Consider the following 72,089-nt stretch of genomic DNA (forward strand, 5'->3'; position numbering starts at 1 on the left):
TTTTAGCATGTTATAGTCATGAAAAAAATGAAAACATAATAAAAGAGGATTTTTACACCCGCATACTTACATGTTTGGTTATGGCGAGTGACCGACGTAAGTGTAATAACTCGTTTGATCGGAAAAAAACTCGGTTTAAAACCGTTTTGGTAAGTAAAAAGAGTGTTTTAAGCTTTAGTGATGGTGTAGTGGTCGAAATGGCCGGTCAAGTGATTTAATGCACGATGACGGTACCAAACAATGTGTAAGGCTCGTGTTTACGATCGGTAGGTCGTAAATACGCGTCGGATTGTGACTTAAGAAGTCGAGTCGAGAATTTTATGGGAGAAAAGAGGGGGCGGACACTCGCGTAACTCTCAAATGGGTGGCATTTGAGGGGTATTTATAGGGAAATGAGTGGTTGTGTGAGTTTTGAGCGACGTGGCCACCAGGGCTGCTCAAAGAGGCGCGAGCCACGTCGCGGTTCTTCGAGTTGTGTTGTCACTTTCACAACAAACACAATCATGATTTGTTCTATCCTAGGTTTTGTAGTCACATGTTTGGTACTTGACCAACATGAATCCGGGAAAACTTAAGGTAGAAGGTTTGAAATGTTTATTTTTTTGTGGTTGACTCGGTTTGACTCGTTGTTGGAGTCGGGATTTGAATTTTTGAGTCGGTTTTTGGTTCGGTGTCGGTTTTGACTCTAGTTAGTGTCATTGCGACCCCGTCGTCGTGCATTAAACACTCCAGGTATTTTTGAAATGTTTTGAAATGTTTTATTTTCGAAATCATTTTAAGTTTTCCGACGTAAAGTTGTACACAAACTGTCGATCAAACGCCGCGATTCCAAAACATGTTGTAGTCTGATAATCATCGGGTGTTTATTGGAGTCTCGGCAGATCTTGGGTATCTCAGAGCCCCAATTTGACCGAGGCTTGGACGGGCGAAAGTCAGTAGAGCCCCTGTGTCAATCGAAGATTACAACCTGGAGACCCAAGCGACGTCGAGGCGGCTAGAAAGAATTCGGGCCAAGGACCTGCCGTCGGGAAGGGCGACGCCAAGGTCACTCGAGGGTACGAGTCATGGACTGTAAATGCCGGGAACAGTTTAGAGTCTGTCGACTGTCCGTGCTGGTCGTTTAAAGTCCGTTAGACTACGTACAAAGGCTCGCCAGCCATAAGAATGAGTCATACCTGAGGCATCTTCGGATATGTCTTCGCACGTTTGCGGACAAAGGCTTGCCAGCTGATGGTAAGGAAATGTACCCGAGGCATCTTCGGGATCTGTCCTTGGACGATTGCGGACAAAGGCTCGCCAGCCATTGTAAGGAAATGTACCCGAGGCATCTTCGGGATCTGTCCTTGAAAGATTGCGGACAAAGGCTCGCCAGCCACGACAAGGAAATGTACCCGAGGCATATTCGGGATCTGTCCTTGGATGCTTGCGGACAAAGGCTCGCCAGCCAAGGTAAGGAAATGTACCCGAGGCATCTTCAGGACGTGTTCTTGCAAGGTTGCGGACAAAGGCTCGCCAGCCATGATAAGGAAATGTACCCGAGGCATCTTCGGGATGTGTCCTTGGATGCTTGTGGACAAAGGCTCGCCAACTAAGGTAAGGAAATGTACCCGAGGAATCTTCGGGATGTGTCATTGGAAGGTTGCGGACAAAGCCTCGCCAGCCAAGGTAAGGAAATGTACCCGAGGCATCTTCGGGATGTGTCTTTGGAAGGTTGCGGACAAAGGCACGCCAGCCATTGTAAGGAAATGTACCCGAACCATCTTCGGGATCTGTCCTTGAAAGGTTGCGGACAAAGGCTCGCCAGCCACGACAAGGAAATGTAGCCGAGGCATCTTCGGGATCTGTCCTTAGATGCTTGCGGACAAAAGCTCGCCAGCCAAGGTAAGGAAATGTACCCGAGGCATCTTCGGGATGTGTCCTTGGAAGGTTGCGGACAAAGGCTCGCCAGCCATGATAAGGAAATGTACCCGAGGCATCTTCGGGATGTGTCCTTCGAAGGTTGCGGACAAAGGCTCGCCAGCCATGATAAGGAAATGTACCCGAGGCATCTTCGGGATGTGTCCTTGGAAGATTGCGGACAAAGGCTCGCCAGCCACGATAAGGAAATGTACCCGAGGCATCTTCGGGATGTGTCCTTGGAAGATTGCGGACAAAGGCTCACCAGCCACGACAATGAAATATACCCGTGGCATCTTCGGGATCTGCCCTTGGAAGTTTGCGGACAAAGGCTCGCCAGCCACGACAAGGAAATGTACCCGAGGCATCTTCTTGATGTGTCCTTGGAAGGTTGCGGACAAAGGCTCGCTAGCCATGGGTACGGTCGGTTAATGGACCATGGGAGTAGCCGCGTCAAATGGGCTTGTTTTGAAAGTAGCGAACTCGTGATGCCGCTGTGGGAATAGTGAGTATGGATTTTCACTATCACTGTTTTTGGAATGAGCGGGTTTCGCGAGGAAGCCCCCTCCTGGTATTTGAAAGAATAGTGAAATTTGGCATCTTCACCGTTCGTCGTTCTTCTTTGAACTTGAAGTGGCGGTTTTGATCGCCGTTTGTTTTAATTTTGAAGGAAAATAGCAAATTTGAGTTTGCTATTGCGTTTTGAAGTGACGGTTTATATGCCGCCGTTGACATTTGGTGGAAATAGTGAATTTGGAATCTTCACTATTAATTGAAGTGACGGTTTATGTGCCGCCGTTGACATTTGATGGAAATAGTGAATTTGGAACCTTCACTATTAATTGAAGTGACGGTTTATGTGCCGCCGTTGACATTTGATGGAAATAGTGAATTTGGAATCTTCACTATTAATTGAAGTGACGGTTTATGTGCCGTCGTTGACATTTGACGGAAATAGTGAATTTGGAATCTTCACTATTAATTGAAGTGACGGTTTATGTGCCGTCATTTAAAGCTTTCGAAAATAGTGAATTTAAGTTTTCACTATTCGATTGGAGGGACGGTTTATGTGCCGTCGTTTAAAGCTTTCGAAAATAGTGAATTTAAGTTTTCACTATTTGTGTTTGAGAAAAATGACGACCTTATATATCGTCGAATGAAAACTTGAAGTTTATCACTGGAAATTGGGCTAAAGCCCAAAATCCGCTGAAAGAGCAAAGGGGAGGCCTGGTTTAGGCGCGAGCCACCTGGCGAACCAAAGGGGCTTCCCTATTTTTCTGTAAAAGACGCGAGGTTGGTCCGCATATCAACCTCACTTCATCTTCTTCCTTTCGACACAAAAACCCGCAAAAATCGCCATTTGAAGGACCTTTGCTAGCTTCTACTCGTGCCATTATCAACAATGTCATCTCAAGGTAAGTATTTCCCCTTGAATCCATTCAAATTTGTTGATCTTTAGCTTGATTGAATTAGGGCGAATTTTACCCTAAAAATCGAATTGGGCGTTTTTGATTGAGCCTATTTCAAGTGAAATTGATGCTTGCATTAGGTTAGAAACCTGTTTAGGAGTATATGGGTGCTTTTAGTTTGCATTTTAGTCCCCGTTCCCGCTCCCTATGCTCGAAAAATGTGAGTGAGGCGAGAAACCGTCTCATTTTGCAATGCGAAGTTTATTTGCTTGGGTAGTGGGTCCCTCTAGGTTGCATTGTAGTTGGGAAAACCCGTATTTGCCATTTATGGACCTTCGTTGGATATTTGTGGGAAAAATTGGATTTTTGCCTTTTGTGACGGTCTTACGTCTGACAAAATAAGCGTCTGTTTGGGCTTGAATTGAGTCGTTTTGAGGCGTGATAAAATCACGTTTGTCTTTTTGCGGTCGTTTTTGAATTTTGATCGGTTTGGGCTCAAATTAGCGTATGAATTGACTTTTTGAGCTGTAGAAAATCCTCCATTGTGTCGGGAATGTATTTTGGTTTGTAGGCGGACCTTGTATGGGTCTTGAAATGTCGTTTTTGTGATTTTGACTCGTCTTTTGCTTGAAAAGAGGGGCGAGTCGTTTTTGTGTTTGTTTTTTGGGAACTTTTGTTTTTTGTGAACTTTGTTTGGTTGGACTTTGGGCGGGATTGCCCTTGTTTTGCATTGCAGGTTGTTTTTTTTGGATTTATCCATTTCATGCCGTCGTAATGCCGAAATTCCGGCTGACGTTTTTTGTTTGTTGTTGTTTTTTGATCGTAGGGTATCGTCTGGGACCTATGGGGTCCGTCATTGAGGCTTTGGAGGAGGAAGTCGATCCAGGAGGGGCAGTAGTGGCCGATGAGGCTGCCGTATTCGAGGCGGTGGTGGAGGATGCTTCCGTAGAGGAGGAGAGGCGGCTGATATGGCCGGTTTGTCCTTTTCGTTGTGGCTCATAGACAGGGTGGCTGATGAGTGGGGTTCAGTATCGGAGTGGTGCATCGCATCATGGTTCTTGGCCTCCTCATCATCCAAAGTCTGCAAGGCACTATCTTCTTTTTTGTCGTGGAAGAACGGGGTATTACCATAATGGTAATCACCTCTGCTTCCGTTGTTGCTCCCTTGTTCCCTATATTGCTCCCTTTCTTTTCTGATCGGAAGGGTATGGAGTGTTTAGTTCGGTAGGTGGCGGATAGCCCCCAGTTCGTTGTCTTAGGCCAGTGTCTGTATGATAGACGTTTGTTTTAGGCCGATGTATCGTATGATAGACGTTTGTTTTAGGCCGTTGTGTCGTATGATAGATGTTTATTTTAGGCCGTTGTGTCGTATGATAGACGTTTGTCGATGTATTTTGCGTAAGGCGGTTTGTATATATGTGTTTTTGGATTGTGGTTTATTTTGTGATTTTTGGCTTTTTTGTGTTGTGTTTCGGAGGAGCGCTGTCGGCTGTTTGATTCTCCTTTTGCTTTGCACCAGTTCCTGCATCGTTAGTGTAGAAAACAGGCAACAGATATCACATACACGAAAATGCAGACACGTAGAAGCATTTTGATTGAAAACACGTAAAGCATTTGTTTGAAGATCAAAATTAACCAATATTACTTGAAGTTAAAATTGAAATTTTGAAATGAATTTTGAAAATTTCGTGACAAGTCGTCACGTTCAGAATTCAAAGGGAATGATTTGAAAATTTGAGCAATTAACTCGTGTCGTGAATTAAATTGCGTCGAAATTATTGAAGTTGACTCGAAAAATTCAAACTCAAACCGTCAGGAAAGAATTTTAGAACAGGATTTTTGCGAGTATATTTGATTTTTGATTTTTGAGGTCAAGACTCGAGTTTGTGAGTGCTTGAATTTTTGTGGAAAATTGATGTTGTGTTATCAATCATCGATTTTGATTTTTGATGGAGAATTGCGAAAAAGCGAAAAATTTTCGGAATTTCGAATGACGTGGAAACGATCCATCGTGGATCGGGGCGACTAGCCCTTCCCCCCTTAAAAAAAGAAAGAAAAATCTGTATGTTTAAAGCTGCGTCATGGAAACCGTGTCGGATTTCGTAAAATGTGAAAACGAGGAAATGTGAGTGTGAGGAAAAACAAAATGTCCCGGATCATCCCGAAGAGGCGCGAGCTTCCTGGCGGGAGGTTTGAGGTGTCAGGTGAAAACACATGTTGAAAGAGACAAGTCAACAGCGGGAATCCTGGAGAAGCCTCAAAGAGGCGCGAGCAGCATGGCAATGGAAGCTGGCTCTCCTCTTTTTCTGAAAAAATGCGCTGATCATTTTGTATAAATAGGGACGTTTGCGCTTCATTGTTTCATCATCCGAAACACAAAATCATCTCTATAAAACCTCTTCTTCTTCCACAAAAATATTTCATGGATGCTTTTGAGAACGCATTGCGACAATGGTGCCGGGATTTGTCGCCTCCCGAAAAGTATCAACTCGCTTGCATGGGAGTTGGTCAATTGTTGGTGCTTCGTCAAGTCAAGGTGCAACCTTCACTTCTTGAAGCATGTTCTCGGTTTTGGGATTCGAAACACCATGTTTTCGTTTTCCCGAAAGGTGAGCTTTGTCCTCTTGCCGAAGAAGTTGGAGCCATTGGTGGGTAGCCGGGTTGTGCTCCGGTGCTTCCTCCAACTCGGTTGTGCTACAAGGAGAAATTCCGTTCCATGTTGGGCTTATCAACAAGCCAAATCAACTTTCTTCTTGCCCCACATGGTGTGGACATGTTGTCTCTTATCAACATCTTTTCAAACTGATTAGATGCTAATGTCTCGGAGGTGGCTAGGAGAAGGGCTCTTGCCTTTTGCCTCGTCCATGTGTGCCTCTTTGTTGATGTCTTGAAGAAGGAGGGGCCAAGATGTCATGGTAGCATGACCCTTATCCATGTGATTGAGCAAATGGAGCACGGTAGAGATCCATCATGGTTGGTGCTTGGGGAGATTATCCAAGCTTTGGACAAGGAAGGCTCTTGTGGAGAAGCTCCCTCTTTCGGATCCCCGAGGATCCTCCAAGTGTGGCTATTGGAGAGGATAAGGTATGTAGAGCCTCCGGTTAATCCTTCTTCTTACTTCTTCCTTCACCTTACTATGAGGAAGAAGTTGTACCCGGATAGTTTTGCTTCCACCGAGGCCTATTGGGCCGCAAGATTGGCGGAGGAGGGTGGTCCTCATATCCGTTGGGTGGTGCCGTGGTGGCACTTGAGGTCCTTTACGGGGTTGCCCGCTTCGGGTGCTAGTCCTCGTTCTTTGATGGTGGTGGGCTTGAAGGTTGTTTCCTTCATATATCCCGAAAGGCTCATGAGGCAAATGGGGCGTCAACAAAAGGTGCCCGCTCAGGATACTCTTGTCCAAGAGAATGTTTTCCGGAACTCCGAGCTTGTGGAGTTCTTCGAAAGGTGGTGGGCCACTCGGCCGCTTTGGGAGGTGCCAAACCCCGCTGCCACGACATGGGTGACTCCCGCTTATGTCAAATGGTCACAAGCTCCATCCTTGGAAGAGAGATCCAAATTTCGTAAGGACGAGGTTGTCGACTTGAAGTACCGAGAGGTTGGTAAGGCCAACCGTGCCTTCTTTGAGGAGTATGTTGATGGTGTTACTCCCGATGTGATGAGACCACCGAAGAGGAGGAGTTCCGGCCCCAAGAATATGGTGGGCCGTGCATTGGCTCGTCTTGGGTCGAATATGGGGTCTTGTGCTAGACCGGAGGTCATCGCCGTCTTAGATCCGTTGAGGATCCGTTCCGATGAGGAAATCCATGCTAGGCGGGCCAACAAGAAGAGCAAGGGGAAGATGTACCCCGAAGGAAAAGGCAAGGGTAGAATGGAAGAGTGAAGACCTCCATTACCCACTTTATTATTATGTTGTATTATTGTTGTGAGTTTTTATTATGTTGTACTAGCTAGTTGTTGTGTGTTTTGTGCTAGTTTTATTATGTGAGGTGTGTTAGTTGACACCTTAGCTTTGACAAGTTGTAGACTCGTCGAGCTTTATTTGTTGTTGAAATTGTAATCCCTCCCATTATTAATTAAATAAGAGGATTGCCCGTGTCGAAAATTGTGAACGCTTGTTTCTTCCATCCATTTGGTGAAGGAAATTCGATTTGAATCGTCCTAAACAATTGCACTTGGGAAAGTTCTACTTTGTGGAAAGGGAGAGAGGCTTATTTTTGTATGTTGGTGGGAAAGGGAATGGTTTTCCCTTTCTTCCTTTTTTGGGATGTTTTTTGTATGTGGGTAATGTTTTCTTTGATTGTGGGAATGGTTGTATCCTTCTTGTGAAAGAAAGGACTGCCTACGTATCCACCTGAAGAGGTGAAATCAAACCATGATCATAGTTCGAAATGTTTTGCGAATTTGAATTGGGTTTTGTGGTTGTATCCCTCAGGCATAAGAGGGACTGCCTACGTATCCACCTGAAGAGGTGAAATCAAACCATGCTCGTAGTTCAGGGGGTTTGTTGTTTTAGTGCAAATGGACGTTGCCTTTGACAGATCAAAGGACATTCGAAACGGGCAAGGTGTCGCGGCTTAGACTCGATAAAACATGCAATTTCAAATCAGAACACGTTGAGGAACTTGACTTGAAAAGGGTTGAGGACATTGCTAGTTGTAAAACTAGGCTAGGTCGTTGGTTGTTATGGTTCAAGGGTATTATTTCATGAGTTGGTCTAGGTTGGTCGGGTTTGTAAAGTCCTCCCTGTTTAGGTCACTCAGTCTCACTGCGCCCCCCGAAAGTATTTTCTTGACCAGGTATGGCCTGGCCTAGTTGGGTTTGAATTTTCCCCTCGGATCGACGGGTAATGGTGCTTGAACTGATTTGAGGACCAAGTCGCCCTCCTGGATGTTTCTAGGTTTAACCTTCTTGTTGAATGCCCGTTGTATACGTCGTTGGTATAACTGGACGTTGTGCAAGGCGTTGAGTCGCCGTTCGTCTAGAAGAGTGAGTTGTTCGTACCTTCGACGGGTCCATTCCGCCTCAGGGACTTGACTCTCCAGTAGGATGCGTAGAGATGGGACCTCTAACTCCACCGGTTGAACTGCCTCCATACCGTATGCTGGGTAGAAGGGTGTGGCGCCTGTCGGTGTTCGAATGGAGGTTCGGTTTCCCCAGAGTGCGAATGGGAGTTTGCTCGGCCAATCGCGGTAGTTGTCTCGCATTTTCTTGATAATGGTGACAAGAGTTTTGTTCGCTGCCTCCACCGCTCCGTTAGTTTGGGGATGGTAGGGGGATGATCGATGTCGTTTGATCTTGTATTTGTCCAGCAAAGCTTGAGTTTCCGCCCGGAAGTGAGAGCCTTGATCGCTGATGATTTCATGGGGTACCCCATATCGGCAGATGATGTTGTTTTGAATGAACTTGGCCACTTGTTTGGCGGTCAAGACTGCATATGACTGTGCTTCTACCCATTTGGTAAAGTAGTCGATGGCGACGAGGACGAAGCAATGCCCCTTGGTGCCTATCGGGTTGACTTTCCCGATGATGTCGATGCCCCAGGTTGAGAAAGGCCAGGGTGACGTCATGGTGTATAAAAGGGATGGTGGTATGTGTTGTATGTTGGCGAAGATTTGGCAATTGTGGCAATGTTTGACGTAGTTACGGCAATCGGCTTCCATGGTGGTCCAGTAGTAACCTAGCCGCATGATTTTCCGTGTAAGCATCATTGCACTCATGTGAGGGCCACATTCTCCGTCGTGAACCTCTCCCATGATTTTTTTGGCTTTTTGATGGTCGATGCAAAGGAGGAGAATTCCTTGGGATGTTCTTTTGTAGAGTTGATTTTGGTTTATCACGAATTGTGATGCAAGTAAACGGATGGCTCTTTGTCCTCTTTCATCAGAGTTGGGAGGAAATTCGTTTTTGGTTTTGTAATTTAGGATGGCTTGGTACCAAGGTTCATCATGGCTTTCCTCGTCGTCGATAATGGCACAAATGTGAGCTGGCTCGCTCCGTCTTTCGACACATAGGGGCATTGACGTCATGTCGTCAGGTATGTTGACGAGCGCGGCAAGTTTTGCCAGGCCATCAGCAAATTGATTTTCCTCTCGTGGGAAGTGGAAGTAGTCGACTTGGTCGAAGAACTCGGCCTCTTGATTGATCCTTGCTCGGTAGGGAGCTAAGCTGTCAGATCGGATTTTCCATGATCCGGACACCTGATTGATGATGAGCGAGGAATCGCCGTGGACCCTCAATCTCTTGATGCCAAGTGTGATGGCTACTTGTAGGCCGATGAGGCATGCTTCATATTCAGCGGCATTGTTGGTGACGGCGAAGTCTAGCTTGACCGAGATTGGAACATGTTCTCCCTCTGGTGATATTAGAAGGATTCCTACCCCGAAGCCTCTCATATTAGATGCACCACTAAAGTATAGGTCCCATGCGTCGGAGTCGGCACAAAGGATGTCTTCGTCAGGAAGTGACCATGTGTCGGTCGTTGGGTCCTCGTTGACGGGATTCTCTGCCAGGAAATCAGCGACTGCTCTTCCCTTGATAACTTTGAGGGGTACGAACTTGAGATCAAACTCGGACAACATCAGTGTCCATCTAGACAGCCTTCCGTTTAATACGGGTTTCTCGAAGATGTATTTAACCGGGTCCATCTTGGAGTAGATGTGGACCGTGTAGCTGAGCATGTAATGCCGCAGCTTCTTTGTTGAACATACTAGGGCAAGGCATGTCTTTTCCAATTGGGTATACCTCGTCTCGTACTCAATGAACTTTTTGCTGATGTAATAGATGGCCCGCTCTTCGCTACCAACTGTTTGTGCTAGCATTGCTCCCATGGCTGTGTTGGTATGATCGGGTATAGGGATAGAGGAATCCCCGGTTGAGGTGGCATGAGGACAAGAGGTTTGGATAAGATTTCCTTTATCCTGTCGAAGGCTTTCTGACAGTCGTCGTCCCAATCGGTTTGATAGGAGGCTCGAAGCTTTTTGAATATTGGTTCACAAATCATAGTGAGCTTGGCAATGAACCGGCTGATGTATTAGACCTGACCGAGAAATCCCCGAATCTCCTTCTCGGTCCTAGGCCGAGGCATTTGTTGAAGGGCTTTGATTTTGGTTGGATCAATCTCAATGCCTCTCTTGCTGACGACATGTCCCAAGAGTTTTCCGGAGGTGACCCCGAATGCACACTGTAATACTCCGTATTTATGAGTCTCTGGGTACTCTATCGAGTAGGCCTTACTCTGTCGAGTAAGGGTAAGTTGCGTTTTAAAATAGTTTCTGACCTGTTGGGTACTCGATCGAGTAACTAGGATACTCGATCAGATACTCGATCGAGTAAGGGGGCACTCGATCGAGTACCTTAGCTACTCGATCGAGTAGCCGGTTTACGGGGAGTTATTTCTCGGGTTTTGTTAATTATGCGATTAAGGTATATAATCTTTTCCGTCATTGTTCTAAACACTTTTCAAAACCTAAATTACTGTCAAGAGAGAAAGCAAAGTACGTTCTACACTTTAATCACATTGTTAGCAAATCCCGGAGTTTGGAAGGTCGGATTTCATCGTTCGTTATACCATTGAGATCCTTGCGTCGAGGGTAAGACCTTTGTACCGTTTTTATGGTATTTCCTTTAAGTTTTTTAAACCCTAATATGGGGATTTGGAGGTTTTGTGTAGATTGTGATTTGGTAGTGTTTATGTGTTTGTATGATAGGAGGAGGTTTTGTAGAAGAGGCTTTTTGATACAATTTTGTTGAGACCGTCGATAGTTGTGCTTTCCGGGTAGGATTTCCTACTCGTATTAGTCCCATAATGTGATGTTGATGTGTTGTGGTTGATTGAATAATATAGTAATTATATTGTGATGGTTTGTTGATTGTGATTTTTGTCTCTGGTTCTCGAGGCGTGTCCTCGGCTGAGTGAGGTCACTTGCGGGAGTGGCTTCACGCCCTAGTTTCGCCCTTCGTGGAACCCGTCACGGAAGGGGATGTGCACATTAATGGACAGGGTTATCGCTCATTATGAGGAGTGGGGATTTGGTGGGTACGGTTGCGGTCCCCCACTGGCAGGGCTGGTCCAGTGGACAGTCAGTGATTGAGATTGATGGGACTGATGTGATTGTGTGTGTGACGGTGTGAGATATCTGTTTATCGCATCGTTGATATATATAGATTGTGTGATTAGTACTGACCCCGTGTTGATGTTTGTAAAACTTGCGGTGATCCATTCGGGGATGGTGAGCAGTAATTGAGCAGGTTTGAGTTGAGTCACATGAGATTGCTGGGATGTGCCACTGTCAGATGATAGAAGTCTCCCGCTGTAGCTTAGTCGTTTAATAAACTTTACATTTAGTTGATTAGACAGTTAGTTTGAGAACTTGTACCCGTATTTTGGGATTTGGCTTGATTTGTACTTTTCACTAAAGTTATACTATTAAATGTTGTTTCGTTATTATCTTATGATTATCATGCCTCGGGTAACCGAGATGGTAGTATCCTTATACCTGAGTGGTCCTGGTAAAGCACTTGGAGTATGGGGGTGTTACACACACTTCTGAGGATTTAGTCTCATGTTATATTTCCGCAGACGAGCGAAGAATTTCCGGAGGGCACTGATGTGGCCGTCCCATTCTTTTGATTTGACAATCATGTCATCGACATACACCTCTACCTCCTTGTGCATCATATCATGTAGGAGAGTAGTAGCGGTTCTCTGATAGGTTGCTCCGGCATTGATGAGGCCGAAAGGCATGACCGTGTAGCAATATGTACCCCACTGTGTAGTGAACGCAGTCTTGTGCATGTCTTCCTCAACCATTTTAATCTTGTTGTACCCAGCATACTCGTCCATGAAGGATAGGAGAGCATGCTCCGCAGTGTTGTCCACTAGAATGTCAACATGTGGCAAAGGGAAGTCCTCCTTAGGACTCGCCTTGTTCAGATCCCTGAAGTCGACGCAAACCCGAATTCTTCCGTCTTTCTTTGGTACGGGCACGATGTTGGCCACCCAATCAGAGTATTCAGACACTTTGATGAACCCAGCCTTGAACTGTTTGTCCACTTCTTCCTTGATTTTTAGGGCCCACTCAGGACGCATCCGGCGTAGCTTCTGCTTCACAGGTTTAGCCCCAGGTTTAATGGGTATCCGGTGCTCTGCAATTTCCCTGTCAATCCCAGGCATGTCTCTGTAAGACCAGGCGAACACGTCCTTGTATTCGTGGAGGAGGTCAATGAACTGTTGTCTTTCCGAGGGGTCTAGGGTTTTCCCTATCCTAAGTTCTTGAGGTGTGTTGTCGGTTCTTATGTTAATAGGCTCGGTTTCCTCAATGATGGGGGTTCTGGTTTCCGGTTTGTCAAGTTCTTTGGCTAACTGAGGTGGGTAGTCACTCAAGTCAAGTTCCTCATAGTCATTCAGAATTGTATTGCAGTTAAATTGAGACGAGTCATAAGCAAACTTAGCGTTCATTAAGTTGACACGAGCGAAAAGCTCGGAAAGGACAAACATCTCGTGGTCAGTCAGAGGCGATACAACAGAGGCGGTAGCCCCTGGAACAGGCCCCAGGTTGTCACCTTTCATGAGAGTGGGGGTGACCCTAGTATACTCAGCCACGACTTTGTGATAAAATAGTGAGAAGGGTACCTTGACTGGGACATCGGGAGTGTTAGGAGCTATGAAAGACTCTGACTCCGACTCAGACTCAGACTCAGATCCTTCTTCACTTCCCTCCTTGAACATAGGGCCTCCTCCAGTTGTTATCTTGAGAATGCGGCCCTGGCGATCGGTCCACTTGATGGTTTTCCTCCAGCCTTGAGTGGCTTTCTCCGGGTCAGTATCGGAGATCAAGGCGGTTGGATCAAATTGATTGTCTTTCAGCGCAATGTTGATGATTTCCTCATAGTCGAGGTGTTTGACGTTATCTTCCCCAAAGAGGAGTGTGACAGGTTGTCCGTCAAGGCATGCTGACGGCTTGGACTCAGTTGATGCAACTTCGATGTTGTCGGGGATAAAGTAGCAGTCCTGGAAGACTTCTACTCCCGGGTACCTAGCCTTTGCCACAGAGTCATAGATAGGTTCCGGAAAACCATGGTAGAGCTCGGACTCTCCCTCGGGGACAGTATCCGTTGAGAGTCAGGTGGTAGGGACGGAGGATAACCCCGTGCTTCTTGCGTTTTCGGACTAGGAGGTTCATCTCTCGGATATCTTCGTGAGTAGGTTCATATCCCAGCCCGAAGGGAATGTTGAGGACCTTAGCCTGTTTTAAGGGAGGCAATGGGTCCTTTAGTGGATTGAGCGACAAACTAGGGAAGTAACCCTGACGCATCATGATACGGTTGATCGTGAGGTTGGTAAACGGGTCGCAATCAGAGGGCGTCAATTCATCAGTTATGGCGTTCACGGCTTGGAAACCCCACATTTCATTGTCGTCCTCCTCGATGGCTTGGGAGGCAATCCCCCTTTTCATAACTGCTTTGATTGGGGAAGCGGGAATCTTGATTGTTTTCCCGTTGAAGGGGACCCTGATCTTCTGGTGGAGAGTTGAAGTGACCGCCTTGATGGCGTGAATCCAGGGACGCCCCAGGAGCATGTTGAAGGACGCGTCGATGTCGACCACTTGAAAATTGGCTTGTCTTTCTAGTGCTCCGGTTGCGACAGTCAAAGTGATAAGCCCAGCGACCTTGCGACCAGTATCGTCGTAGGCGTGTACACCTTGATTCGTTGGGATCAAATCAGATTCCATGATACCCAGCCTGTGGGCAGTTTTGAGAGGAATGACATTCACAGCGGAACCGTCATCCACGAGGACCATGGGTATATTTTTCTGGAGGCATTGTACGGTGATGTACAGGGCCAGGTTGTGATTGGCTCCGAACGGACGGATGTCCTCGTCGGAGAAGACGACCGGGTTGTTTAGATCAGGGGCGTCTCTCGTCATGTGCTCCACTATTTCTTCTGGGGAAGAGGTGGAGGGCACGGTTAATTTTCCCAAGGCCTGCAGCAAGGCCTGTCGATGCTCAAAAGACGTTGCGATCAGTTGCCAAATTGAGATTTCGGCTTTTGCTTTTTGGAGCTGTTTCAGGATTGAGTTCTCGGGGGCTTTGGTTGAGTTTCCACCTCTGGGACGATCTGGTCATTCGTTGTTGGAACGACCGTTGGATTGTTCAGATTTTGATAGGGACGTCCGGACCGGGTGAGATGTCCGATTTCTTTCGCCCGCTTCTCCTTCCCTGGGATGATATAGACATCCTCAACATCATCTTTCCATATGCCGTTAATTTCGTAGTCTCAAGAATACCTTGGAGGGGTATTCCTCGGTGGGTAGTTCTTGTGGGGAATATTTTTGTAAGGGCGATTTTTATGGGGGTAGTTATTTTGGGGGTAGTTATTTTGAGGGTGATTTTCATGAGGTCTATGCTAGAATGGTCGCGGGAGCAATCCATCCTGGGGTGGGTAGTTTTGAATGCTTGGGGAATTCTCCCTTGGGCGCGGTGTTGGGGGATTGAAGATGAGTCGACGGTAGGCGTCGTCGAGTCGGGTGATTCTTTTAGAGAGGCTGGCTATGGCCTCTTCAACTTGCTGAAACATAGTGAGCATAGTGGCAGCACTAAACACAAACACTCCGTCTGAAGGATCCTTTTCCAAAGCATTCACCTCGTCGTCAATTGGCAGGATGAGGTGAGAGGGGTCTAGGGTCGGCTCATCATCAGAAATGGCGTGAATTCCCAAAGGATTCGTCTTGTTGTTCGGTTTAGTTGGTGGGGGTAGATGCAAATCTCCCTTCTCAATCATGTCTTGAATGAGGTGCTTGAGTTTGAAGCAAGTTTCGGTATCATGCCCTTTCCCTCGATGATATTGACAGTAGGCATTGGGGTTCCAGAATCGGGACTTCTTGGCGTCGGTCGGATCCGGGGTGGGTCCGATCGGTTGTAGCTTCCCTTGGTCCATGAGCCTTTTCAGGGCACTTGCATAAGTCGACCCTATGTTGGTGAACATTTTTTGGGGGCGCTCAGTTTTCTTAGCAGTTGGTTCGATGAGATTAACCTCATCAATCTTGTTTGTCTGACCGTAAGGGCGAGATCCGGTTGGGGTGGATCCCTGGTAACCTCTGCCAGTGGTCTTAGCTAAGACACCCTTTCGGAGGTCGTCCTCAATACGCGTCCCCAGAATCTGTAGAGCTTGAAAAGTTTTGATATTCTGATACCTCGGTAGGTTGGCATAAACCGGGCGGAGATTGTTGACAAACTTTTCCACCAGAGTTGATTCACTCGGCTTACTCACCAATTGAGTACTCACCCTCCTCCAACGGGTCAGGAACTGAGTGAACCCTTCCTTGTCGTTTTAGGTTAACACTTCGAGAGTACGGGTGTTGCCCTGGATCTCGACATTCTCAGCATACTGTTTGGCAAACTCAACTGCGATCTCATCCCAAGTAGTAAGATTTTTCGGATCTAAGGAGTATTACCATTGGCGAGGAATCGGCTCCAAAGAGGATGGGAAGATCCGGGTTAAAAGCTCCTGCTTGACCCCCTTAATGGCCATGTAGTCTTTGAAAGCACGGATATGGTTGAGTGGGTCCTCCACTCCCTTGAACTTAGGCACATCATCGGGGTGAAGTTGTCAGTAACCGGTCCCAACGGGTTCGAACCTTCGGTTGTTCTCAAGATGGATATTGTTACCCCGGGCTAGGAGTAGTTCTTCCAAGAGCTTGACCTCTTCTCGATTTCGATCGAGGTGGGGTATTATGTTCCCAAGTTTCTTTGTTCTCCAGGGCGTCGATACGGGTCTCGATACGATCCAGGGTGACCTTAAGAGCGGTAAGCAGGCTGGTTAGCTGATCAGTTGTGACATCTCGGTTGTTATCATTGTTGTTGTTGGACGAAGCTGAAGACGGGGCCATGGCTCTGAGGCAAAAAAATGGCTCACATTACAACTCAATCCGACACGGTTCCAAGACTGAACGCAGACAACACAAAGGACGAGACGGAGATCAGACCCAACAAGACGGGGTGACCGTGTGTGGTCCCTCGGTGCTGACTTGATTTATGACATGACGGTGTTTGACCGAACCTTTGACACGAGTCCAACATGACGGCGTGACGCCATTGGACGAGTCTCATGGTGAGACGACTCATAAGTAAAGACCCATAAGTACGTTTGCTTTGACTCGATAGACACGAGGCGGAATTGGAATGGTGGACTGAAGTTTTCGAAAATAGAAATTTTCAAAAAGATTCATTTGTCGCTTTAACTGGCGGCTTCCGAAGATAGAATTATCCGCAAGTCGATCAGTTGAAAGGGTTGTCTTAAGTTTATTTGCAAAAGACGGTTTGAGTTTGAGTCGGCTCGGGAAAACAGTGCATTGTTTCCCAAGACGGTTTTTGAAATTCAAAATTGTATGTTTTGAAAATCGAGTTTGAAAGGTTTGAAGAGATCTCGGGGACGGTGCATGGTCCTCGGGATCCCGAAAGTGTCTCGAGAAAAGGGCGTGTGCTTTTCTCGGGGTTTGAAAGAGCCATTGTCGACGCGAAATGGGTTAAAATCCGTGTCTAGACGCGGCGATTATAATGGCGTAAAAAGGGGATTTGAAATGGTTATACAAAACCGAGTTTGAAAATCGTCATTATGACGGCCTAGAAAGGCGTGTTGAAATGGTATACAAAACCGGGTTTGAAAATCGTCATTACGACGGCCTAGAAAGGCGTGTTGAAATGGCTATACAAAATCGGGTTTGAAAATCATCATTACGACGGCCTAGAAAGGCGTGTTGAAATGGTTATACAAAACCAGGTTTTAAAATCGTCATTACGACGGCCTAGAAAGGCGTGCAACGGTCGGTGAAAGACCGAGGTTTGAAATGGCCATTATAGCGGCGCGAAAAGGGTGTTTTTGAAAGTTTGAAAATGACACAGAAGGACTTATGTTCAGATAGCACATAAGCACTCACAGTTTCATTATATTATGCATTATGCTGATACGAGTTTTGGCTTAAAAGGGTGGGTTACACACCAAGCAATCAAACCCCAATTTGCGAGAGAGATACCAATCCAACCAAAATGTGTAAGGAGGGTGCCCTAGCCTCGTGATCGAAAGTGATGAAAGCTCTTTGACGAAACAGAAATGTGTAACGTCAACGGTATGTTTGACTCAATCGGGATTCGAAACGCGGGGATGAGAAAACTCACTCCGACGAAACGAGCCAACTGGTCGAAAAGAGTTAGGTTGTGGGCCCGAACAAGGAACCCGACCGTGACCGTAATATTGATTAATGCATTCCAACCAAGACCTCGTTCGAGTCTCACCATCTAGGGATCACAAAGACGTAAGTGTCCTAGTTTTCCCCAGCGGAGTCGCCAATCTGTGGACATAGCCACCTACACGCCAGGCCAATTTGTGGACGTATAGCGGTCTTTTTGAAAGCCACGCTCGGTGGCGTAAAAATGCTTTCGACCGGATCGTTTTAGATCGGTCGGTTTCGTCTCGGTAAGGGTCTCAAAACGATTAGAGATGTTCGGAGTCGCCACCAAGCATTTGTGGGATGCCTGGAACCCGTTCGAATTCCACTTTATACCTCGGTCAAATCGAAGCACAAAGCAGCGTTTGACATAGGTACTAAAGATAAGGAAATCGTCCCTCATTAGCATCCTATCTCTAGAATGACTCTCGTACACCCTGGATAAAGTCGTCCACTATCCAAAGTTTCTGAGTAAGAGGTGAAGGTACGTATTGGGAAGCCCTTTAATCAGACACCCAATCCCGCCCGCGTTTAGCGACCTCTACTTATCGATCTTGGTTGGTTGAATGCAAAAGTTTATAAAACGGTTTAAATGCATGAATGCGCATCCAATAATTTAAACCTAACATGTGAGAGCTTTCTAAGTCGGTTGGTTTAATCCATGTATCAAGTATAAGATGTCGAGTTGGATTAATGGTTGATTTGCATGCAAGTAGGAAATTAAACATCCATTTACCGTATTAGGTTTAGGGTGCATAACACAATCCGTTTGTCTTAGTAAGGCATTTTGAAAATATGGTTTGGATAATCAAATAGTCATCTGATCCGTCCTATATCCGGTATAACCGGAGTCGGGATCGTCCTAGACTAATGTTGGAAGGGAACAGGCCCTGTACCAGACGGCTATATGAGGCGCGAGCCAGCCGGCGGTGTAAGGGGCCTCCCTCTGGTTTTGAAAATGAGAAATGGAGAGCCTGTTTAGGCGCGGGTTAGCCCACGGTTTATGTGCCGTGTTCTGACCTTTTAGAAAACGTTATAAAACGTGTTGAAAATGGGTGTTTGAACCCGGTTTGATTTGAAGGGGTCGTTTAGACCGCATTCGTTGATTTGAAGAACTAGACTCGAATAATCATCATTATTTTGATAATATTCGGTGCCGGGTTCGATTTGACAAACTTGACATGAATAGTTTTGAAAATGATTATGGACTAATTGTTTTAAGTCCATTTGAATGTTATTAGTCGATACTCGTCATCGTACCCGGGTTAAAATCCGGCATGGTATGTAGAACCAAGGATGACTTTGTGTTGGTGACTAATGTGTTTGTTTGAAAATGTAAAGAAATGAAATAAAAGGCTTTAAATACCTTCTAAATGTCAATAACCAAATATTATCATCGAAACACGGATTTAACCGTCATGGTATGAGGAACCAAGGGTGAAAAATGCTTTATGGTTAAAACATGTGAAATAAAATAACAATGGTTCGAAAATACTTGAAATGGTGAAAACCGATTACAAATATGAAAAATGGATTAAGGGAAATAACGAGAACAAACATGGTTGATCTCTAGTTTGAATACCCCATTTCGGCGCGAGCTAGTTGGCAACCTAAGGGGCTTCTGCCTCAGACCAAAAATTAGTTTTGGCTCGTTTATTCCATGTTTTGGTTCATGTTATGCATGTTTTAGCATGTTATAGTCATGAAACAAATGAAAACACAATAAAAGAGGATTTTTACACCCTCATACTTACATGTTTGGTTATGGCGAGTGACCGACGTAAGTGTAATAACTCGTTTGAGTCGGTTTTTGGTTCGGTGTCGGTTTTGACTCTAGTTAGTGTCATTGCGACCCCGTCGTCGTGCATTAAACAATCCAGGTATTTTTGAAATGTTTTATTTTCGAAATCGTTTTAAGTTTTCCAACGTAAAGTTCTACACAAACTGTCGATCAAACGCCGCGATTCCAAAACATGTTGTAGTCCGATAATCATCGGGTGTCTGTTGGAGTCTCATAAGATACTGGGTATCTACACCTTTTCGTTTAATTTCCGTTTCCAAAATGATTGTCGATGACGGGTTTTTGAGAACCCACAACGGGACTGTTTTGAGTCGTGTTGGTGACTGTCTTGTTTATATTCGGTAATCTCGTGTTAAATGGCTTCATATAAACCGCGTTGGGTACCGTTTTAGTGGCTGTTCACCGGTTGTTTGGGCGGCCGCGGAGTAGTGGGCATGTTGGTTTCTGTTGGCGAGCTGATGGCTGGCCGTGGGTGGGTGGTTTGGTCACGAATGGCTGCTTGTTAGGGTGTAGCTTTACACGCTTGTCATGTGTATGGGTGTATGACAACACCCCTTTATTTCCTTGTCTTTCTTCTTATTCTTCCTTGTTGATGGTTACTTAGTTGTCTTATTTGTTGGGTTGGAACACTCATCATTTATTGGGCTTTGCTTGTTCTAATCATTGGGCTTAATATGCTTAACTTCTTGGATCTCCCATGACTTATTTGTTGGAATTTCCTCAACTTAATAGTTGGACCTTATTTGATTCATTTATTGGTTTATTCGAATGGTTTAATTTCCGTCTCGTATTTTATATAACTTAATTCGCTAAATATCGTTCATTATCTACATTTTTCTCACATGATCAAATTATTGGGTTTCACCTGACTTAATAGTTGGACTGGTTATGTTCTATATGTTGATTTGTTATGTTCTAGGCGACGGGTTTATTATGCTCTATAGGATGGACTAATTTTGTTTTACATGTTGGACTTAAATGGACTAAATTATTTGGACCTCTTATTGCTTATTTGTTGGGCTCATAAATGAGTCACTTGAGTTGGCCACATTTTATTCCGTAATTTCACATAACGTAAATTATTCATTGTCACTCATTATATTTTGTTTAACCGGCATGATAAATTATAAAAGGGAATAGTTACTAATATAATACAAGTATGAGATATCTATTATAAGCACTTGTAAGAGTCATATTCTTGATCACATCTTGTATTGTTCTGTTGTGAGGGTCTCGGTCCTATCGGATACTAGGGGTGAGCTATAAGCCCTCTAGTTGCGATATGATCGTCGGGATTAATGTTCCCATCCGTACTTATGGTGAGATGCAAGCCATAAGTATGAATGTGACATTAGTGATTCCGTGATATGTGACATTTTATCGTGTTTATGCTTGCATGATCATTCTTACTCTTATTGTGACTCAAGTGTGACGTTTTACATTGTGTGACGACTTGACATTCCTTATTTACCCTTTCGGACCATTGGTTACAGTTAGGTGCCATGTTTCCGGATTGGGCTATTTTTCCTTCCGCCTCTTCGGTCCGGGGGTCACGGTTAGGTGACAAGGTTCCGATTTGGGGTTCTCGACTTTCGGTCACGGTTAGGTGTACCATGTATCGAGTCTTGGATGCGGATGGGTCACCGCATGTCGAATCGTGTGTCGTCCATCCCGAGAGTCTGGCCAGGTTTAGACTAGGACCGTATTATGATCGTCATCCTACCAGGAGGTTGGAGTCTAGGATGTAGTCTTGTGTGTGGTATCTCGGACATGCTTTAAAGGTAGCCTCTGAGCCGAATACTCCGTCTACACTTTGTGTCGGTTTTACACTTTTTGAGTCGGGTCAATATGAGTTGTTTGACTTTATTATTCTATTCTCCTTGACTGCATATTTATTCGCGTATATCATGCTTATTCCATTAAGAAAGTACTATGCCTATCTCATCATGATTTTCATTATATCTCCTTGTTCTCTATTTGTTCATACATGTTGCATGATTAATATGTTTAATTAAGTGGTTGTTTACTTGCATTTCGACATATTGTGGCTGGGAGAACCTTGAGTTACTCCCCACTGACTGTGGCGTTCATGTTTACATGAATAACAGGTTGTGGAGATGCTTACGTGGGGAAGACGTGTGGGCTAGCGAGAACTAAACCCTTGGACCTTAGTTTCTAGTTAGAAACCCCTTATATGTTTATTCGTGGGATATCTTTTCCCCGCCTTCTAGACTTGGGTTGTAATAACCTAAGTTTGTCTATTATTGTATTTGTTTCCTTTCGTTTTTGGCACCCGCGTATTAATCTTTAACTGGTAACATAAAAAGTTTTTAAAATCTCATAATTTCCGCTTTAATTTATTATTTATATTTTCCTCTTTATCGCGGGGTGTCACAGTTGGTATCAGAGCATATGTTGCTCCCGACGCACACACGTGTACCCCAAATTTCATCTGAACTTGACCTTGAATAATGAATGAGAGATGGGTAGACTTAAGGACCTAAGGTGGTAGTCTGTAGTGTGTTTTCTCCTTTTTAGGTACTAACATGTTTGTTGATTGTCATTTAATAATTGTTGTGTTCTTGGATCAATGACCGTGAGCTTATCTATACGAAGATCAAGATTTGGTGCCTATTGCTGAGGATTGAAGATTTGTTCAACCTTTGAAGAATGCTTCTACTTCCTTGAAGATGTTTCTCGTTCTTTTTGTATCTTGCCTTATTCTTTATCTCTTGATGCTTATCCTCCTTCTAAACTCTCTTCTGTTTTACTTTAAAAGCTACGCTTGTACTCCTAACTTGTCCTTTGTTCTTTTCTTATCCTCCCTTAACGCCTTTTGATGGTACTCTTTCTTTTGAGGAATGTTGACCTTGGTTGGAATTTTGACTTTTGAGGTGATTGTTTGTGGTTGACCCTTAATCCGGGTTTTGAGAGGATTTGATGTTGGAAGGACTTAGGTAGTGTGATGAGACATACTTGATGGTTCTTATACCTATAGATCCTTGATGAAGTGAGTATATTTGATTGGTGGATTTTGTATGTCAAGATTGAGTTGTATTGGTTACTAAGGTTAGAGAACTTGGCTTTGTTGTTTGTGTTTGGGATTTGCAAGCCTTGGGAAGTGTAGTGAGACGTGTCTTGGGATGCTAGTGCTTAGTACTTGGCCTAAGATGGATGAAATTGAATGATGGATTTGAGGATATAGGATTGACTAGGTAAGTTGAGTTTATGATTGACTTTCGTAATCACTTTGGACATGAGAGCTTGATAATGTATATGTTACCATATGAGAAAAGCTAATGGTGGGATTATTGGTTGGTGTAAGTGAGTGATATTGATTACTACTTGAGGTATGATATGAGAGTGAGAGTAAGCTACATTGTTGGGGAGTCTTAACACTTGTTTTAGTAACTAGAAAGAATAATGGTATGGTTGACACCAATTGTTAGGTTAAAGAACATAGCTTCAATTTATGGTTTTAGGAACTTTGCGGTGGTAAAGCGTTGTTACAACTAAGACCTTGTTTCTTGAGAACTCGATGGTAAGTAAATTTCTAGGATGTCAGATTTGAAAGAATACATTTTGGGATGTAGATGACCATAATGGATTGGTGATGTGATTTGATATTAATTGGCTCTTGAGAGTTTTTGAATTGAGAGAGACTTGGTATTGAGAAGTCCTTGTTAACCCTATGGTTTTAGAAACTTTGAGGTTGTATAGAGTACTTGAGATGGTGGATGATGTTGTAGTTGAGTGTAGTTCCGTTTTTGGGAATCCTTAATAAGTAAAAGGATAGAAGGGCTCGAGATCCTATTGATTTTTCAGACTTTGGGTTGGCATGTTACTATCTTGTTTTGAAATGAGAACCTTGTGGAATATTTGAGGAACCTTTTCTGGGAGTATAAAGCGCGGTATTAGGATTCCTGATTGAGGGTTTACTTTTCTGAGGAACCCATGGTTGACACTAGTTGGACATGAATATAGCTTTGTTGGAAACCTTGACCTTGACGGTGTGGAGGTTGTTTCTGGATGTTTGAGGATTTGGAGTGATGAGATCACGCTTATTGTGGAGTACCTTGTTTCTTGGAATAGAATAGAATAAAGTAACGTAACTGATTTGAGGAAATCCTTGGGAGTGTTGTGGTTATGAGTTTTGTTACTAGGAAGTTTTCGGAATCGTTTAGGAGGATGTTGTTGTTTGAGGTTTGAGTACTTGGCGCTTCCCTATTGTCTAGTTCCCTTCTTCTTTGATCATAAGCGTTACCGATCATACCTCTCTTCCTCGCTTCATCTTGCTCCTCTTTTAAGTTTGATACTCGTGACCTATGAAAACTCTACCCTTGACATTCTTATTGTCTTGACTTCAATTCTTACCCTATGAAGTTCATCATAGCTCTTTCGTTGGTTAAGTTTGGACTCTCTTAGCGTACCTAGTATTTATGTTGTCTAAATTGCTTTTCTTTTCATACAATTCCTAAATATTTCAAGCTACCAGTTTTGATTCGTTGTTAAAAGTTGATGTTACTTTTGAAAAACCTTACCTATCTTAAGGATTTGAAAATGAAAATTTGATTCAGTTTTCTATCTGTTCTTTGAATATAAACTTATTTATCATGAATTTAATTGCTAAACCTGATATTTCTTTAAATTTTAACCAATTTCTGTTAACTTTGATCTATTTGTGATTTCTTTATCAAATTTTGATATTACATTTAGAGAAATTTGACTCCCTTTTGAGTTTAAAGGTGGAACCTTCCTTTCTATTTTGGCTTTTGCAAAAGAAAATTTGAGTAGATTACCATTTTCTTTTGATTTTGACGTTGACCGGATGTTAGAACTCGTTATTGGAGACGTTTGATAAATTGTTCTATGCTTGTCGGCGAATGATTTTGTTTTGAGTTTGTCTTTGACTTGGAAGGTTAGCGTTCTTGTGTGCACAACAAGAGCAATTTCGTTCCATGAATGAGACTTACACTTTTGAAAACTCTTCATTAATGTTTTTGAAAGTGTTTTGATTTGGATTTATACAAATGATTTGCCTTTCGACTTGGTTCTAACGGAAAATTTCGATTTGAACCTTTTGAAAGAATTTTGATTCTTACGATAAGTAACCTTTAAAATGTTTTGGTTACCGATTCCAATTCCAGTTTTATTTTTATAACCTTTCATTTCTACTTTCAAGTTTCGAGGACGAAACTTTTTAAAAGATGGGGTGATTGTAACACCCGCGAATTTCCTATTTTGACATTTAAAATTTATTAAACCGTTTGAATTACTTTATTAAATATTTTTGAATTATTCTATTTAATTAATTTTATGTCAAACACGATTTCATAAACGTATTATATAAAAGCTCGTTTTTATAAAAATACGTATTACTAAATTATATCTTTGAGTCATAATTTATACAAGAATAAATGTATACATATTTTGGTCATATAATAATAAAGACAGTAATAATAATAATTCCCGTCTCAACATCCGTCTAGCTATAGACCGTCACATTTCACTTTGTACATGCTTTAATCCGGACCAACCAGAATTCGACAACACGTCACACCCACCTAACATCCTACACTCTACTTTTAAGAATATCTCTTTATTATATATTATTATTATTATTCTATATTATTATTATTATTATTAATTATTGTTGTTGACTTTACACGGTGTGACCCCCACCCCCCTGCATACCCCCTTTCTTCTTCCTCTTTCTTTCGAAAAAAAACAAGAGCAGCAGCAGCAATGAACAACAAGATCGTACGACACCATTTTCGACCCCCAAAAACCCAGATTTATCCTTCGTCTCTCAACCAGAATGCATAATTTTCACGCCATTCTCTCCCTCTCTTCTTCCTCCTCATTTCTAGGTAAGAAAGTCTTAACTTTGTTGAATTTTTCGAAATGGGCAATTTGTGACAAACTCGGTTTTGTGACCCATGTTACTCGTTTTTCCTCCTTTTTAGTTGAAGACTGAAGTAAAGCTCGTGCCTTGGACGTTTTCACCCGAGAATTCGAGAGTTAAAGGTAACGGTGATAGGTTACTCGACAATGAGTCGATATTTTCCCCTTTCTTACTCGGCTTTCCTTATTCATCGCATAGTTTGAGTCCTTTCTGTGTTTCTCATGTATGAGGACGAGTTTTAATGCTCGTGGTTAATTCTCATGGTTGTTGTGGGTCAAAATTGTGGCTGTCTTGGGTGGTTCCTGCTCTGTTTTGGGATGGTCGATGTGGTGGTTGTGAGCAGTCAGTATGGTGGTTGTGGGCAGTCTTGAGTCGGGTCTAGAACGGACTTCTAGGACTTGGTTTTATGCTGCGAAAGTTGGCATGTCACCTCTGTTTTGGGACGGGTGTGAATGGTGGTTATGGTAGTATGCGTAACTTATTTGAATAAGGTCGTTTTGACGATAACCTTTTCGTCTAATTTCCGTTTCCAAAATGATTGTCGTTGACGGGTTTTTGAGAACCCACAACGGGACTGTTTTGAGTCGTGTTGGTGACGGTCTTGTTTATATTCGGTAATCTCGTATTAAATGGCTTCATATAGACCGCGTTGGGTACCGTTTTGGTGGCTGTTCACCGGTGGTTTGGGCAACCGCGGAGTAGTGGGCATGTTGGTTTCTGTTGGCGAGCTGATGGTTGGCCGTGGGTGGGTGGTTTGGTCACGACTGGCTGCTTGTTGGGGTGTAGCTTACAAGCTTGTCATGTGTATGGGTGTATGACAACACCCCTTTATTTCCTTGTCTTTCTTCTTATTCTTCCTTGTTGATGGTTACTTAGTTGTCTTATTTGTTGGGTTGAACACTCACCATTTATTGGGCTTTGCTTGTTCTAATCATTGGGCTTAATATGCTTAACTTCTTGGATCTCCCATGACTTATTTGTTGGAATTTCCTCAACTTAATGGTTGGACCTTATTTGATTCATTTATTGGTTTATTCGAATGGTTTAATTTCCGTCTCAAATTTTATATAACTTAATTCGCTAAATATCGTTCATTATCTACATTTTTCTCACATGATCAAATTGTTGGGTTTCACCTGACTTAATAGTTGGTCTGATTATGTTCTATATGTTGATTTGTTATGTTCTAGGCGACGGGTTTATTATGCTCTATAGGATGGACTAATTGTGTTTTACATGTTGGACTTAAATGGACTAAATTATTTGGGCCTCTTATAGCTTATTTGTTGGGCTCATAAATGAGTCACTTGAGTTGGCCACATTTTATTCCGTAATTTCACATAACGTAAATTATTCAATGTCACTCATTATATTTTGTTTAGTAAGCATGATAAATTATAAAAGGGAATAGTTACTAATATAATACAAGTATGAGATATCTATTATAAGCACTTGTAAGAGTCATATTCTTGATCACATCTTGTATTGTTCTGTTGTGAGAGTCTCGGTCCTATCAGATACTAGGGGTGAGCTATAAGCCCTCTAGTTGCGATATGATCGTCGAGATTAATGTTCCCATCCGTACTTATGGTGAGATGCAAGCCATAAGTATGAATGTGACATTAGTGATTCCGTGATATGTGACATTTTATCGTGGTTATGCTTGCATGATCATTCTTACTCTTATTGTGACTCTAGTGTGACGTTTTACATTCTGTGACGACTTGACATTCCTTATTTACCCTTTCGGACCATTGGTTACGGTTAGGTGCCATGTTTCCGGATTGGGCTATTTTTCCTTCCGCCTCCTCGGACCGGGGGTCACGGTTAGGTGACAAGGTTCCGATTTGGGGTTACTCGACTTTCGGGCACGGTTAGGTGTACCATGTATCGAGTCTTGGATGCGGATGGGTCACCGCATGTCGAATCGGGTGTCGTCCATCTCGAGAGTTTGGCCAGGTTTAGACTAGGACCGTATTATGATCGTCGTCCTACCAGGAGGTTGGAGTCTAGGATGTAGTCTTGTGTGTGGTATCTCGGACATGCTTTAAAGGTAGCCTCGGAGCCGGATACTCCGTCTACACTTTGTGTCGGTTTTACACATGTTGAGTCGGGTCAATATGAGGTGTTTGACTTTATTATTCTATTCTCCTTGACTGCATATTTATTCGCGTATATCATGCTTATTCCATTAAGAAAGTACTATGCCTATCTCATCATGATTTTCATTATATCTCCTTGTTCTCTATTTGTTCATACATGTTGCATGATTAATATGTTTAATTAAGTGGTTGTTTACTTGCATTTCGACATATTGTGGCTGGGAGAACCTTGAGTTACTCCCCACTGACTGTGGCGTTCATGTTTACATGAATGACAGGTTATGGAGATGCTTACGTGGGGAAGACGTGTGGGCTAGCGAGAACTAAACCCTTGGACCTTAGTTTCTAGTTAGAAACCCCTTATATGTTTATTCGTGGGATATCTTTTCCCCGCCTTCTAGACTTAGGTTGTAATAACCTAAGTTTATCTATTATTGTATTTGTTTCCTTTCGTTTTTGGCACCCGCGTATTAATCTTTAATTGGTAACATAAAAAGTTTTTAAAATCTCATAATTTCCTCTTTAATTTATTAGTTATATTTTCCGCTTTATCGCGGGGTGTCACATGATGAACAATAATAAAAGATGAATAAACATTGAATAATAATTATTGAAGAAAGATTAGAACAATACCGTAAAATAGCTTAGATCCGGAAGTAAGAACAATTATTAAACTAAACTAAGCATTCTAGGAGAGTTTTTAGAGGAGTTCTACTGGTACCCCTCGTCTAGTACCAAAAATAAATACCTAAAACAACTAACAGAAGCTAGTGGAAGTAGGGTCGATCTCCACAGGGAGGCTATTATATCTATCTGCTATCTAAGTCTGTCGGGTAACAATCTGAGGGTTTTAAATTGATTTCAAATAAACTAAAAGAGATTAAAGCAAGAGAAAAGAGCAATGAAAAAAAAAAGAGAATTAAAGATGTGATCAAATAAAGAGAGGTATGCTAGGAAGTCGGTTCACCATGGCAATTAATCAACTCAGTCATAAATAGCTCAGACGGTCTAATGTGAGAAGGGTATAAGAAAGGTCCTCTCGATCCACTTTCTTCCCTAAGATACCACTAACTTAACTCTCGTCCTCATTAGTGTAGTCTTACTGTTCATAACAGGTTTATTCATTCCAATCTCTCGATCTAGGTCTGAATTTAACCAAATTAACTAGTTTAGAAGCGTGCACTCAACTAAACGATTACAATTATATTGTCATAAAACAGTTATCACATCTCAATCATCTAACCTATTCACAACATTGTTAACTCACTACGATGGCTCCCCTAATCCTAACATAAAAGGGTTTAGCCACTCATGCTATTAATGGAACAAACAATAATAACAATGAATAAACTACCAAGAGACATAATAGAATGATTAAAGGAACGATACTGCATAAATTAATAGCAATAATTAAACAGAAATTAAGAAACAAACAATTAAGAGCAAAGGAGATTAGATTAAGTATATAGAGTAGAAAAAGATTACAAAGAAGTGAGTCCGGCAATAAGAACAAGTTCAACGTAGCAAAGGAGAAAGGGAAGAGCAAAGTGTCTGCTTAAAGTTTTTTTGAGATTCAAAGAGTAATTCAGAGATAATTCTAACCTAATTACGTCTTCCCTTATATAGGGAAGATATTTATTAACTAAAACAAGATATTAAATAAGATAATCATGGAATTGAAATCCCTCGATCGAGCAATATCCCGATAATTCCTCTCGATCGAACAAGTTTGGGCTTCGATCGAGTAAACTCCAAAAGCTTCATTTCGATCGAGTACAGCAGGGACTCGATCGAGCTTCCTTGACCACCAAAACCTCTCGATCGAACATAAAAACCATTCGATCGAGGACTTAGCCACTGAACCAGCTTAACACTTCGTTTGGTTAGCTTCCAAATACTTCCTTCACGCTTCCTGAGGCACGACATTTCTGCTCAAAACCTTCAATCTCCATAAATGTATGCTAAGGGGACTGAATAAGGCACGATTCCACCACTTTCAGGTCTGTTCCTACAAATGAGGCAAAACAAACCAAAGTAGCCTATTCGGGGCATTTTGCAATACAAAATTATGAAAACGACATGGAGATACGTGCAATAAGAGGGCAAAAGGACTATATAAATTGCATTTATCATCTACGAAACTAACGGAAAAGAAGACGTAAATAAATTAGGGTACGATATTAGGTATTTATAATAAAACGGAACCGACTTAATGAAAATTGCAGAAAATATAAAGTAAAGTGGTTCCTCGATCGAGCCCTATTATACTCGATCGAGTCACCAATGTCCTCGATCGAGCCCGGACAAAGTTGATCGAGGCATCACTCGTTTATGCTCTTTCCTTCGTGTTTTTTTCTTAACTTCTCTTCCTTCATTCTTATAGATTCCCGTGCCATGCTTCGTGTATTCCTTCATGCCTACTCCGTGATGCCCATTTCATTCCTTTGCTCCTCAAAGCATCATTCCTGCATTAAACATCAAAAAGCGAAAGTATCGACATTCTAACATAAAAGGCATGTAATTAATATAATTTAGAACGAAAACCGTATCAAAAGCATTTAAGGAGAGGCATAAATATGTATATAATTATGACTCATCAGTTGTTAACAATTGCCATTTACATTTTTATAACAAACCAGTAATTGTGAAGGAGTGGAATCAGAATGCGGAACTGATTAAGCATGACGTTTCCTCAGTTCCCATTTGGATGAAAATTTATGGCTTAGATATAAAATTCTGGGGTAATAGTTGTCTGAGGAAGATCAGTGGGTTAGTTGGACAATTCATTCGTTGCGATGAAGCCACTAACACTAAGGGATTTCTGTGGAAGTTAAAATTGGCCAACCATTTCCTACTGAAACTGCCTTCGTGGATGAGATGGGCTTCACACAAAGGGTGAGGGTGGCTTATGACTAGCTGCCCATTACGTGCACAAAATTTAAAGGAATGGGCCATTTGGGAGACTAATGCAGGAAATGAGATGGACCTAGAGTGCAGAAAGTCTAGAGACCTTAAGAAAAACCAAAGGCTCCAAATCCTGTTCATCAACCAATTAAACAACCCAAACCAGTGACACCCCATGTGGTGCAAGTGGTTACCCCTCTTGCTGCTTAGAGGACCACTATCCCTGAGGTAGCTGGTAGGTTATCACCTGGAATAGGGAGTGTTGTTGGGGGAAAAATCAGTCCAAAGAAGATTTATTTCTAGGATGCTGAGGAATGAGGCAGGTGAGACTAGGTTATTTACCCCAAGGGGGATCACTTTCATGGATGCCCTCTCCCTATATATGAGGAAGACTAGAGCTGAAAGTCAACAGAAATTGGTGAATTCCATAACCCAGTCTGAGAATGGGTAGTCTAGGGTTTTGGAATGTTAGAAGTCTGAATAGACAAAATAGACAAAAAGAAATAAGGTGGTTTCTGCACCAGAGTAACATAGGGCTATTTGGGTTATTAGAAACTAAAATAAAGGGTAGCAACTGGATTAAAACTAGAAATGACATGTGTGTGGACTGGTCCATATGCACAAATAACAGCTTCCATAGGGGGAGGGGGGGGGGGAGAGTTTGACTTTTGTGGGATCCAAAGTTGTTTGAATTTGAGATTCTTCATATATTTGCTCAATGTATTTACTCTATTGTGGTGAATAAGATGAATCATACTATTTTTTGGCTTTCTATGGTGTATGGTTTTAACAGAGCTCAAGAAAGGGAGCCTTTGTGGGAGGACCTAAGGAGTTATTCTACTCAGATGGCAGGGCCATGGATTGTTTGTGGTGATTTCAACAGTATTCTAAATGTTGGTGAAAGAATTGGAGGTGCTGTAGTGACTAGAGCTGAAATGGCTTCTATGAGAGATATTGTGGAGTACAATCAACTCCAGGAATTAAAATTAAATAGAGCATATTATACTTGGAACAACAAGCATGAGGCTAGTTCCAAAGTATATAGCAAACTTGACAGGGTATTTTTGAATGAGGAGTGGGTATAACTGATGCCATATGCCATGACAAATTTCCTTCTTGAGGGTCTCTTTGATCACTTTCCTTGTGTTATTAATACAACCATGGACAGATTTTAAAGCAAGCCCTCTTTTAAATACTTCAACATGTTGTCTCTTGCTGAGGGCTTTGATGGAGTGGTGAAGGAGGGGAGGCAGGAGGAGATTCAGGGACCCCCTATGTTTAGGATTTTGAAGAAGTTGAAGGGGTTAGAGTAGAAGTTGAAAAAGCTTAGTAGAGATCATTTTAGTGACATTGAAAACCTGACCCAAGTGACTGAAATGGCTCTAAGATTTTATCAAAAGAAACTGGTGGAAGATCCTATGAATCCAGAATGGTCCCAGGCAGAAAAGGAATGTTAAAAAAGAATCGATTGATTTGATTAAAGCTAGGGATATGTACCTAGCACATAAAGCTAAAGAAACCTGGGTTAAAGAAGGAGATTCAAATACTACCTTCTTTCACTCCACTATTACAAGAAGGAGAACAAGAAATAGAGTTTTTCAGATAAAAGACCAGCACATTAATCTTTGTTGTACACCTGAAACTGTGAAGCTAGCCTTTGAACAATACTATATTGAGTTGTTGGGCACTTCTAAACAAGTAAAACCTATCCACTGTGGTGTTGTTAGTACTTGTAATTGTCTCTCTTCTGAGCATAAGATAATACTGTCTGCCACTGTCACTGATGAGGAGATTAAACAAGCCATGTTCTCTATTGATGGCACCGAATCACCTGGCCCAGATGGTTATGGTAGCCAATTCCTTAAAGATGCCTAGACACTGGTGGGACAAGAAGTTTGTTCAGTTGTGAGGAATGCTTTTGTTGCTAGGAGTGTTCTCAAAGAATCCAATAATTCCATTATCACTCTGATGCCAAAAGTGGATGTACCTGAAACTGTATTGTAGTTTCGGCCCATTGCCTGCTGCAATACAGTCTATAAATGTCTAGCAAAAGTGATATGTATATAACAGATTGAATAGGATCTTACTAGAGATTATTAACCCCTCTGAGTGTGCACTCATAAAAGGAAGAGACATTATGGGCAATATTCTAATATGTCAAGACCTCATCAAACTGTATAAAAGGAAAACCTGTTCTCCTAGGCTAATGTTGAAAGTTGACCCCCAGAAGGCGTATGACTCCATTGAGTGGAGTTTTATACAAGAAATGTTAACTGCCTTGGACTTCCCTCAACAAAGCATAGACATTATAATAGAGTGTGTATGTTTCAATTCCCTATTATTCTCTAGCTCTAAATGAAGAAATTTTTGGCTTTTTTAAGGGGAGAAGAGGACTGAGGCATGGGGATCCCCTATCTCCTCTTCTATTTACAATTTGTTTAGAGTATTTGAGCAGACTGCTGAGTATTCTTAAAGATTTCAGAGGGTTAAGATATCATCCTTTGTGTGCCAGGGTGGGATTGACTCACCTTTGTTTTACATATGATTTACTCATGTTCTGCAAAGGTGATGTTCATTCTTCTTCCCTACTGCTCAGGGCCTTTGAAAATTTTTCTGATGCTTCTGGACTAAAGATGAGTAGTGGCAAATCCAATTAATATTGTAATGGGGTCCCTGAATATCTAGTAAAAAGTATTGAAGAGTCATCTGGGATAAAGAGAGGCTCACTCCTATTCAATTACTTAGGGAACCACATTGTCTCTAAAAGTCTTGGGGTGTTGGACTGTCTATGGCTAGTTGATAGAGTGACTGAAAGGATCTCCAGGCTAGGGGCCAAAAAGTTGTCCTATGCGGGAAGAGTAGTCCTTGTAAAAACTATGCTGAGCACTTTGCACACTTATAGGGTTCGTACTTTCATTATGCCCAAGACAGTTCCGAATAAAATTGAGGCAAAGTGCAGAGCTTTTTTATGGGATGACAATGAGAACAAAGAAAGCCATACACTTGTCTCTTGGAAACAAATTTGCAAGGATCAAAATCATGGAGGATTGGGGATCGGGAATTTACACAAATGGAATGTTGCCTCTCTTGCTAAATATGTATGGTGGACTGATAAAAAAGCTAATCACCTGTGGGTGAGATGGGTCCATGCCATCTACATAAAACAGACTAGTTGGGAGGTGTATGAACCTAATATAGGGGCAAGCTGGACTTGGCAGAGGATTTGCTGGGTCAAGAATTTGTTCAAACCCTTATTGTTCAATGATCCCCGGAGACATTCTGGATTAGAATACACTATTCAGACTCGATACAAATGGTTAATGGGGACTGATGAGGAGGTTTCATGGTACCCTTGGATAAGGAATCGTGTTATACTCCCAAAACATGCTTTTTTCATCTGGTTAATAGCTCACTAGAGGCTATTAACTCAGGATAGGCTGCATAAGATGGGTATTATTCAGACTAATTGTTGTTGGTTATGTGGAAATGTAGAAGAGCAGCTGAACCCCCTGTTCTTCCTCTGCCCATATAGTCAAGTTTGCTCCCATTTAACCTGATCAGGTGGTAATTTCTTGGTGGTTGCACTATAGGAGGAGCATGTTTAGCTAACCTCATCTATGAGATTTGGTTAGTAAGAAACAAAAGCAGGATAGAAAATGTATTGCCTACACCTGCGGTAGTTGTTAAGAAGGTTAAGGCCGTTATTTGTTTGCAACTAAAACTCATGAATGTAAGGCAAAAATCGAGACGAGCTAGCATATGGATAGATAGGTTGTGTCAATCAGGGTAAGATGCCCCTAATAATAGGTGGAAAAATGTAATGGTGTTTGTTTTTTCTAATATAATATACTTACATTTTACCAAAAAAATAAATTATTATTTGGAGAAATTTTTTCAATAATATTTTTGTGAAACTTTACTCATAAACTCTTGAATTGTTACGTTTTAAAGTAATTAAAATTTTCATCCATGAATTTTTATGTGAAACTTTACTCACCCGGCTCATACACACAAAAAACAACTCCGCCATATCCTTATCATTTCATCGACCCATTACCCCGTCTAATACTAATAACAAGAACAAGAACAACAACAACAACAACTACTACTACTACTACTACTACTACTACTACTACTACTACTACTACTACTACTTAGATCTGGCAAACATGTCGGGTCGTGTCGTGTTCGTGTTCATGTCAATAGTAAACGGGTCACCACTACCCCAACCCTAACCCGACCCAATTATATAAACGGGCCATTTGTCTCAACCCTAACCTGACCCATTTAATATTTCTATAACCCAACCCAACCTGTTTAACCCATTTATCTTTAAACGGGTCATTTTAACCCGTTTAACCCAATAAACTAATACAATAAACTACGTTTTATAACCATATTATCCCACACCATGAAAATGAAAATGCTAATTTTAAGTTGTTTTGTTGAATTATTGATTCAAGCCAAATATATTATGACAATTTTAAATAAATGAGTTAATCGTGTCGGGTTCGTGTCAAAAGACATCAACCCTAACCCAACCCATTTAAGTTTCGTGTCGTGTTGTGTCAACCCAATAATAATAATAATAATAATAAATTATAATAATAATCCCTTAATAAACCCTAACCCTCTCCATTTGTTTCACCTCTCGTCTACCTCACCTCCTCTCATTTCATTAAAATTTTAAAAAAAAAAACTCAAATCATCATATCCTATCATTTCTAATCTCGTCTAACCTCATTCCTCTCTTCCGCCCAATTAATTTCCCTAAAACTTCAATTTTAATCACCATTTCAAGTAAGATTTTCGTCTCTCATAAATCAAGATCTGTTTCTTGGATTGTTGTTAAGCCTGATATTTCCACGATATATACATGGTATGATGATGCCCTGGCCTGGCGTTGAGACAGAAGCCTAAAGATAATTCAGGCTAGGTACGAGGCAGGAGAGGACAACGGTCAAATACGAAGACATCAGTTGACCAACTCAGCAAGGAATATATGGAGTAATTATCATATAATTATGGTAATTAAAACAACATTAAAGGAGAATAATTAGTCATAATCATGGAGCATTTATCCGGCTAATTAGGCGGGTTCAAGACAGCAAATAAAGGAACTCATTAATAAAGAATATTATGTCATTAAAGGAGAAGATCTTGCGGTTATATGAAGATTGATATATAAGAAGAGTTGAAGACCATTTCAAGACACATCCCACTACGCATTATCATACAAGATAAGCTTACAGGCCCTACTATCATAACACTTAAAACAAAATTACATTTTTTAAGCATAAAATACGATTATTCTCCTAAATATCATAGTGAAATCTCTCATGGCTTAGTGCCCGTTGTTTTTTCCCAATTCAAGGGTTTTCCACGTACAAAAATTGTTGTCTTATTTGTTCTATTTATTTTCTTTCATTTTCATTACATTAAGCCTGCCTTGCAGCCACATACAAGATAAACGAGCTAGTTAACCCTGCTAACTCTTTACCCTGACCTGATTCAGCCTTGCGCAGAATCTAGATATAACAATTGGCGCCAACCGTGGAGCATCTAGCTCATTAAATATCTTTTTTCCCTTTTTCACAAACAAAATCCAAAAAGAAACCATAAATGGCCACTCCAACCATAGAAGAGCAATTGACTACTACACTACAGAAAGTTGCCTAATCCAAGCTTGAAATCCAATAACTAAAAGGTTCTGAATCAGCTTACAAACAGAAACTGGAGAAATCCAAAGGATCAAACTCCAAAATCCAGCTAGGAACTCCATTCTCATCAATTATCAAGCACTTCGATTTCTCGAACTTTGGGAGTCCAAGTGGTGCTAAGAAAGCAATCAATATTAATGATGATGATGATATTCCCAAAGATGACAGCGAAAAGCCTGGCGAAGCAGGAGCAGCCTTTATGATGACAATCGTCCAAGAGATCAAGAAACTCAATGAAAAATTCGAAAAAAAATACCTGGAGTCCCTGCCAGCATAGAAGAAGCTGCCTAGAAAGTTATGCTGACTTGCCCTTCATAGACGAGATAGCCAAAGTAGATCTTCCCAAGAAATTTGTGATCCCTTCTATTATAACCTATGATGGGACCACAGATCCACAAAACCATGTGGCTTTCTACAAACAAAAAATGTCGGCTGTATCTATTCGTAGTGAGTTTAGGCAAGTTTGAATGTGCAAAGGATTTTTGCCACCCTGACCGACCCTGCACTACAGTGGTATATCAACCTACCAAATAGAAGGATCAGATCCTTTCCTGAGTTGATCAATAGGTTCAACCAGCAGTTCGCCAGTAGCAGGGAATTGGAAAAACGCTCCAGTGACTTATACAGGGTTACCCAGATAAAAGATGAGAGCCTCAGAAGTTTCCTTGCTAGGTTCAATAAGGAAAAAGTATCCATACCCAGGTCTGACATCGGCACAGCAGTGGAGGGTTTTAGATAGGGAATGCTACCCAACAACGATCTTTATGTCGAATTAACCAAGTATCCCTATCACTCCTTTGAAGACTTCCAGCCAAAAACACTTGCCTACATCAGGCTAGAGGAAGACAATAGTTACAAGTTTGGAGGATCCTGCAATCCAAAAGACTATGACAAGCCGAACAAGAAAAGTGGCAGTAGGAGGAACTAAAGCAGTGGTCCATATACCAGGCCTGACCAATCAGAAGTCAATAACACACGAACAGCAAGGTAAGGCTAAAATTCATCCACCTTTATCCGAACATAACTTCTGTGTTGACATTCCAGGTTTGATCAAACGACTGGATAACATGGGGCGAGTAGTCAGGTGGCCCAGAAAATCAGACAACCCAAATCCAAGGAAGGATCACACCAAATGGTCCGAATTTCACATGCATATGGGACACACAACAGAAGACTGATTTGCGCTCAGAAAAGAAGTAGCCTACCTACTGAAAGCTGGATACCTTAAAGACCTGATTAAAGGCAGGGACAGAATCGAAGACCCCAGTAAAAAAAATCAGGAGCAGAAGGAGGAACGCAATCTCCCTCCACCACCTCCACTTTACGAAGTAAAATTTATAAATGGTGGATCAGAGATCTGTAGCCTAACCAGTTCAGCTGCAAAGAAAATAGCCAGGACACCTCAAACTAAGGCCCTGTTCTTTCTGCCTTATTTTTAGCTCACTTCAGTTCAGCTCAGCTCTATTCAGTTCAGTTCAGCTCAGCTGTAATACCCCGTAAATTTAATAATAATTAATGAGAATAATTTATGTAATTTAAATAATTAATTAATGAGATTTCTAACAATAGTTGCGAGAAAGACGTTAATTAAATAATAAATAAATAAGCAAGTCGGGAATTGGGTTTAGCTAATAATAAGTCTTGGGCCGTGTGTTGTGAATAAATGGGCTGATTTTATTAGGCCTAGCAAGAGTAGTAGTCGGGATTTAAAGCGGAATTTAATAATATAATAATAAATATAATAATAAATTGGTAATTCTTAATAATAATTAAAAAAGGCAATAAATTCCTAATTGGTCTCATATACTCCCTAAACCTAGTCTATAAATACTTAATAAATCTGAAAAGTAATTCATAAAGGAAGAGGAAGGAAATTTAGAAGACGGAAGAGCGATTGGCGATTAGCGATAAAAAAGGTGACGGACTTGTGGAACGGGTTTGTTGAAGAATATTTTTAGTAGATTGCATTATTCGGAATTGCTTGTCAGGTAGGAATTTTCTACTCAACTCGGGTTTTTATTATTAAGTGAATGGATGTTTAAATGTGACTGGTTGATGAGACTAAGATTAACAATTGTGATTTATTATTGAGTATTTGAGTATGTTAAATTGTTGGTTGAGCAGTAAGACGAGATTGTCATTGAGTATTTGATTGATGGATAGTTGATTATTTAGTTGAGCATAACACGGAGGGTGTTACTGCCAGTTATGCATAGCGAGCAATCGTTACTGCCAGATGAGCATAGTAAGTAATTACTACTGCCAGAGATAGTTCTGCATAGTAAGTAATTACTACTTCCAGGTGAGCATGGTATGCAAGTACTACTGCCAGTTGAGCATAGCACGGTATTAAGGGGGTTGTGATACTGCCAGTGACGTAAGTGAATTGTACGGATGAAGTGATGAGAATTTGAAGGATGTTTATTTTGGTTGGATTATTATTGTTGTTGTTTAGTTTATTCCTACTCAACCTCGCGGTTGACTGTGTATTCGTGAACACCTGCGGTGAACCGTTTTATGGGGAGCAGATTTGACAGGTACTAAAGATTAGCAGACTTGGGAGCTTATGGGTTTGCGTGAGGATTTGGCAAGACTACCTAGAAGTCTAGATCACTTAGTTATTTTATCACTCAGTTGTATTTATTTCCGCTGCGAGTTTGTAATTTATTTAGTTAAGCTGTTTTAATAAGTTGTAATAAAAGTGTTGAGTAGTAAAGTTTTAATAAATTACTTTGGTTCTGTTTAATTTGTACTCACTGCCTCGGGAAACCGAGATAGTAACAATCCTATTAATTTGGGAATGTCTAGCTAAAGGCTCCTGAATAAATGGGGGTGTTACAAAGTGGTATCAGAGCGAATGATCCTCAGGCCTAACCAATGAACAATAATGAATATAGGATGTGTCTAATAAAATGAACCCGGGTAGAAACTGATAGGAGCCCACTTAAGGCTTGGGATGAGTTAGGGGCCCCCTCACACCAAACTTCCGGCCCTTCCAGTTTCGAACCGGTTACCTTGAGAGATGTTACAGTGTGGGGAATTTTAAAATGAATGTTGTTTATTTTGTCTTAGGAGTTTTGGTTGCCTTATTTGAATATTGATTTCGTTGATGATTGCGGTTGCTGGGACGTAACCTTGCTTTTAAGGTGATCGGAATGTGATATGATTTTAAGCATTGTTTTAAACATTTTGATATGGGGAAAGTATGTTGGCATGTATGTGGAAGGTGTGAATATGATTAAACATGTAAATTATTAATTATTGTATGCAATTGTGAAGAATGTGATTTTGGTTGATTTCACAAGATTTTTACCCTTGATTGTTTATCTGTCATTTACTGTCTGTTTAAAATTTTCGAGATTTTTATGTGTGATAGCCTTTTGAGTTAGCTTTCATATGCCACTGGTCTCATATTCAAATAATATACGGTTTACGAGAAATAAATATTTTAGTGGACAGTAGTCGAAATATTCCTGTACAGTGATGTTTTCGCGCCACATTTTTGTAAAACATGTCATTTAAAAACTACAAAATAATTTGTTATAATTCGAACTCTGTTGTTTAATAGACTCATGTATGTTTCTAAATTGATAAGCCACGTTATAGGAAAATATTTTGACAATTTATGGTGAGTTTTACAATTTGACCTATGTTTCTGACAAGTTGTTGTAAAATTTCTATTTCGACCAAGTAGTTTGTAAAATGCATTATAAATCGATCTTATGAGTTTTTGACTTGATTCTTTTTCTCATGATTTACTAATTCTCTGTATTTTCTAAAACGTATAAGTGCTCAAGGAGTAATTATGTGATTATTTATTAATGATTTTTGGAAGTTGTAACATGTGTTTCCTTATTCTTGAAAATACAAATTGTACTAAAATTTCTAAGAGAATTGTTTTTTATCTCTTGCACATTGATATTTTAATGTTGTAAATTATGTGAATTATAATGACATATCTAATGATATGTGGAATGTGTCGCCCTAAACCTAAATATTATATTAGTTGCACCCATGTTTAAGTCAGATGTCGTTGGTGAGAATAAACATGCAAGTAATAAATCTAACTTAATTTAAAGGTTTTAGTTATTTAATTTCCGTTTAGTAACTTTTATTATATCATCAATCAATATTGTGTTAAAAATAATAGTTGTTTTGTGTTACAATGTGTATTACATGTTTTGTGATGTTACAACAAATGGTTTGTTTATTCCTGTTATTTGATATCCCGAACTTCGAGGACGAAGTTTATTTTTAGGGGGGTAGAATGTGACACCTCATGTTTTAAATTTATTTTGTGATACATTTTCAATTTTTGAATTGTTTTTGTGATACATTTTGATAAGTATGATATGGTTTGATAATGATTAAGTAAGTTAATTATGTTGCAATGAATATAAGTTGGAATGAGGCTCAGTTGTGCGAATGTTTATAAATGTTGTTTTAATAGTTATGGGCAAACATCAGGACGAAGTTCTTTTTAAGGGGCGGAAGACTGTAATACCCCGTAAATTTAAAATTAATGAGAATAATTTATGTAATTTAAATAAATAATTAATGATATTTCTAATAATAGTTGCGAGAAAGACGTTAATTAAATAATAAATAAATAAGCAAGTCGGGAATTGGGTTTAGCTAGTAATAAGTCTTGGGCCGTGTGTTGTGAATAAATGGGCTGATTGTATTAGGCCTAGCAAGAGTAGTAGTCGGGATTTAAAGCGGAATTTAATAATATAATAATAAATTGGTAATTCTTAATAATAATTAGAAAAGGCAATAGTTTCCTAATTGGTCTCATATACTCCCTAAACCTAGTATATAAATACTTAATAAATCTGAAAAGTAATTCATAAAGGAAGAGGAAGAAAATTTAGAAGACGGAAGAGCGATTGGCGATTGGCGATTAGCGATAAAAAAGGTGAAGGAATTGTGGAACGGGTTTGTTGAAGAATATTTTTAGTAGATTGCATTATTCGGAATTGGTTGTCAGGTAAGAATTTCCTACTCAACTCGGGTTTTTATTATTAAGTGAATGGATGTTTAAATGTGACGGTTGATGAGACTAAGATTAACAATTGTGATTTATTATTGGAATAGAGTATTTGAGCATGTTAAATTGTTGGTTGAGCAATAAGAAGGGATTGTCATTGAGTATTTGATTGATGGATAGTTTATTATTCACTTGAGCATAACACGGAGTGTGTTACTATCAGTTGTGCATAGCGAGCAATCGTTACTGCCAGATGAACATAGTAAGTAATTACTACTGCCAGAGATAGTTGTGCATAGTAAGTAATTACTACTGCCAGGTGAGCATGGTACGCAAGTACTACTGCCAGTTGAGCATAGCACGGTTTTAAGGGGGTTGTGCTACTGCTAGTGACGTAAGTGAATTGTACGGATGAAGTGATGAGAATTTGAAGGATGTTTATTTTGGTTGGATTATTATTGTTGTTGTTTAGTTTATTCCTACTCAACCTCGCGGTTGACTGTGTATTCGTGAACACCTGCGGTGAACCGTTTTATGGGGAGCAGATTTGACAGGTACTAAAGATTAGCAGACTTGGGAGCTTATGGGTTTGCGTGAGGATTTGGCAAGACTACCTAGAAGTCTAGATCACTTAGTTATTTTATCACTCAGTTGTATTTATTTCCGCTGCGAGTTTGTAATTTATTTAGTTAAGCTATTTTAATAAGTTGTAATAAAAGTGTTGAGTAGTAAAGTTTTAATAAAGTACTTTGGTTCTGTTTAATTTGTACTCACTGCCTCGGGAAACCGAGATGATAACAGTCCTATTTATTTGGGAATGTCTAGCTAAAGGCTCCTGAATAAATGGGGGTGTTACATCAGCTCTATTCAGTTCAGTCCAGCTCAGTTTAATTTAGCTCATCTCTATTCAGTTCAGTTCAGCTCAGCTCAGCTCAGCTCCATTCAGTTCAGTTCAGCTCAGCTCAACTCACTTCAGTTCAGTTCCACCAAATTCAGCCAATTTCAATTTTGCGAATCTTAAACTTAATAGTTTTTATTAATATTATATATTTATTATTATTATTATTATTATTATTATTATTATTATTATTATTATTATTATTATTATTATTATATTATATTATTATTATTATTATTATTATTATTATTATTATTATTATTATTATTATTATTATTATTATTATTATTATTATTATTATTATTATTATTATTATTATTATTATTATTATTATTATTATTATTATTATTATTATTATTATTATTATTATTATTATTATTATTATTATTATTATTATTATTATTATTATTATTATTATTATTATTATTATTATTATTATTATTATTATTATTATTATTATTATTATTATTATTATTATTATTATTATTATTATTATTATTATTATTGTTATTATTAATTTATTATTATTTAATCATCCTCATTATTGTTATTATTATGAGTATTATGGTTATCAAAATCAATAATATTCATATTAATATAATTAATACGATTATTATTATTATTATTATTATTATTATTATTATTAATTAATAATAATATTATTAATAACATTGTTAATTTTAATATTACTATTATTAATACCTAATTATTTTTTTATATACGAACTTTACTCTTTCACATACACTTTTTCACAATGTTCTATTTTGTACGCTTTTCACCTAAAACTAAACCAAGTGAACTCTTAAATCAATATTTTTCCTTAAAACTTAATTTAATTGTTCAAAAGACTTAAAACTTACAAGATAGGTTATAATTTATCAAATAATAAACTAATTTACTTGTTATCAATTATTAATATTATTTGTTGAGTTTTAATTAATCAACCTAATTTTATATATTTGTTAAAGATTATATTAGGGTCTGTCAATTTTTATTTATCTAATTAATTAAATTAGGATTTTTGGTGCTTCGTGGTGGCTACCTAATTAGTCAAATTAGGATGATAAACGGCTATACTTTAAACATCAATATAGCAAATCGGTGCTACATTATTTCACCTAATTAGATGGATGGTGAACCGTGGACCGTGGTTCATGTTGGTACCTTGTTAATCACTCAAACTATTATTATTATTATTATTATTATTATTATTATTATTATTATTATTATTATTATTATTATTATTATTATTATTATTATTATTATTATTATTATTATTATTATTATTATTATTATTATTATTATTATTATTATTATTATTATTATTATTATTATTATTATTTATTATTATTATTAATGTTCTTCTTCTTCTAATAATAATAATATTAATAATACAAACATTAATAATAATAATAATAATAATAATAATAATAATAATAATAATAATAATAATAATAATAATAATAATAATAATAATAATAATAATAATAATAATAATAATAATAATAATAATAATAATAATAATAATAATAATAATAATAATAATAATAATAATAATAATAATAATAATAATAATAATAATAATAATAATAATAATAATAATAATAATAATAATAATAATAATAATAATAATAATAATATTCTTATTAATATTAATATTAAGATTAAGATTATTTCAGTTCAATTCAGCTCCAATCAGCTTAGTTAGATTCGGCTCTATTCGATTCGATTCAGCTCGGCTCGGCTCCATTGATTGATTCAGCTCATTCAGATTCGGCTTAGCTCCATTAGATTGATTGATTGATTGGCTCCATTCGATTGATGCGAGTTGATTCGGCTCTAAAAAGCCAGAAAGAACAGGGCCTAAGTCACCATGCAAACCTGACAACATACCACTATCACATTCAGCGACTGTGACTTGGTGGGCATCCCTGACGTCCATCATGATGGCCTGGTGATTTTCATGCAAATTGGAACTGCCAATGTGAGGAGGATCTTAGTAGATGGAGGCAGCTAAGTAAACCTGATCTTGCTAGACCTGCTCAAAGCCATGAAGATCAAAGAGGATCCAATCACCAAGAAGTCTAGTGTCTTGGTAGGGTTCAGTGGCGAGAAAAAAAGCACCTTGGGAGAGATATACCTTCCTACTTATGTTGAAGGCGTCACATCCTACGAAAGGTTTGGAGTGCTGGACTGCTTGCCCTCTTACAACGTCATCCTAGGCAGACCCTGGATTTACAATATCAAGGCTGTCCCCTCAACCTATCACCAATGCATCAAGATACCAACAGATTGGGGAGTGGCAACTATTAAATGTGAGCATAAGTCAGCCCAAGAATGCTACACTGAGACCCTAAAACCTTCCAAGGGAGGTAAGTCCCTCGCATGTGGACCCTATTCACTGATGGAGCGTCCAATGTAAGAGATAGAGGGTTAGTATTAGTGCTAAAATCGCCACAAGGGGACACTATAGCCCAGGCTGTGAGTTGTAAATTCAAAGCTACTAACAATGAGGCAGAATATGAAGCCCTCATAGCAGGACTCAAGGTATATCTAGACCTCGGTGTTCAAAACCTAAAAGTAAAAACTGATTCACTTCTAATTGCAAATCAAATAAAAGGAATTTATATGGCAAAGGATGAAAAAATGATTTTATACTTGGAATATGCTAAAAAACTTTGCGATAAATTCATTTAATTTGACATTGAGCAAATACCAAGAGACCTGATTACCCAGGCTGATGCTCTGGCCAGCCTTGCCTCAAATTTTACCCCTGCTATTTTTGATAAAATACCTATTGTTCATATACTTGAACTGTCTATCAACAAACTTGAACAATTTAGTCCTATCATCACTGATAGTGACTCCTGAACTAGACACTACTATGACTGGTTCCTGCGAGGCATACTAGCTCAGAGCAGGCATGAGGCCAGAGCATTTAAAATTAGGGCTTCTTCTTATTCTATCATAAATAACACTCTGTTTAAGAGATCTCAGGTAGGGCCCTATTTACGATGCCTCGAGCCACATGAAGCCAAACAAATACTTCAAGAAATTCATGAAGGACATTGTGGCAACCATAAAGGAGGAAGAAGCTTGACAACCAAAGTACTGAGGACTGGCTACTACTAGCCTACCTTGAGGGTTGACTGTCTAGACTATTGTGTGAAGTGCGAAGCTTGCCAAATATATGCCCCTATTATTCATTAGCCATCAGAACTGATGCATTCAATGTCTGCACCCTGGCCGTTTATGAAGTGGGGCATGGACATAGTAGGAAAACTCCGAGTAGTGCCAGGTCAAAAAGTGTTCATGTTAGCCATGACTGACTACTTATCCAAATGGATTGAAGCAGATTCATTCAGGCAGGTTACTGGGAAGGAAGTAATATACTTCATCAAGACAAATATCATATGCAGGTACAGAGTCCCTTCAGAGATAGTCTGCGATAATGGCACCCAGTTTGTTGGAAAAAGAACCAAAGCTTTCTGTGACAAATAGAATATCAACCTGGTGACCTCAACCCCTGGCTACCCAAAAGAAAACGGTCATGTTGAATCAAGCAACAAGGTAGTCATTAACTGCCTAAAAAATAAGCTGAAAAGTAAACGAGGCAGATGGGCTGATGAACTTCCACTAGTGCTATGGGCAGACATGACAACTCCAAAGACGTCAATAGGTCATACACCCTATTCCCTGGTGTACGGTTGTGAAGCAATAATCCCTGCAGAAGTGCACGTGCCAACCTCAAGATACAGCCTGAACAACATCGAGGCCAATGCCAACCTGATGCAAGACAACTTAGCCCTGACAGAAGAACTTAGAGACGCTGCTATAATCAGGATGGCCTCATATCAACCAACAGTAGCTAAAAGTTATAACAACAATGTCAAAATAAGAGTTTTTAAGGAAGGAGATCTTGTCCTACGAAAAGTGTTTCCAAACAAAAAAGAAAAATCAGCAGGCAAATTAGCTCCTACATGGGAAGGTCCATATTTAATAGGGTTATTTAACAGGAATACTCCAAACTATGGGTGATCTTCTCAAAATACTCCCAACTTTGTTTAATTTCAGAATAAAACCAACAATTAAACTTTCTTCTCGTAATATACTTGGATGACCTACTACCCGTTGATCAAGTCATCTAAATAAAAACTACCTCGTTATTATCACTTTCTTCAACATTAACGACACATCAATTTCTTCACCATTATTTTGACACCGTTGACATCCACAATCATAAACCTAACAATCATACACCATTACAATCAAACTTGACTACCACCAGCACAAACCATGAACACAATTACCAGCGGCTTCAACCGCAAAAACCCCTGCTCCCGACCAACCCATTCATTGATTCACCTTGAACCAGCTGTTATATTAAGGTGTGATAAGATCTGGAAGTGCCGCCGACCAACCCACCTTATTCACCTCTGACGACCACCACCATTAACGCCAAGAATATGACAACTATTGTGCTGCATGCCCGCACCCCGATTTTTTTTCTCTAGTTTGCAATGTTGAAGTTGAAAGTTCTAACCAAAATCTTGGACACTATATTTGAGGAACATCTTACCCATTATTAATATTGTAATTGATCCTATTCTGCTCATTTTGTAATCAAGGGTTGTAGTGAGCTATCACAACCTCAATTAAATCAAAGACTATAATTTTGTGTAGCCATGAATCCTTGAGTTCATTGGATTAATTCGTTGGATTTATCATTTGACACAAGCTTCTTCTTTTGAATTTTTTTTGTGGGATAAATCGTGTACAAGAAGTTGAAGGAGCAGATGATGTTTTTGTTGGAAATATTAGAAATCTGACATCATAGTTATTGCAATCCAAGGTTGAAATAGATTAATATAACAATGGAGGAAATTATAAGGGGAGAGAAGAGAAGAAAAGTAAGATGAAGAAGTGGAAAGTTGCAGTTTAAGGGAATAAGAGGAAGATAAAGTAGGATTAAAGGAAATAAGTGGGAGCGGAAGGGAAATAACCTGTTGTTTCAGGTTAAGAAAAATGCAATTCTATTATGAGAGGATAGGTGTAATAGTTTGTTATAATACTAGTTAAATTAAAGTTTGAAGTAATTTGAGAATGACCATAATAATTTGTAGTATTCCCATTAAATAACCCTATTTAATAAACTCAATCGTCGGACAGGGAGCATACATACTACAAACCTTAGAAGGAGAAATGTTCCCAAGGTCCTGGAATGTAAGTCATTTAAAACTATTTCATATATGATTTTTGGAATGAAAATAGCTATGCCCTATCCTGACAAGGTAAAATTCAAATTTAAAACTTATAAACTATGGGATTTTTGCTTACTCTGCCTCATAAAAATTGCCTGCCTTATGTGATCAATACGTAAATTTTATGTGTACGTTATATGAAAACTTATATGATGAAACTTGCTTATACATACTTCAATATTTGAATCCTGAAAATATTATACATGAATTATTGTTGCATGAATTAAATCTCCAGGATTGAGGGCTACCTTATTATAGTTTTACTTTTCAAAGTACCTTTCAAAACTAAATTTCTGCACCCTGTCGTGCCCAAACGAAGGTTGGTAACCCACACCAGATACGGTAAATACAGCCATGATTATTGCCCAACACAGGTATTTACTACACACCTCTGCAACGGCTGGACGCAGCACTGGACGTGTATGAAGGTGAGAGACCCTGACGACCGTTCAAATGTCCTCCCGACAGGCCGAGTACCAAGCCCTCCGAACAGGCAGAGGACATAAGCCCTTCAGTCAGGCCGGATCCCACCCACTTTAATCACGACAGAAAAACTGCATATGATTAAAGATTTTATAAAGCGTACTACAGGTTAACATGTCAAAAAATATTTTTTAACTGGTTGAAGCAAAATCAAGAAACAGCAAAATGACAAGTCCAGAAATAAAAAGCAAGCCAAAAAGGCAAACTTGCTGTCATTACCAAGCCCTTACCTCCTGGGCAAAGGCAACAAAAAAGTTTAACTTGTCAGGGATACCTTCCCTGACAAGAGACCTCAGCAGGCTTTGAAGGCTTAAGAGCTCTAGGAACATTTTCAGCCTTCAAGCAGCGCAAAAAATGAGCAGCTCCGCTACAGTATGGCCACGACCTTTAAATAGAAGGGAGAGCTAAGAAAGCAGTTACCCTCTCAGAAAGATAATCTACATTGCACACCCAATCGTCCACTGAAAAACAAAGGTACACTCTGTTAAAAATTTCCTGCTTTCCGTTTACTAACCAAACATATGCAGGGAAAACAAAATAACAGGGAACATACCAGCAACGCAAGCATCATAATTGAGATATGCCAGGTCATGCCCAACAGAATTGGTCCTGATAAACCTATAGCCGACAGCCCAGTTTTTATCAACACAATTGTCCAAATTGCTAAAAAGAGTAGTAGTCGAAGGCCTAGCCTTGAAATTAACCTCACCAGGGCTATGACTATTGAAAAGATAGCAGCTTTTCAAGTCACCTAAAGTAAAGGGCAGGTTATGCTTCCCACACAAGAACTCGATTGAATGAAATACCTTCCAGACTGAAAGGCATAATCTGATATGGTAGAACACCAATCTCCTTGATCACTTCCACCATCCAAGAGGAGAGAGGCAACTTGCAACCAGACCTAAAAGCCCAGTCATGAATGCAGAACCAACCAGGACAAACCCAATCAGCCCTTATCGGTGAATCTTCAGGGATCCAGACTTCACAATCAGCAGGGATAACCCACTTCTCCTTCAAAATACTCTCAAACTCAGGTTTAAGACGGTTAGGAAGGCTAAGGTGCTCGCTGAGAGCTTTTGTTGGCTTAAACTCAAAATCGTCATGAAAGATAGACACCATCTCTATAGCAGGAGCAGCAGATGGAATTTCAGAAGACTCGGGCTTATTTTCAGGGGTTTGTTTAGGGTTTGGAACGTCAAGAGAGCGAGAACTAAGTGCTCCCCTAGTCGATTTCCTTTTTACAACCATTATTTTGTTTTCTTGAAAATTGCGAGAAGACGAACAGAGGTTGAAGATGAAGATTGAAGAAGAAAATTGGGAAAATTTCAGAGGAATTATTTGAGTTTTTTGGTGAAAAATAATGCCAGAGTTAAAGGAGTATATATAATGCGTTGAAAATCTAGGGTTACTGCAAGTTGCACACGGTTATTCAGAAAGTTGCAGTAAATAGACAATTGTCGCATTCATGTAAACTATCCATTTCTTTGCAATAATCACACTCAACCGTCTAAAGCAAGTTACTTAATGATGTTTATATTCTCATTACTGACCTGACTCAGCGACAATGAGAAGATAAAGGGGCAATTGTTAAGCCTGATATTTCCACGATATATACATGGTATTATTATGCTCTGGCCTGACGTTGAGACAGAAGCCTAAAGATAATTCAGGCTAGGCACTAGGTAGAAGAGGACAACGGTCAAATATGAAGACATCAGTTGACCAAGTCAGCAAGGAATATATGGAGTAATTATTATATAATTATGGTAATTAAAACAGCATTAAAGGAGAATAATTAGTTATAATCATGAAGCATTTATCCAGCTAATTAGGCGCGTTCAAGACAACAATAAAGGGACTCATTAATAGAGAATATTATGTCATTAAAGAAGAAGATCTTGCGGTTATATGAAGATTGCTATAAAAGAAGAGCTGAAGACCATTTGAAGACGCTTCCCATTACGCATTATCATACAAGAGAAGCTTACAGACCCTACTATCATAACACTTAGAACAAAATTACATTATTTAAGCTTAACATATGATTATTCTCCTAAATATCATAGTGAAACCTCTCTTGACTTGGTGCCCGTGGTTTTAACCCAATTTAAGGGTTTTCCACGTACAAAAATTGTTGTCTTTTTTGTTCTCTTTATTTTTTTTCATTTGCATTACATTAAGCCTGCCTTGTAGCCACATACAAGATAAACGAGCTAGTTAATCCTGCTAACTCTCTACCCTGACCTGATTCAGCCCTGCGCAGAATCTAGATAAAACAATTGCCATCAAAGATTACATGCCATTAACTTTTAACTTTTTGGAGGTATGATGACCTTCAATTTATTTACTCACATCCATCATTATTCTCACCATTTTCTTTGTTTTTAATTATTTACCAACGCTTGCTTAATTTTTTTTTTCTCGCTTTTATTCTTTTATTTTATTTTGATCTATTGATCTAAATAGTTGTAAAGTCATCCCTTAATTGTTGCCTTTAATTATTTCTCGCACAATCGCACGCAGCGTAATCTTCAACGTTTTAATTATTTTTTAACACTTGTAAAATAGAACGAAATTAATTCGGTCCAATTTGATACTATTTTCTTAAATAATACACGTGTATATTTTTTTATAAGTTGACGATCCTTTGCACTGGTAGCTAGGCTTGAAGCAATACGAATGCTTGTAGCTTTTGCATCTTATCAAGGCATAAAACTTTTTCAAATGGATGTCAAAACCGCATTTCTAAATGGTTATCTTGATGAAGAAGTCTCTGACGAACAACCTTCGGGCTTTGTAAACAACGAATTTCCTAACCACGTTTTAAAACTTGATAAAGCGCTCTATGGTTTAAAACAAGCTCCTAGGGCCTGGTATGATAGGCTTTCAAAGTTTCTACTGAAAAACGGTTTCTTGCGTGGATCCGTTGATAAAACGTTGTTTATCAAGTCACAAGGTGATGAACTGTTGCTTGTGCAAGTATATGTTGATCACATTATTTTTGGAGCAACTAACAATGTCCTTTATAAGTACTTTTCTAATTTAATGACTTCCGAATTTGAAATGAGTATGATGGGAGAACTTGGATTCTTCCTTGGTCTTTAAATTAAACAAAATGAAAAAGGAACAATGATTCATCAACAAAAGTACTTAAAGGAAATGTTAAATAAGTTCAGGTTGACTAATTCTAATCCTATGCCTACACCAATGGTGTCCAAAATCAAGCTTAATAGGGATGAAAATGGTAAAAGCATTAGTGAGAAGGTATGTAGAGGTATGATCGGTTCATTACTCTACTTGACCGCTAGTCGACCCGACATACAATTTAGTGTGTGTGTGTGTGTGTGTGTGTGTGTGTGTGTGTGTGTGTGTGTGTGTGTGTGTGTGTGTGTGTGTGTGTGTGTGTGTGTGTGTGTGTGTGTGTGTGTGTGTGTGTGTGTGTGTGTGTGTGTGTGTGTGTGTGTGTGTGTGTGTGTGTGTGTGTATATATATATATAAAATTGTATTTATAAAAAGTAGCAAAAAATAGTTTTTATAATTGGATATTCTAAATCTATTTCTTTTTTAAGTAGGGTTATTTCATAAGAATAATCCATCCTAAGCCCCCTCTTCTCATTTTAATCCATCCTAGTGTTTAACTGAGAAAAATCTCATCTCCGACGAGTGTTATCTCACAATGCACCAGGTAACCAACTACTTGTTTGTCGGGTCACATTTCCAAAAAAAAAAGTAAAATCAATAAAAATAATACTAACCTTAACCCCTTCCCTTCATCCCCTTCGGCCTTCCCTCCTATAACTTTAAGTATTTTTTATGCATATTGACCAAAATTTCAATCTACTCTGTAATAGCCACGCCCTCAATTTCCATTATCAACCACAAATTGCATTCATTAATTAACCGCCATAGTCCCATCATCTTCGAATCCCACCTCCTCCATTTAATTCACCATACCCCTTTAATTACCTCCAAGAACCCAATTTCTTACCTGACATCGCTGTTGGGAAATGTGTCCTCAACAATAGTGCGATCATATGATTTAAAATCATTATTAAATCTCATTTTAAAGAATACAATTGGGAAGTAATATTGTTACTGTCAACCTGGTCAACATATATCGGTAATGATTGGTGACTAGAGTTTGACATTCCTGTCGTGTGACGGTGGTGATCAGTTGACCCCCTAGGTCATACCTAAAGGGCAATACTCTTAATTGATTATTTAATTAATCGTATAACGTTGCGAGTTAATTAAATTACTTGAAAATTGACGGACGATTTTGGAAGTAAAATTTACGTATCAAATTGAAATGTGATTAAATGAGATACTGATGCGAGTAATTAAATTGTATAATTACTCGGATGAAATAATTGTTTAATGTAACAATTAAATTGAATGAATTGTTATAAATACAATCAGTTGTAATTTATAATTGGTAAAATATTTTGGTACAAGTAATTATGATATTACTAAGTCGTTTTTTGTATGTGACGTATTTTTATTAATACGTTGAATTTTTAATGTGTTAAAAATTACATAACAAATATATGTGACATGTAACATGTTACATGTGACAAATTTGACAAATGACAAAATAAAATGGATTCTCCATTTTATGCCAAAACCGAAAATGTGGGTGTGTGTACATGGTTTATATTGTGTTGTTTATTTTAAATAGAAACACAATCATAACACTTGTGAGTAGGCTTGCATGCCTAGTCTCTTGTGAAGAGCACAAACAAAAGGCATTGGGCATACTACCCAATGCCCCTCTTTTTCGGCCACCCTAATAGAAAGAGAGAAGAGTTTCTTTTTCATGCATGATAATTATTCATTTTCATTCACATATTTTTCTAGTGTTAGAAAGATAATTTCCTCTCTAATTTTATGATAAGTTAGAGAGATTATTTACTCCAAAACTCTTCTCCTCTACCCGGTTTTAGGAGATTAAATACCAACTATTTTGGTTCAATTTTTATAAGATTAATATTATTCTAGATCTAATAATATTAATTAGATTAAGAGAAAGCCTTGGGTATAAAGCTTAGGGAGAGATCTTACACTTAGATCTTTGTTCTTCCATAAGGATAAGCTCAAGAACAAGAGAGAAAGGTGATCTCTTTTGTGCCCTTTAAATCCGAAATCTACAATGTAAGGATATGATTTCTCCTCTATTTATATTAATGTTTGCATGCATAAAATCCGTTTTAATTTTATGACAAATTTTAGACATATATGAGTATGTTAAATATGTATAAGAATCGACATTTCCATCAATCGGTATCATGAGCCACGGTTGTTTGCATGCAAATTGGTTAAAAGTTTTTCCGACTTATATGAATAACAAAATAAAACTTGTAAAATTTGTGTTATTATGATATATCACGAAATAATTACATGCATGTTAATATTTCTGGTCCTAAAGTGTTTTAGGATTTTTTGGTTAATTTTTCGGATTTTTATTGTTCATAATTTACAATAATGACATTTAAATGTGATTTTATGAGTAAAAATGTCATTTTTGGTCGAAAATTAGCTATACTTCGAATTTTCACTTGGTTTTTGGATATGTTGTCACACATATTATTTTGAGATAACCTGTAAATTTTCATAATTTTTGCACTTGTTATGCTCGAAAAATGAATTTTTCATTATTAAATTCGGATTTAAGAGAAAAATAGGTTAATAAGAGTTAAATTTCGAATCTGGTCATAGAAAATTTATATGTTGTCACATGCAATTTTACAAGATGTGTGTAAAATAATTGGCTATAAAGAAGTCTTTTAGCATGATTTATGAATTTTTGAAGAAAAATGGCATAAATAGTGACATTATTAATGAAAATTAATAAAATATAATCTATGACTTAGGAAAAACGTCTAATGTTGCATTTTATTATATTTTTCAGATCTAAAATTGAAAAGTTAATGAAAATAATTTTTCCATGTTTTTATGATTATTTTATTAAATATAGATAAACCGCAACATTGTTTTTCCGGAAAATTTTCGAAATTTTTAACCTAAAAATTTGAACATTATGAGTGTCATGGAATTTTTCCAGAATGTTCATGAATTTAAATTTCAAATTTTGAATTTATTTGGAATTTTTGGATTTATTTGAAGTTAAATAGCTTATTTTTGTAATTTTTGGCCCATTTATGAACAATTTTGTAAATAAAAGTTAATTATGGTCAAATTATTAGTGAAGACTATATTTTGAGTCCTAAGAGGTTAGGGTAATTAACTTATGCATAAATATGAGTTTATGTATTTTTGTGATTATAAAATGTTGAAATCACGCAAATCCGTAAAAACCGAGTAATATATGATATTGGCTATTTAAAGGCGATTTGGCATAAAAATTGAGCATGTTCATACATATTATAATGCTGCATTTTCTTTATGATTGTCATATTTTTAATTTATGTAATTTTGAATTATGTATTTTACTTAGTATGGCCTTAGATTTTAATTGGTATTTCCCGAAATGTATGGGAATATCGATTCGGTTGTAATTTTTATTGTGATCTCGCATCACCGTTTTGTAATTTAATAGATTTATTTTATTTTAGTTACAAATGTATAATAGGAAATTATGTAATTTATTATGTATTTTTATTCATTCCGGAGTTCCTAAAGACGGATTTCTTCAAGAATGGCGATACATAAAGACGGTGTTACCTCGAGATGCGTGCCACAACCGAAGTTCAAGGGACCAATGGAGTTGGTTTCCGAATATGTAATAGTTAAATAGTTTTTCTTTTTAGGAAAGGCCATACTAGGATTTATTTATCTTTATGCTTGCATTTTATTTTATGTCACATGCATCGCTAAATCGCCATAACTAAAACATGCATTGTCTTTTTATCGAGTTTATCGACCGTGTCAATTATAATTATCGTAGTTCACCGCTTTAGTTCACTTAAAACGTGATAGATAATAAATTGACATGACCTCTCGCTAAAACAATCAATTGAGACATAGCCTTACCAAATAGTAGAAACCATGAAAACCTATTTCGCGAGGGAGTGCGCTCGGCTACCCCGGGGTACAAACCTTGTTACGTAGGGGAAGTGGGTGATGAATGTTAATCCACCGAATTCATGTTGATAAGGGATGTATCGGCTACCCCGTGCCCAAGTTGATGTGGGTTTGGATAATGGACACATTTATTCGAAATTTGGATTGAACTCAACAAAAGTTATTGATAAGGGATGTATCGGCTACCCCGTGCCCTTGTTGATGTGTTTTGGGCTATAGATAAACATTAGAGTAATTTTATCGACCAAGAGTTCTAAAAGTAGAATCGATTAAAAGGTTAATCCACCGAGTTATATTGATGAAGGTTGAATCGGCTACCCCGTGCCTAAGTCGATATGAATTTGGGTCTTGGAATCATTTATCATAGTTGGGTAGAGGTCACTATGTAAATGCTTTACTTGTTATTTACAAGTATTAATATAACGATAAATGTTTTGTTTTCACTATTCCGTTATTATATTGTTCTATTTCTTAACCAAAATTCATATACGATATCATTTCGATTTTTCCAAAATCTCCATTAAAACATCGTAACTAGAGACAAATTTGAATTTTGCTTCTAAAAACCTCAAATAAACCATTGCTAAGGATCTCTTGTAAAGAGTATAGATTAAAGTTATTCATTATCAAACAGGTTTTTGATTCTTGACTAACACATCTACTTACAATGAATTATTATTCATATACTTAATTGAATTAAGTACCTTGAAGCGATAAATTGTTTTGGTGATTAGATTTTCAGAATTCGTAATTGACCAAAATAACGCAACCACTTCAATGAAAGTTTTAAGTCTAAAACGAACAAATGAAGAGTGATCTTCATGAATTCAATTTTGCTTCTCAAAGCAAAGACTCATTGAAAAGAGTGGGAGCATTCTCTTAAACCGTTAAGATGAGAATGAGGTTCAAGAAGTAAAGATTATAATGGAATTGATACAAGGTAATGTTAAAGGTAAAGTTGTTGAGAATAACGATACTAAACCTATCAATCCCGACCGATAAAGTTTCCATTGTCTTAAATGTTGGACACTAGAAAGGAAACTACCCCAAATTATTGAAGAATCAACAAGTTAGTTGTGGGACATCTAATGGGACCTTCTTCGTTAAATGTTTATATGATTAAACATAAATTTTGCTAGTACTACTTCGTCGATATTAGAAACCGGTGGTGGTTTTCATCATTATGTTTGATACATAGGATGATTAGAATATGACGACTAGCAACAATGATGTCGAGAGATAGAGTAATTGTGTACTCAATCTAGTTTTGGATTTAAAGTTGTACTTAATTATGACTATTAAGTGCATAAACTCTAAATAAGAATATAAAGTTGTTAAGATACAAAAGAGGTTTTCACTTTTGTGACCCTATACACCACGATTTGATGTATGGCTAGCCCATTATCAAGGTGATTATATTCTAAACCAAACTAGAATGATATATCATGTAGATGATGTAAGATTCAAATTGGTAACCCAATATTAAACCTTAAATTTTGGAATGATGAACGCAAAGAGTTATCGAGTACTCTTGAAACCATTAGATTGTTAATGGTGTATACGTATCTTGTATTCAAAGCAAGATGTCTCGTGCCTTTTGGTTGAAAAGGAGATCGAGTTTGTAAATCATCGATCCAAAATAGGTTGATCATTTTCTTTTACCAACGATTTAAGTTCATGCTAATATGTTCACTTAATAAGGTAAATAGAGAAATCTTTGAAGAAGTTCAAGAGTTCAAGGAATCACGATTTAGTCGTGATGGGATGATCAAAGTAAAGACTTTGATATAAGCCAAAGGAAATGTGATATAGTATCACAAGTTAATCTCTCTTAGCACGCATTATGGAATAATGTGTGATTAGATAAGAAATCAAACCCTATTCGATATGGTTTGGACTTCAATCAAGTTACTTTGAGTTACTTGATCCTTTTGGGGATTTTATCATTTTTGTCTAAATTATTTTTCCACTAAATCGAATCATATGAGATATGAAATGGTAAGGGTACCATATTTGTAAGTTTTCACAAGAAACAAATGCTCATTTTTCCCTTGCATTATCACGAGTACGACGGGTTTGCGGCTCGTGAAGCTGTCTTTCTAAAATACAAGTTTATTTCTAGAAGACAGAGTGGGAGAATTTATTCAAGAGCCACAAAGAATGTTATGTCACAAGAAACTGGTCTTTCTTGGCTACATGAGACGTTTTGTGTAAGATGTTGTTCCTTTAAAACCTAGGAGGTTAAATTCGTCAAATTGTTGAAAATGATGGATTCATGCTACTTTTAAGAAAGTAAAGAGCTTACAACTTACAAAAGAAATCGTTTGATTCAAGTTGATTACTTCTAGAAAGTAATGAACATATGACTTACATAAGAGTGATTAAGTCACAACTCAATATAAGGCTTAGAGCCATGAAAATCCGAAATAAAAGGCTTGATTAGTTGCAAAGGGTTTTGCACTAATAAAGAGAGATTTCAAGGTTTGATTAGTTGCAAAGGGTTTTTGCACCAATTGAAATGCTTAAGTCTATTTGGATTTTCTTAGGGATTGTGTTTCATTATTATGAAATACATAGCGAGTGAATCTAAAACCCACTTCTTCAATTAGAAGGAATGTATTCAATACATGTCTTGAGTTTAGTAGATTCTTGCAATCCTAAGATAGTGTGAAACTTAAGAGAGGGTCTTAAGTAGGACAATAATGAGTTAGAATCAACATTTTGATCATGTGATAAAACATTTCTCGATAAGTCGAGAAGTTGTGTTTATACATGAAGTTTAGTGGGAGTTACGGAAATTTTAATTAGTCCGATATGTGGATGACATATTGACCATTGAGAATGATTTAAGACTTTTGGAGTATTATAATACATCTTGAATATCCGGATTTATGAAGATAAATCCACATGATATCAAAAAAGAAGTCTTATGTTGATAAGATTCATGACTAGTTCAATTAAATTGAACATATTTGATTGATTCCATTTGCTTCCGCTGCCGGATCAATTAAATGAATAATGATGTGTAAACACTTCATATACTTTGAGTATGATGAATTGTTTTCAAAATCGAATTTAAGTAATCTTTGCCAAGTACGCCATAAAGATTGTCCTTAAGTGCTTGCAGAAGCATTAAGGCTATAACGCAAAGTGTTTATGATGCAATTTTGTGTAAGGGTGTTACACAAGTGACAATTGACAATTGAGGTTGCACATGGTTTCCGACAAAACCATAATCAAAACACATTAGGATGGTTAAGATACCATTGTGGTTATGATGGTTAAGATACCATTGTGGTTATGATAATTAAGAAGTAGATTTTCTAGAATCGTTCTAGGCAATAAAGAACAATGAGAGATATTTATAACGGAAATTGAGTACACTTGCAATCATGAGATGTGCAAGAGGATCTTGTGAAATCAGTGGGAGCTATTCTTAGGCTAAGAGGGCCTATGTCTTGATTGGATCTCGACACGTACTCAGAAAGTTTTGTAATGCAAATGTATACATTACAAAGGAAAACGAGTATGTAGTGAGGTTGAGTAAGGTACAAGAAGTTGATAAAACCTACTAACCAAAGCCTTCTCAAAGGCTAAACATGATGAGTCATGTCATTTCAATTGAATTGAAATGAACAACTACGTAGAAGATCAAATTAGATTATAGAATATGAAATAGTAATCAGGCATTGACTATTCATATGTGATAATCGCATTTGTCGTTCGAGTTTTACTTTAAAACTCTTTTATTATACTTTGTTACATCCAAACGGGTTGTAGTGACAATTGAACCCCGTTAAAGTGAACACGGATTAACATTGTATTCGCCCATAGTCACTTGTATGAGGTGACGTCTCGAAGTGACTAGAGTGTGATGCGATTGATGGCAAGTTCAAGTGCCATACGGTCATGTGAGATGACTAGTCGATCATAGGAGATGTTAGGAACACCTTGTCGGGCCTAATGACCGCTTATAGAGTTCTGGCAAATTTATATAGCCGGTCGTGGCGAGAGCTGCTATAGTATTCTAATGAGTCGATTCTTTTGACTAAAGACTATTCACCTAAGATGGCACAATTTTAGATTAACTTTGATTTGTGTTACTACGACCTTCGTAAATGGGGTCAAATGGGCATATTTTGGGTTATGATGGTGTGGCTAGTCGAAGGGAATGAGTGCGATAGGAATTGTCCATCCCCTTGTCAGGTTATAACAATATCTCAGGGCCACTCGAGGAGTAATGAATCGAAATGCGTGGCCACGCTCGGAAGGTATCGAGTGGATAAATCCGGTCAATCGGTTATTCTCCAGATCGAGGAAACCACTCTCGATATGATCACTTGCAAAACGACCGAAAGACACCTTGCATTGAGTGGGAGATAGTAATAGGGCAAGAGAATTGGTGACGCACACTTGTCGAGGACAAGTGGGAGATTGTTGGGAAATGTGTCCTCAACAATAGTGCGATCATATGATTTAAAATCATTATTAAATCTCATTTTAAAGAATACAATTGGGAAGTAAATTATTGTTATCAACTGGTCAACATATATCGGTAATGATTGGTGACTAGAGTTTGACATTCATTATGTCGTGTGTGACGGTGGTGATCGATTGACCCCTAGGTCAGGTCATACCTAAAGGGCAATACTCTTAATTGATTATTTAATTAATCGTATAACGTTGCGAGTTAATTAAATTACTTGAAAATTGACGGACGATTTTGGAAGTAAAATTTACGTATCAAATTGAAATGTGATTAAATGAGATACGGTCTGAGTAATTAAATTGTATAATTACTCGGATGAAATAATTGTTTAATGTAACAATTAAATTGAATGAATTGTTATAAATACAATCAGTTGTAATTTATAATTGGTAAAATATTTTGGTACAAGTAATTATGATATTACTAAGTCGTTTTTTGTATGTGACGTATTTTTATTAATACGTTGAATTTTTAATGTGTTAAAAATTACATAACAAATATATGTGACATGTAACATGTTACATGTGACAAATTTGACAAATGACAAAATAAAATGGATTCTCCATTTTATGCCAAAACCAAAAAATGTGGGTGTGTGTACATGGTTTATATTGTGTTGTTTATTTTAAATAGAAACACAATCATAACACTTGTGAGTAGGCTTGCATGCCTAGTCTCTTGTGAAGAGCACAAACAAAAGGCATTGGGCATACTACCCAATGCCCCTCTTTTTCGGCCACCCTAATAGAAAGAGAGAAGAGTTTCTTTTTCATGCATGATAATTATTCATTTTCATTCACATATTTTTCTAGTGTTAGAAAGATAATTTCCTCTCTAATTTTATGATAAGTTAGAGAGATTATTTACTCCAAAACTCTTCTCCTCTACCCGGTTTTAGGAGATTAAATACCAACTATTTTGGTTCAATTTTTATAAGATTAATATTATTCTAGATCTAATAATATTAATTAGATTAAGAGAAAGCCTTGGGTATAAAGCTTAGGGAGAGATCTTACACTTAGATCTTTGTTCTTCCATAAGGATAAGCTCAAGAACAAGAGAGAAAGGTGATCTCTTTTGTGCCCTTTAAATCCGAAATCTACAATGTAAGGATATGATTTCTCCTCTATTTATATTAATGTTTGCATGCATAAAATCCGTTTTAATTTTATGACAAATTTTAGACATATATGAGTATGTTAAATATGTATAAGAATCGACATTTCCATCAATCGCATGCACCACCAGCCAGCCACCAATGAATGACCCACGAGCAGATCTATAATTATGGTGGCTAAAGAAGAGATAGTAGAGGCGGTGGCGGTGGTGTGAGAGGTCGCTGAAGGAGAATGATGAATGTCGTGTTTGCTTGTTCTTGTTTGGTATTCTTCATTGTTCAGTAATGAACTGGGAATTTAGCTACACACCCTTCAACGAGGAATTTACTCTGATTGGTGGAGGGGCGCGACGATGGCTGATGATACAGTACTAATGGATAAACCATAAATAAATAAATAAATAAATAAAAAATGACCAGTTGGAAAACCCTTAGTAACAGGTCAACTATGGCCTCAGTTTAATATATGTTAAATAAGGTCAAAGATGAGATTTTTCTCAATTAAACATTAGGATGTATTAATATGAGAAGAAGGGGTATAAGATGGATTATTCACATGAAATAACCCTTTTAAGTATTGAGTTTTCCTATTTCTTGGTGTATTTTTTAGGTTTAATAATTCCCTGAATATTAATTTCCCAGATCTAATATTTTAGCAGGTTTTTCTTTAATGAAGATGACATTTTTGGTGATAGTCAATGGGATTTAAATTGAATTTTGGAGTTTTATGTAAATAGGGCAACTTGATTCACATCACTTTTGTAATATCTTAATTAATTAATATTTTGTTTATGGATTTGTCAGTTGATTGTATAATTATAGATTGTTAAAATTCTGTACAAATAGAGTGGATGAATAGAAATAAAAGGAGTCCACGTTTAAAAACTAAACTATGTAGATCTATAAAATCTTATTAAAAGACTACTCTAAAATGGCAATTTAAAGCCACGTAGACAATGTCACATTGGATTAGAAAATGTCACGCACACATTAAATACTCCATGTCAGCAGCTCAACCAAAATGTCACCCACTCATTTATACCCCATCTATACAATCTAATTAAAAGGCTACTGAAAATGAGAAATTTAAATGTGACATGGCAAGTTTTAATGTGACATGAAAAATTTAAATATGACATGGATTATCAACTTATAATTACATAGCATTGATTTAATTCACTAATTTATAAATAGATATATACAATCAAATTTAAAGGTACATAAAATGACAAATTTAATACAACAAGGTAAATTTATATAATATATTATAAAAAGGTAAAACTCAGCATTTCACTAAGTCATGTCTCCTATAAAAAGTCATCTTGAATTGTCATGTGTTACATGCATATAGTTAAAGAAAATAAAAATAAAATTTAAGTAGTTCAAAAGAATGTAAATGTAAATAAACTTTTTAGTTTCCTCTCATTTTTATTGCTATTAATAATTAATAATTATTTCAATCTACCAATTTAATACTTAATTCCTCTTTCTTAAATGATAGAAGTAATTCTTTGGCTTTCCTCTCCTCATTCATAAATAGAAGTTCAAGATAATGAAAACTTAAGACTCATTAATTAATCACATAATTTCGCACCAAAAAAAATTAATTAATCACATAATTAAAACTCTTTATATTAATTTGTTAAAATTAAATCTCATAAACACATATAGTTGATGTGACCATAATTAGAGCATATTTAATCCCCGAATTAGCCTTGTTCCCATGCTTTTTAGTGCATATTTGGGTCATTTATTGTCTTTAGTTCTTTGTTTTGCATATTCTTTGAAGTTTTGATCCCTTGGTAGGAAAGGAGTGCAAACCTTGCATTTTTATGACAAAACGAGACTAAATTAATTGAATTCAATGACCAAACATCAAGGAGAGACAAGATTAGAAGGCCTTTGTACATACTATAGTAGATGGGCAATGATGAGAAAAGATCCTTGCACCCCCGAGGAAATCCCCAAGGATCTTATGAAGAAAAAGGAAGAAAAGAAGAAGAAGAAACGAGACTGCCCAGCAATCCGTGCGGATTGTCCTGAAGACGCCCGTCCTCCACCACCACAATCCGTGTGTCTTCACTCCAAGACGCCCGGGCAGCAGCTCCAGAAGACGCCCGGGCAGAGACCACCGAATCCGCCCATCCCGTACCCAAGACGCCCGGATTCCCAGGCAGACCCATTTCGTCTTCTTCAAGCTTCAAGGAAGGATGCACATCTTTTTCTAGAGACCGGAGTCTCCGTAGAGACCGGAGTCTTTCCAAAAAGACTGGCGTTTCCTTAAGTAGGGACTTAATCGTCATTTAAGCCCTTAGTTAACCCTAATTCACACACCTAATCCCCACTATAAATACCCCATTAGTCTAATTAGAAGAGCATGTTCTTCTTAGCAATCTTTAGTGTAGTTAATATCAATCAAATCTCTCTTTAATCTTGTAATCAACAATTAATTAAGTTTTAATACAAGTTTTATTTCCTTAATCTCTCTCTTGTTCATCCTTTATTCTGGGGTAATTGAAGATTATTTGGGTTATTATTGGGAGATTGACAACCTCTCAATCAAGCATCAAGTACTACTTTTATTCTTTGCTTTATTATTGGAATCATTAGTAGGTATAATTCTCTTAATCCCTTTTTAATTATTGTTAATTACTTTCATTTATTCTTCATGTTTCACTTTGTTGGTATTATTGACAACCTTGATAGCATGTTCAACATGATAATGAGTGAGTAGTTTCCTTAGCTAGGGTTAATGGGTAATTAGGGGAAACCAACATGGGGAATGATTCATGCTTAAATTATTATGCTTTCATAGTTTATTTGCTTGCTTGTTGTGATCTCAACTCATGCACATGTTATGTTTGATGAAATGTGAGCCTATGAATCCTTGCATTTTTTTACCCATCACCTATCTTTTCAATGAGACTTGTAAGACATAAACCAACTCGAGTCTCATTAGACCATGCATGTTGTTGAGTAGGGAAGATTAAGTCGACTTGAAGGTTATGTACAATCTAATCGATTCGGCTCCGGGACTCAAACTTTCCTAGGATTGTAAGATATAAACCAACTCAATCCATCACAACAATAATTGCTTGCTTATAACTTGAGAATATGTTTGTATGATCAATTCCCATGAATCCCCTATGACCCCATGACACCCTAGTGCTTTTTATCAATTGTTTACAACCCTTTTTATTCATCTTGCTTGTTTACTTTCATTGCTATTTAGTTTAGTGACCTTCTACATCAACCCCAATTGTGACATCCCTAAGACACCACTAGTTGCAATAGAAATCTCATCTCAATTCCCGTCCCTTGGGATCCGACCTTTACTTGCCTCTTTACTAATTGTAGAGTTGTTTGTGAAGTTATAAATTGTGTTTTGGTCTAGGTGCTCCTAACGACAAGTTACCGAAAAGACATAGTCCGACCAAAAATGGCGCCGTTGCCGGGGACGGTGTTAACTTGATTTAGATTTTCTTACATTGTTATTAGTTGTGTCTTTCTTTGCCTTGGGGAAGTAAAACTCCTCAAGGTTTGTTCTAGTTATTTTCAAGTTGCTCGATATTTTGCAAGATGGACCTTATAGATTGTTTTGCAGAGGACCACTTAAGTATATCTTTCTTCAAAGATCCCATGCAAGCATTGGAGACCTTGGAAGCAAGTGAGGCTAAAAATATGTATTGGGAATTGGAGGTAGATATTTTTGAGGCCGCTCTAGCTAACAAAGAACTTACTCATGCACAATCCGAATTAGTGCATAACATCCTTGTGGAAGCATGTCAACCTATAGAAGATGAGCAATCCATCCTAGAAGACATCTTACAAGCTCAAGAGAAAGAGGAATCCATTATGGAATTCGAATGTGATGAGGTTGATGAGAATGAAGAACAAGTTGAATATGCCATGAAAATGGAATGTCTAATGGAGATGGAGCAAATTCTCAATGAAACTCCTGTTGGAAATCTAGATCTATATTCATAACATATTCATATATGTTTTTTGTTAATTTTGTCATAAAATTAAATGGTGATTTTATGCATGCAAACAATAAAAATAATAAGGAAGAAATTTTTATTCTTACATTGAGAATTTTGGTTTATATGGGCACAAGAGAGTTCTCCTACTCTCTTGTTCTTGTGCTCTCCTTAATGGATGAACTAGGATTCAAGAAGAGAATCCCTCCCAAAAGTATTATACCCAAGACAACAACTTAATAAAACTAATACTATTATTACTAGAACAATATTAATTTTGTATAAAAATTGACCCAAAAATATTTGATTTTGGTCTCTTAAAACAGGTTAAGAGAGAAGGAAGAGGAAGGTTTTTATCTTTCTAAAAGTTCTTATTTTAGATGGATGATAGAATGAATTTTTTTACTAGTTAACATTATAGTGAATATAAGGTAAATAATAGAGCAAAACTCTTGGCTTTGCTCCATCAAAAACCGGGTAAAGGGGGGAAGAGAAGGGACCAATGCATGCACTAGTTGTTCTTCATAATAATCACTAGGTTGCATGGCTAGAAAATTAGGGAAATCATTATGCTTACCACTCACACAATAAACATAATATTTCCTTAATCCTCCCATTATTTTCGGCTAACATGGATAAAATGGACTCCATTTTATCTTTGTCAAATTGTCAATTTGTCATATGTCACATAAAATTGTTATGTATTTTTAACATATTAAAAATCAACGTATTAACAAAAATACGTCATATACAAAAATCGACTTAGTAATTCATAATTACTTGTACCAAAATATTTTACCAATTTATAAATCACAACATCTTGTATTTATAATAATTAATTCATTCAAAAGCAATTGTTTCCTTAAACAATAATTTAATCTAAGTAATAAAACAATTCAATTACTTAGACCGTATCTTATTTAATCAATTTCAATAAGACACGTAAATATTACTTCCAAAATCGTCCGTCAATTTTAAGTAATTTAATTGACCCGTATTGTCATACGATCAATTAAATGATCAATTAAGTGTGTTATCCTTTAGGTATGACCTAAGGGGATCAACTGATCACCACCGTCTCACGACAGTAATGTCAAACTCTAGTCAGCCAATCATTACCAATATGTGTGGACAAATTGACAAGAAATATTACTTCCCAATTGTATTCTTTATAATGAGACTTAAACATGTGATCATCATGATCAACATTTGTGATCGCATTATTGTCCGAGGACACATATTCCAACAATCTCCCACTTGTCCTCGACAAGTGTGCGTCACCAATTCTCTTGTCCTATTACTATCTCCCACTCAATGCAAGGTGTCTTTCAGGTCGTACTTGCAAGTGATCATATCGAGAGTGGTTTCCTCGATCTGGAGAATAACTGATTGACCGGATTTATCCACCATGGATTCATTCCGAGCGTGGCCACGCATTTCCAGTTCATTACTCCTCGAGTGGCCCTGAGATATTGTTATAACCCTGACTAGGGGTGGACAATTCCTATCGCACTCATTCCCTTCGACTAGCCACAACCATCATAACCCAAAATGTGCCCATTTAACCCCATTTACGAAGGTCGTGGTAACACAAATCAAAGTTAATCTGAAACTGTGCCATCTTAGGCGAATAGTCTTTAGTCAAAAGAATTGACTCATTTGAATACTATAGTAGCTCTCGCCACGACCAGGCTATATAAATTTGCCAGAACTCTATAGGCGGTCATAAGGCCCGACAAGGTGTTCCTAACAGTCTGCCTATGTGATCGACTAGTCATTCTCATATGACTCCATGGCACTTGAACTTGCCATCAATCGCATCACATTCTAGTCACTTCGAGACGTCACCTCATGTAAGCAACTATGGGCGAATACAATGCTAATCCGTGTTCACTTTAACGGGGTTCAATTGTCTCTACAACCCGTTTGGATACAACAAAGTATAAGGTGAGTTAATAACAACTCAAACGACAAATGTCGACATCACACTCGGGTGGTCAATACTATATTACAACCTTGTGATGCATATCGTAAGTGTGTAAACACTTGTTAATTGCAATAGAAGTTTAACATATCAAGTGTCCATGTGTTGAAACTTATTTTTATCGCATTTTCCTTTACGTTCATGTTATCTATCATAGCATGAACCTTACCAAGTACAAATCTAGGTTCACAACCTTGGTTTCGGCTCCTTTACTTGAAAGAACTTCTTTGTCGATTATCACATAACAAACGAATTTGTGGTGAATGATATGACTTGCATTGATCAAGTACTCCACCCACACACAATGCACTAGGCATATGTTTTGTAGAGTCTTGCAACAATTTGTCAAGATGATTAGCCTAACACTTCTCACAAGTCCTAGCATTTTAGGAAAGATTAGTTTTGAGTAACTTCTTATTCAACTAAGTATCTTTCCAAACTTCTTATTTCTCCTTTTAGCTTGAAAAGTTTAGGATTTTCATAAATCCTTACGCGTGTTTGGATTCCTTTAATATGTGCAACCTCTTGACACATAACAGAGTCTTTCGTCCAACACTAAAAACGCTCATCGGATTCTCCTCGAGAATTCATGACGTTTCTTCTATGGCTTACCAATGAATCATCATGTTCTTATGCATATGATTCATTTTGAACATGTGCATGATTATTTTAATGGCGGAAAAATTAGTAACTAATAATCATGAGATCAACCATTCTTAGGTTCAAGGAACGACCATGACTGCTAATGGCAATTCCGTTTTCATTTACATGAACAACCTACGTTTCTCGTTGATTCGATGTGCATGTCTCAATACTTATCCAACATCTCATGATGTGATTGGATTCATCATAGTCCATTTTCATCCAGAATTGAAAACTCAAATACTCCTTTGTGAAGGAAGGTATTAGCTCGTCATTCTTCAATGAGTGATGAGTTATAAACTTTTACAAGATGATTGCTCCCACTAAATCCCATGTCTTCACATGATAATTTCCAACTCCCACTCAATTCCACATGATCCCCAATTGACTACTCAATTGAGATATTTCAAGAATCGAAATTTATTGCTTTGCTAAGTCATTGAGATAAAACCATATATGTTCCCAACATATCCTTTCAAAATACCCATTTTGAAGTGGTCTCATCTTAACCTTATGGAAAGAGATTTTAATCTCTAACTCATTCATATCATAATGATGCGTAGCAATGTCATTATTATAAATAATATCTAAAACACGTCCATCGAAATACCCTTTTGGAAGGAGGTTTAACCATTTCATTTTCATAATGAGGTTAAGTAACGATATTTGCGTGGTTAATACTTAACTTAGCTATTGAGGATATCAGTATATCAACTCTTGTAACCTCTAGTCATAAATCTCGTTTATTTTCTAGGATGTTACTTTGATTAATTTTAGGCTCTTAAGTAAATATCAAGGTTGAAACTATTGGTCAAAGTTTATCATAAACTAGTCAAAACTCTCGTTAAGACTTTACATTAGTCATTTTTCTTCCAAAACTTTCTTTTGGTCTCCTCGTGTAGTTATCTTGAGAAAATATTCTTTTGATTACTTCACTTGGTCTCTTTTGTCATGTAGTTTTATTCGAGACCATAGATCTCATCTCTTGGGTATACTATATAAATAGATATACCTTCATTAAAATCATTCTTCCTTGCGTAGATCTCGTATACACAAGTACACAAATTTATCTTGGTGTTGTGTCTTCATTTTCTCCCACTCTATCTTTAGAATAAATACACTAGAGATTCAAAGATAGCTTATGGGACACAAATAATGATTTGAAGTATAAGGAGGACTATCTCATAGGTTTGACTAATAGTTTTAGATTTTGTAAGTGTACTTGGTGATTGCCATTCCTTTAAGAGAGTTCATAAACTCAATGACACTTTGTAAATGATCATACACAAGCCTTAAGCATGTGGACATATAATGAATCCCATCATTATAATTGTCTATTAGATCACTTTAAGTGAATAATCATATGTTTCTATGAGCAAGCATGTAAAGACGAATTTTAGAACAAGGATAAAACGATTAAACGGGTGACTTGAGTTGCAAACCAAGCCACCATTATCCAAAATACAACCAATTATCCAAAATACATTTCCATGTCGAACACGGAAATTAAAAGGTTCTAAAATCCGAAACATAATTAAAATAAGACAATAAAAAGCAAAGCTTCATGGAAGCTATTCCTAGCTTCTCGATGGTTTTTTAAGCTTGCTTTTCTTTTCCTTTGTCCTTGCTTAGTGGAGGCCCTATTTACAATAAAAAGGGGATACATTATCACAACTTTGTATCACAATACCATAGTTGAAATAGAAACATAAAAGAAAGGATAGTCATTTACCTACTGGAGTAATCTTTCCAGCCTTAATATCACCAAGGTATTTGGAACAATTTCTTTTCCAATGTCCAACACCATTACAATAATGTCATTTATCAAGAGGACCCTTCTTGATTTTTGAAGTGCTAGCTTCATAAGTCTTAGCTTTGGTGAAAGTGGGAGCTTGTTTCTTACCCTTCCTCCCATTCTTCTTGAACTTCCCCTTGCTTTTGGTGCTAATGTTAAGCACATCCTTAGGTGGGTTCACATTTAACCCCATATCCCTTTCGGCTTGCACAAGTAACTTGTGCAATTCTTCAAGAGACACATCCTTGTCTTGCATGTTAAAATTCACCTGGAATTGAACATATGCCTTGACTTTGGATAAGGAGTGTAGAATCCTATCTACAATGAGTTCTTTGGGGATTTCAACCTTTTGAATTTTCAAGGTCTCGACTAGCTCCATTAATTTGAGCACATGAGGGCTAACCTTTTGGCCCTCTTTGAAGTCGAGATCAAAGAATGCCGCGGCCGCCTCATATTGGACGATCCGCGGAGTTTGTAAAAACATTGTCACAAGCTTGGAGTAAATCTCATTAGCGGTGGCCATCTTAAAGGCTCTCCTTTGGAGATGCGCCTCCATCGCAAAGATCAACACATTTTTCATTGCGGCGGACTCCTTATGGTAAGACTCATATGCTTCCCTAGTGGCGGCGGTCGACCTAGTGTTAGGTTCGGGTGGAGAGGCCTCGGTAAGGTAACGAAGCTTGTCGTCACCTTGGGCGGCTAGTTTGAGTTGGGCATCCCAATCGGAGAAATTTGACCCATTCTTTTCAAGTTTACATCGATCCATGAAGGATCGGAGCCATGAAGTATTAGAGAGAGGCGTGGCGTTGGTGTTTGGATTTGCCATTTGTTATGAGAAATAAGATCGGTCTACAAAACAAAAGATAGAAGGAATAAAACATATGTCGTTTTAATAATAATACTCGTAAAATTTTAATTTAAACAAGTTTTATTGCATTCATCTAGTGACCTCTACCCAACTTAGATAAATGATTCCAAGACCCAAATTCATATCAACTTAGGCACAGGATAGCCGATGAAACCCTTATCAATATAACTCGGTGGATTAAAGCTTAATCGATTCTACTTTTAGAACTCTTGGTCGATAAAATTACTCTAATGTTTATCTATAGCCCGGCACACATGCGACTATGGTCACGAATACTTCCGTTGAGGTCAATCCAAATTTCGAATAAATGTGTCCATGGTCCAAATTCACATTAATTTGGGCACGGGATGGCCGATGAAACCCTCATCAACACGAATTCGGTGGATAAACATTTATCACCCACTTCCCCTACGTAACAAGGTTTGTACCCCGGGATGGCCGAGTGCACTCCCTCGCGAAATAGGTTTTCATGGTTTCTACTATTTGGTAAGGCTATGTCTCAATTGATTGTTTTTGCGAGAGGTCATGTCAATTTATTATCTATCACGTTTTAATTGAACTAAAGCGGTGAACTACGATAATTCTAATTGACACGGTCGATATACTCGATTAAAAGATGATGCATGTTTTAGTTATGGCGATTTAGCGATGCATGCGACATATAATAAAATGCAAAACATAAAATAAATCCTAGTATGGCCTTCCTAAAATAGAAAAACTATTTAACTATTACATATTCGGAAACCAACTCTATTGGTCGCTTGAACTTCGGTTGAGGCATGCATCTCGAGGTAACACCGTCTTTATGTATCGCCTTCTTGAATGACACCGTCTTCAAGGGACTCCGGAATAAATAAATTACATAACAAATTACATAATTTCCTATTATACATTTGTAATTAAAATAAAATAAATCTATTAATTACAAAACGGTGATACGAGATCACAATAAATTACAACCGAATCGATATTCCCATACATTTCGGGTAATACCAATTTAAAAACTAAGGCCATACAAAGTAAAATTACATAAAATAAAATTATGACAATCATAAATAAAATGCAGCATTATAATATGTATGAACATGCCCAATTTTATGCTAAATCGCCTTTAAGGAGCCAATATCGTATATTACACGGTTTTTACGGATTTGCGTGATTCAATGTTTTATAATCACAAAAATTACATAAATTCATATTTATGCACAAGTTAATTACCCTAACCTCTTAGGACTCAAAATTAGTCTTCAGTAACTATCTGACAATAATTAACTCATATTTCTAAAAATTTTCATTAATGGACTTAAAATTACAATAAAAATGCTATAAACTTCAAATAAATCACAAAAATTCAAATAAATTCAAAAATTTGAAATTTAAACTCATGAACATTCTGGAAAAATACCATGACACTCATAATGTTCAAAAACGTAGGTTTAAAAATTTTAAAATTTTTCCGGAAAAACAATGTTGCGGTTTATCGGTTTTAACAAATATAATCATAAAACATGTGAAAAAATATATTTATCAACTTTTCAATTTTAGATCTGAAATAGGTAATAAAGTGCAACATATGACGTTTTGCCTTAGTCATGGAGTATGTTTTAGCAATTTTTCACTAATTAAGTCATTATTTATGCTATTTTTCTTCAAAAAATCATAAATCATGCATAAAGACTTCAATATAGCCTATTATTTTACACACATCTTGTAAAATTGTATGTGACAACATACTTAAGTTCTATGACCAGATTCGAAATTTATCTCATATTAACCTATTTTTCATCTAAATCCGATTTTAAACATGAAAAATCCATTTTTCAAGCATAAGAACTCCAAAAATTATGAAAATTTACAGGTCATCTCAAAATAATATATGTGATAACATATCCAAAAATCACTGAAAAAATCGAAGTTTAGCTAATTTTAGTCCGAAAATGACATTTTATTCATAAAATCATATTTTTAATGCCATTATTATATAATATGAACAATAAAAATCCATAAATTAACCAAAATATCCTAAAAATATTTTAGGACCAGAAACTTTAACATGCATAATAATTTTCGTGATATATCATAATAACACAAATTTAACAAGTTTTATATGTTAATCGTATAACTCGGAAAAACTTTTAACCGATTTGCATGCAAACAACCAAGGCTCTGATACCGCTTGTTGGAAATCTAGATCTATATTCATAACAACTCCAAAGGAGGAAAGTGAGGTACAAACTCCTACTTTAAAACCCCTTCCCCCAAATTTGAAATATGCTTACCTTGATGAATCAAAGACCAAACCCGTGATTGTTAATGATAGACTTGATGAGAACCAATTGAGAAAATTGCTTGATGTGTTGAAACAACATGACAAGGCTATAGGTTATAGTCTAGATGACCTTAAGGGAATAAGTCCCAACTTTTGCATGCATAGAATTCATCTAGAGGAAGACCATAGACCTACCATTCAACCTCAAAGAAGATTGAACCCCCACATGCAAGAAGTTGTCAAAGGAGAGGTTATGAAATTACTTGATGCGGGAATCATATATCCCATATCGGATTCTTTGTGGGTTAGCCCC

General features: G+C 37.9%; 1 protein-coding gene across 1 annotated transcript; it reads left to right on the top strand.

Moving 5' to 3' along the window:
• The first annotated feature begins 30,621 nt into the window (after positions 1-30,621).
• Positions 30,622-32,114, top strand: LOC141595279 (uncharacterized). The gene is made up of 3 exons (XM_074415244.1): positions 30,622-30,686; positions 31,033-31,297; positions 31,668-32,114. Exons 1-3 carry the CDS (start codon positions 30,622-30,624, stop codon positions 32,112-32,114), a joined length of 777 nt encoding a protein of 258 aa, XP_074271345.1.
• The last annotated feature ends 39,975 nt before the right edge of the window (positions 32,115-72,089 follow it).

This window comes from Silene latifolia, chromosome 8 (assembly GCF_048544455.1).
Source record: "Silene latifolia isolate original U9 population chromosome 8, ASM4854445v1, whole genome shotgun sequence".
Lineage (NCBI taxonomy): Eukaryota > Viridiplantae > Streptophyta > Magnoliopsida > Caryophyllales > Caryophyllaceae > Silene > Silene latifolia.

Excerpts from the sequence above, each read along its gene's own strand:
- LOC141595279 (XM_074415244.1), top strand. The coding sequence starts at position 30,622 with ATGAGGAAGACTAGAGCTGAAAGTCAACAGAAATTGGTGAATTCCATA. Across the intron at positions 30,687-31,032 it reads ATAACCCAGTCTGAGAATGG|AGCTCAAGAAAGGGAGCCTT; the intron begins GTAGTCTAGGGT and ends TGGTTTTAACAG. Across the intron at positions 31,298-31,667 it reads TATATAGCAAACTTGACAGG|AATGGTCCCAGGCAGAAAAG; the intron begins GTATTTTTGAAT and ends CTATGAATCCAG.